We start from the raw sequence: 72,089 nt of genomic DNA, 5'->3' as shown, positions 1-72,089 counted from the left end.
GCTCTGATTTCTGTGAGGGTTTTCATTCAGGGACCACAAAAGTACATTATTTCTGTAATGTCATCTTCTTGAAAGGTAGCCCACAATCAGCACAGTCATCATTAAAAGCAGGGAATAGATTTACAGAGTTACTGTGTAACTTGAAACAGTCTTCAGTACAACATCTAATGTCTCTGTAATGTGTTATGTTTTCCAACGTCTAGACAAGGAAGAGTCAAAGCATTCACTGAGTTTGATAACCTTATACCTAGAACACATTGTGATCTTCAAGATAGAGTTTAAAGAACAGCAATTTCCAGGAGCAAAACACAGAGACCTCTAGACCTTTGTATTCTGCTTTCTCCTTGCAGAGAAAGAACAGGCGTTTCAGTGAATGCTGTAGGAGTAAGATGTTTGGGTGAATGTTAGCCATCTGCCTGAAGACAGACATCCTGCAGGAGGGATAAGAAAGCAAGAGACCAATTTGCTGAAAATCTTCTCGATCCTCTCTGGTACAGAGTTTTTATAGCTGCCACCAGGCTTCAAAGGATTGCCTTTCTTCACGTGATTTAATGTAGTCTGTGTAAACTGCTTTTTCTGAAAAAAGACTTGACTGAAATGACTGTGCTTCTTCCACAGAGCATATTTGTGAAAACATGCCACCCTTGAAAACACAGCTAAGGTGACACAGAGTAGGAACACAGAGCAGTAATACTGTTCAGAGTATCACTTCCCAAGATGTCTGGGCTGGTATCTATACAATACGGTGTGTGAACTTACATCCCTAGCATCAATCAACCAGTGCTCAGTTGCAAAATGAGGTGGACCTTAAATGTAATTACAGGTTTATTACAAGAACTTGCGGTATTCACATGAATAATTTACAGCTGGAAGAGGTTTGGTAGCAGTTTCCTACTGCTTGTGAGCTACTAGACATTTTTTCCTGTCCCAGTCTGTTGTCTGAAGGTCTTCGTACCAAAGGATTGCATAGAAGGACAGTATCATTCATGTTCAGATAACCTCTTTGATTTTGCCCTAAAGGGTGCCGTGACATCATTGTCCACTATAGTGGAAGGGTAGTAATAGTTACTACTTCTCCTCTTGGATTTGATACCTTACTGAAAATAGGCCTGGACTTACCATTCACTAACCTCTCTGATTTGGGTGCAAAGCTTACATTTTAGTAGGCATCTAGTGAATGAACTTGACCAAGATCTTAGTCAGCAGCATGTTGACCCAAAGTCTCTGGAAACTACAGAGATCAGATAGCCAGTCTGTTTCCAGCAGCATTTGGCAGTAGCTCAGAGAAGCAATTTCTGTATCATAAATAAATGCAAGGTAAATAAATGTACTTTTCTAACTAATATATAATATCTTTATAATTTCCTTAGGAGTGGAAGGCTTCTTACAACTCATTCCATTTCAATAAAAGTAAGAGGAAGTACAGTAATTTACAGCTCAATTTTTCATAGTGAGCACATCTTGATGTGCAGCTTCAGCCAGGTAAATACCATTATCACAAGAGAAATTACTAGTTCAGGGATAATGTGAGCTAATTTGATGCCCTCCTGCTCATATATTGATGCAGAGGATTTTGTGAATTTTTTTTAAACAGGACATCAGTGAAAGTCAGATTTGTTCTGGAAGCAGAGGAATTTGAATAATACTAAACTATTAGGGAAAATATTACAAATTTTAGTATAACAAATAATTATGAGTTGCCTTCATAGTATATAAATACAATGTAAAAACAACTTTTATGATTATAAGTATCAATAAGAATGAGTACTTGTGTATTTGTACCTACAAAGGCTCTACTTATAAAGTGAACATTGTATAAAAAACAAAACAAGGACTTCTATTCAGTTTGGGAATAACCAAAATTAGGCTATGCTTTCAGTTGTCTATTGCAGAAAATGAATCCTTCCTTCCATTTTAAAAAGAAAATTGTAAGGCTTTTTATGTTTAAGCAACTAAAACATCTTGTAATTCTACAGTATATGAGATCTGTTAGAAGCCTCATTGAAATAGATTGGAACATATCCACTAATTTCAGCAAGTCTTGAAGCAGACTGTCACATTGAAGATTTGAGCAATGACAAAATTGTTTTGAATGGAGTTAGATGACAAAATACTAAATACCAATCTTGATTTCATTTAATAAATTCCAGTGATAAACAGTCCTGACATACGTGTTGTTTCAGGTTTTCGCTTAAAGCACTTGAATTCGAGTTTAGTTGCATAATTTGATTTCAAACATGGAAAGACGGCAAACAAGTTAAAAAAAACCCAAACCACAAAACCGTTTTTTCCAAAAGAGTTTTTTCGTGAAGAATATCAGTGTTAAATGCATTTTTGACAAAATAAGCTTTGCTTGACAATTTGAACCAGCTCTAAAGTTTCAAATGTCTGCTTAAAAAAAAAATCTCAAAGCACGAGCAGTCTGTGAGCCTTCAGTTTGCTCTCGCTCAGTTTCTGAAAAAAATGCTAGAGGAAACCAAATGATACCAATGTGTCTTTTCATGCACTTCTTTGTGGTCGTGTTTTTAGTGTTCTAAACCATGCTTGGTGTCTATGATCTATCAGCTAATTCAGTTAAAAATAGTTGCAATAGCTTCTGCTCTGAATAATGGTCTGGGCACGGAAGAAAGCAGGAAACAACAGCTGTGCTGGAAGCAGTGACTTCGCATTGTCTCATCAGCTGGAGATCCTGTTTGGAGGACAGGCCAAACCCAACTTTTAAACATTTGCCTTCTGCTGCAGCTGAGTTCTTTAGGTTCTCTCCTTAGGAAAGTTCACTGCTCACTTCATCTTTGCTTTTGCACTTGCTTACTTGATTGACCAGTGATCTAATTTTTAATCATAATCTTGTTTTGCCGTGATAAAATGTAACAGCAAAATTCCCAAGAACGTCCTCTGCTGGTCCTTTTCAGAAGGCTTTATTCAAGAGACTGCTTTTCCCCTTAAAATACTTTACCTCTTTCCCTAACAGACAGGGTGTGTGATAAAAAGGCCTTTGCCATATAGTGACGAGTAAAAAATACGCATTTATCTCCATTTCTCACTTTCCGAATTAGATCCATCCTATGTGAATATTTTTTGCTCCTCTTTTGTACTTCCCCTTTAGGGGTAGGACTCCAAAAAAGGCAAAGGTAAATTTATGGTCCACAAGAAGCTGTCAGGCTAAATTCAGAGCTGGCCTGACACAGGCTGTCTAGTTCGGTTTGAATGTGAGTTCCAAAGGGGTTTTTGATAAGGTTAAGGATGCTTTTGAGATTGAGATTAACATTGATGCTAGTAGCTACTGATAATCACTGACTATAGACAGAGAGGCTAGAAGAATCGACAGGTTCTGCCTACACCTGGTAGTGTTATGATAAACTTTTCCAAGGCTGATAAGAGCCTATGGACAGACAGGGTTATGATTAAAGTTAGGGTCTGCAAGGGTCAGTAAAATGAATTTAGAGTAATTAGAATTTTTTTTTGTTAGATTGATTTAAGGGTTACAGGGAATAGCTCTTGCACACTGGTTCAGTGACTTAAGCTTTCTAAAAATAATAGGGGATTGCTAACTGTGCTTTCTTAGAGCACATCATTAATTTTTGTAATTCCATTTTCTACTATTTTTAGATATGATCATAGAACTTTGGGAGTTTTTGGGGAATATTCAAAGAAATGAGTCATAATGGAGTAAGTATTCAATTTTTTATGTGTTCTTGCAATGAGAACCATACCCAAGTATTTTTTATTTTAGCCTTTGCCTATGATTTTGTGTTTCTAGAAGGAACATTCAGGCTTAAAGCCCAGTAATTTAAAACTGCACTAACATGTTTTGCTGTCTATCTATCCACGCTATTATGCATGGATTGTATGTATAGGCACAAAACTGTATGTTATAGTGTACGTGTTTTTATGTGCATAAAAATAGGCAGACTATAATACGTACGTAGTAACACAGGCACACACACAGATAATATACCAGGCTAATTTTTAAAACTACATACTTTGGAACTACTGACAAAAACCGAAGCCGTAACATGGCATAAGAATTTCTCAGAAAACATAGATATGGGTTTTTTACTGGATTGCAGAAGAGTATTTAAGTAAGTATATTCTTGGAAACATACAAGATGCTGCACTCAGAGATAGTGCAAAGTGCAATTTGATGAATTGATTTAAGTTGTTAGTAACAGAAAAAAGTAAGATGTAGCAAAAAATTTCTATACTGTTCAAGACTATTTCATAGGACATCCAGATAATAACTTTCTTTTTTCCCCAAATTTTTCTTTTAGAATTTGGTCTACAAGCTTTAATTACATTTGGCAGTGGAGGAGAGAGATGTGGGTTTTCCCGTATATCCCAATTAAAAAAAAAGAGGTTTGTTTTCCTTCAAAACATGACTGTATTGAAAATCATGGCAGCTCTTTGCTCCAGACAAGAACATTCCATATCAGATGAGTGTATAACATATTTGGCTTTGTTAATTTGACTTTTGCTTTTTGCCTGTATAACTTTGTCCCAGTTTGCCTTTCTGAGAAATCTTAGATTGAACTTAAGTTAAACCATCCCCTTGTTTTCCCACACATTCTTTCTCAGAAAGCATAAAATAAAAATTTTATGTTGGATTTAAACCTGCTGTGCTTGGTGACGTAAATGAGGGCAGAGGCTAAGTCTGTCTGTGAAATTGGGACCTTCTAAAGTATTTAGCTGTAGGCACATGAAAAGGAAAGCAATGCAGCTTATTCACAGTCTCATTTTGTAATTTGATGTCTGTGATAGGATGATGATTTGATATCAGTCAAACAGTCGAACATATTTTAAAATAAATAGTGCAGCTGAGGTTGAGAAATAAAAGCTGTACAAATGGCAAAGTTTTCATCTTTCACTTGTTCCACAGAACGCGTAGTGCCACAGACTGAGATAGGAATATTTGTAGCTGTTACCCTTAAATGGTGACTAAGCTGCTTACAGGTAAGAGAAGCAGATAATTCAGCTGCTGATCACAGGAAGAGAACCTTATTCCACTGTAAATACTTGAACCTTCTGAGATAAAACAGCTTCTGTAGAAATTTAAATCTGATTTAATAGAGAATGATGACATTGATAGAAAATTCTGTTTTAAAACGTCTGGCAGTAAATTCTATATGTTTCTACAGTAACTACTGAATTACTCTGGTCACTATTCAGTTCAAAAAGTGAGAAGAGAAATAACAGTGGGAGGTAATCATCACCAATGAAAAACTCCTCAGAGACTAAGCTTGTAATTAAATCATTATGGATGCTGACTTAAGAACTAAAGGGGAAATCAGTGTTTTGTGTTTGTACAGCATTTAAATTGATACCAGCAGATCCAGTGGTGAGCACTGAAACCATGTGTGCGTTGGACTTGTTCCTGCTGGGTTCACTAATATCAGTGGCAAAGTTCCCACTGTCCATAAAGTCATGTGCTCAGGCCCAACTGTTCACATTGCTGCTGTTTGCTTTTTGTTCACTGAGATATGAAACAGGCAAAAAGAAAGTTTCACTGGGGTAATTGTGATCTTCAAGTTTAACAACTTTTTAATCTGACTACAGCTGTAGTATTGTCTGTTTCCCTTTACACTGGAGACATTGATTGAACTCCTTGTACAAAAACTGTCTGACCTTTCTAGTTTTACATTCCAAATAAAACATGGTCTTCATTGTACTAGATGTGCTATTTATAATACTAGGGTTAACACAAAGGGATAGAAAACTTTTTACAGGTGTTAAGTGGATTGATGAGACTGGCATCAACTAACCCTTTTGGCTTTTTCTCTCTCTTTAGGATAGGGATGTGTGAAATGGGCTATTAACTTTTGGGCCTCTTCTAATCTGCTAAACATGTAAAGCATGAAATGTAACTGATGGTGTTAAACAAGTTATTTTAAGCACAGTACCCAGGTATTCACTACTGAATGGAAGTTGGAAGATACAGTAACTGTTCTGTATGAGAAGCAGCATTTTTCCAAGTATTTTTTCCAAGTCTGGGGGTTGAAGTTTGGGCTTTGTTGGAATACCAAAAGTTCCTTCCCTTTCATTAGCTATTTGAAGTATTTCTTCATCAATTAAAATTAGTTAGGTGAGATATACAGTCATTGTGAATAAAAAAAACAGAAAAGAGAATCATAATACTCACTATCAATTGCTCTCTAATCTTTCTAAATTACTAAAACCAAAATCTCTTCAGGGCAGTCACTGTCTACTATGTCATGTTTGTACAGTGCATAGCCTAGTGCACCTCTACTTTTGGTTGCCTTCCTAGTGCCATCTCAATACAAAATAAGTAACAACATTATGATTCTGTTGTATTTCCATTGTCTTGTAATAAGTTTTATCACAATTCACAAAATAACATCACCAGGATTCAGAATTATCACATAGCCATGAGAACTCACAGTTAATAAGAAGCACTAGTCTTTCTTCTGAAAGGGAGTCCCCTAATAAAAGTAAAATTTAAGAACCTTGAAAGGCCATTTACTGTTTATAATTGATGTGGGTCTGTGGCAGGTAGTTCAGTCTTAAAATAGAGAAGTGTCTAACATTTATATCGTTTAGGTGAGGAAAATGAGTTGTGGGCATTAGCAGGCCAGATAACGAACCATGAGTTCTACTGATACTGAAGTTCAGAAGCTTACTGTGCAAGCCTAGACACAAAAGTGTTTGAAATAAGCCTACTAGCTCAGAATACATATAACTATAAATTGTGATTTCTAAACTCATTAATGTGCTTGCATAATTACAGCAGTAGGAGCAGCCAATAAACAATATGAGTACATTTCAATATTCAACTAGCCTTGTTGGTAGTGTGGTGAGGACGTTCATAGGATACTGAGATGAAATTGAGATTCAGACTGTGATTTGAAGACATTCAGATTTTGACTCCCAAGCTTTAAGATTAGTCTGCAAACCACATTCCGATTATTGTACTTGTGATTTTTTAAATCAGCCTCTTAGATTAATTTTAAATATTCCAAGTTCTGTACAGACATCACTGACAATTATCTCTCTTTCATTCTCTCACAAAAAGAGTAATCTATTTCTCCTCACTGGTTTTTTTTGTCCCCTTCAGTGAAGGATTATATGCAGTGCTGAATATTGCGAATTTGCAGTGCTTCCCAAGTTAGATGCCTGATTAATGCCTGCTTCAAATTTGAGATCTTTTTCTGCCTGTCCTGAAACTGTGTTTGGAGAATGGCATGTTATGAAGCAGAGCTGCAAGTTCTGGAGACAGGAAGATCCACAGCTGAACAGATGGGAAACAAGGTCTGTTTCTAAAAAATTTAGGAGTAAAATCATTAAATCTACACATCCTCTGGAAACCATCTTCTCCAACTCTTAATTGTCTTGCTATGTTGTGGTAATCATTATCCTAACTAAACATCTAAACAAAGATATCTGAAATTGCAAGAACAGGAATCTGATAGCTTTCTTCACATCTCAGAAGTCCTTTAGCAGCCACTTAGAGAGTATTTTCAAAATACTAAGAAGTTTTGTATTGTCAAGTGTTTGGGAAAGAGAAAGGAAAACACCCATACTAAGCATAGACAGCCTGTTCATTGCAATATAGTGGCATCCTTGATGAAGTGAATGATGTAGCTCCATCTTTCAGTCACTAGAAAAAAAAGAGGAACAATATACTTTGCAGGACCTTGACAGTGATATTGAGGCAACACTTCTGCTGTCATATAAACTTGTGTCTGAGGTGACAGCCATTTGCATGGTAGAGATGGGTAGCCCCATCTCTAGTTGTAGTTTGGGGTGAATCAACTGATTCCCTAGGTAGGATGGCTTGGGAACAGGGCAAAAACTGTCTCAGAGATTAGATTCACGTGGACCTCTTAGCAACTCGAATTCAGGCTCAGACACAGGCACAGCTATGGAAGCAAATAGCTGGGAAAATCCAGGCCAGCGATCCTCAACAGCTGTCAAAGCAAAGTCAGTAACTCAGATTGGACTTGAAGCCTTAGGAATGTGTGTTTGCCAAGGACACTTACGAGCATCTACAATTGTTTATGGTTGTTAATGGGTTTTGATGTCCTTTACTTCTGAAGAAGCAAGTGTGACATCTGTCAATATCTGTCTTAGGTGAACTCTCTCTGATAATACATGCCTGCAATAACAACAGCGCACGTATGCATGCTTGTCTTCAAGGCCTGAAATATGATACAGCTGCTATCAAATATCCACGCACGACTACTTTTCGACAGTCAGCCTCTTCCAAGATAAAATGAGGACAGTTAACAGAAAGAAAACAGCATCTTGCATATATGTACAGCTTGTTCAAGGGAAGATATATCATCATTTTTCTACAGTGTGAGTCTGTAGGGTGCTGCAAACTGCATGTTTAGCTTGTGTCTGAGGTTACAGATGTGGACTGTGATAGGTCTGAGCGATCCATCCTTACCCCATCTGTTTCTGCCTGATGGAGTCAGCTTATGTGAGCATGAGGAGGACAATGGCAGCCCACGTAATTAGCCCCAGTCAAAAGCAGAGATTGTCCTTACCACCACATCTGCTTTAGGCCTGCCATCAAAGAGTCAGAAAGCTCCACTCTTTGGGAATCCCAAATCTTTTGAGTTCTGCTTCTGATCCTATCTTGTTTTCAATCCATAGTATAAAGTCTGTCTTTACAATCATAGTGAAAGTAACTAGATTACTTTCTTTTACTGCTAAAGTTCTAAATAAGCATGTTGAAAAATTATTTTAATGCTACATGGCACTGCCCATAACATCAACATTCTTTAAATCAGACTACAGGGAAATGGAGTGCTAGCCAAGGGTAAGGGTTTTTCTTGTTTGCCCTGTGAGTGTTGGCTGAAGAATAAATACTATTTTTTTTTAATTAGGGTGTGACTGGAAAGTAATCCTATGATGAAATGCATTCAAGTATTTTCAAGTACAACTTGTTCAAAGGAAAGTACTTGAATAAAGGGAGCGGCCTTAAGTGTTATCCCAAAGGAAATTCTTGCCAGTGTCTTGCTAGAGGAACATACGCCAAGGCAAAATATTCCATTACCAGATATAAAGTATTAAGTGTTTGTTGGTTACATTCTAGTAACAAACAATCTTGACATTCTAGATCTGTTTTTGATTCCTGTGCACAGTGAGCTATTTTTTCTTTGCACGGTAAGCTAAGAGTCAATGGGTTTTGGCTGAATCTGTAAAGAGTACAGTAAGCTATTAATGAGACAATTTCTAATCTACCCTTACATTTAAAATGTTGCAGTCTTCTATCACAATATTAATCCAAGTGTGGTCATTAAACTCTGAAATTCTTTATACCAGCTTTTATTGACCACCAAGCAGATGTTCCGTCTAGTTAAAATGCAGAGAATATGTTATTAAAAACACTAGTTCTCTTTAAAAACATTTCTTAAGATTAAGAACACATATCACATATACACATGCACCCACATGCATACTATCATGTCCACAGTCATAGGAATGTAATGTTGGCATATTGTTCTTAGTGGGTTAAGTTAAAAGACTAGAAGTCGTCAGAATACTGTTTCCAGGATGCTGTAGAAATCAGGGCAAATTTTACACAAAGTGTAACTATTTTGTTTTCTCATCCTTCTTGAGGGGAGTAATTTCTTGGTGATCACCACAGGACAAAACCAGGACACCATTGACTAGTAGTTATAATTGTTTCTTAACTAAAAGAAAATTGATCTTCAAAAGACAACTGACCACGGTCATGGCCAAAACTCCTTTAGATGACTCTGCATGAGCAGCAATGTTGGACCAGACAGCTTCTAGAGGTCCCTTCCATCTCAACCTTTGTGTGATTCTTAAAACAGAGTTTATGAAGATGAAGCCTTTACCTTAATGGAATTCAAAGACAAATATTTGTTATGGTTGAAGCCTAACAGATAAATGTGCCCCAGCATTTTCAAACTCTTTACTGAGTATGCAAATCTTCCCTGTCCTGTTCCATGATCGTTACCTGCCTCCTTTGCATACTTTATTGGATGGACAATATCTTCATATGCTTATATACAGACACACACATATACAAAAGTCTCAATTCTGAGGCTTACATACAGCTGCAGAAATATAAGGCTTGTATGTTGCTAAAGAAGTAAATTTCTCAACCAATAAAACTGAAAAAAACCCTGTAATTTTATTACATTTAAGTTAAAATTGCTGGGAAAATGTAGATATAAGTTTGTTTATTATCTTAAATGATTTTTCATTGGAACTTTGATCCAGCAGAAATCCAGTCTTATAATGAAAATTTTAACTATACTTCTACTAAGTGCAGCACTACACAATACATGTGGGAATTCATCACAAAGTATCTGAAGTAATCCTAAATCCTAAAAATGGAATATTAGGAAAGGACGAAGTGTGTGAACACTGAAGCACAAGGGTTGTTTTCAAACATATCTGTAAGTTCAGGGAGAAATTTGATCCTTTTGTTGAAATCAAAAACAAATGCTAAGTGTAATCATCAAGCACAGATTCTGTGGGAATATCAAGACAAAGTTCTTATTCAGAAACTGTGACTCCTGGGTCTAGATGTTGATGGAAAAATTTTAGTCTGATAAGCTCTAAGAAACAGAGCAGATATTGTTGAGATAACGATATTAAAGAAAATACAACTTTGTGCTGGAAAAGCTCTTGGTTTTCATTTGCTAACTAATTGAATTATTGATGTATATATGTAAAATGGGTTTTCAAGTGTCTGCAATTATGGAACTGCCAATGCCATCTCTGGGATAAGAGAGACCTATTGATGATGAATGCACCAATAAATTTCCTACTTCCCTTTTCAGAAATTTCTTCAGATTCATATCTTTCATGTGGTGCTGTGATTTGCAGAGCATCTGCATCATTAGGAAGTCAAACTGTGCTCTGAAAAATACTCTTTAATGATCACTTGATTAGCAAATCTCTTGCTTTAGAATTATTCTTGAACTGCTGTAGTCAGTCTGTAGCCAAGTGCAACAGAGAAATGCAACACTACTCTGTAGTGTATTTCTGAATAGAGGATTGAGCAATAAATAGGGCTGTGGTTATAAATCATAAAAATGTCGTGAGCAATAAAGCAGAGAATTTAAAGGAAAAATGACTGTTACTGCTGACTGATAATTTATCTTTTAATCTATTTTTCTCTGAGCAGAGATATACCAATAGATCTGAAAATTGTGTGCCACAAAATCTGGTGCCTATCACTCTGGTACAAGTTCTAAGTCTTACTTCAGCACTCAATTTCAGTTATACCACTTCTGCTTATTAATAAGTGTGCTTCTGCAGTGCCTGGCCTGTAGATTGCCTGTCTCTGGGAAGCTGTAACCCATAAAGATCCCAGCACCACATCTTTTTCTAAGAAAAACTTAACAATGCTGAAGAGACAATGTCCTAACCCATAATGCAAAGTACAAAGTCAGTTAAGTGTGACAAAAGCACACATATTCCCCCCAAAAGGTGTTTAGGTTTTTAAAATCTGTTTTTATTTAATCTGACATGAATTATAGGTTTAAATTCAGGAACTGAACTGAACTGAAAAAGGAAGAAAAGCTTTTTTAGTAAAGAAAAGTAGAAAATACAAGCATGCTACAATCTTCATGGGACACCTGTTGAAGCATGAAGCACAGGAAAATATGAAACTCTGATTATATCCCTTAAATCCATTTTAGAAGGTAAGCACGTGGTAGCTAGTTCTCTTTGCACACCAATTTTGTATATTTGCAGCAACTGATGATTCCAGATTGGGAGGTGCAGGTGGTAGGGGGAAGTGGTTTTCCTTTGGTGATTGCTGATTTCTCTGATCTCTTTCCTGGACAAGTCTAACAGAGTCTTCTGTTTAGCTTGGGCTTAGGATATGAAATTATCCTAAATACATGGGTTGTGAATGTGAGCCCTTCCATCTCTGTCCTCTGATCTGGTAAAAAAGTCTGTCTTCTCTGACATCTTAAACACTCCTTTTTGATGAAATCTTTGCCATAACATAGTTGCAGAATTTGCTGGTAATATTATTTTGTGTAGTTTGCTATACAGTGAAGCAAGTGAGAGGTCTTGCAAACTTGAACTACCTTAGATTTAAACATGTATTTGAGGTGGGTCATTTGTGAAAAGAAGTTAATCATATTGCATAAAAATAATTCACCTTCCAGCTGTTTTTCATAATGTGTTATAATAGATCTAACTTGAAGATTTTTATTACTTGTTTCTTCAGTTCATCATATTCCTAGATCAGGAACCCAGGATGCCTTCTTGTTTGTTTTTATTTTTGTTAGTGCTACTTCTTACTTAATGTTTTTAATTCAGAAACTCTAATAATTGTGTTATAGATGCCCCAGGTTCAAAGAAAGATGCTGTTGTGATTTAGGCTAACAATTCTAATTTAGCATATGCTGTCTGTTCTATGAAAGATGTCACACAACTGCATGTGCTGCAAGAAGGTTTTGTTAATAAACTTGTTATCACTTGAACACCTATGAGAAGAGATTATACTAGTTCACTGAGCTAGACTGGGATTCTATTTACTGCTACTGCTAATTTGTCCTATCCCCTTTGATATCCTGGAAGTTATTTGAGAAATCCTCCATGTTAAGGGCCAGAATGTGGTACAGGATTCTACTGCTGGAGTGTTTTTTAAGCTGTTCCAGTAAAATACTAAACTCAAATGTGCAACTGCTGAAGCCTCAAGTACTGTAGAGAGCTAGAACAGACTAATATTTCGGAGATTTTCTTTTGATAGTAGAGGAAGTTCACAGTCATAACTCCTTTGTGTTTTCTTCTGTGGTAGTGTGAAAGGTCTGCACTCCACTGTTCGTTAACCCTGGTTCTCTGGCTACGGTAAGACACCCTCTTTAGGACTGCACACACTTGAAAATGGAGGCACCAGGGAATTCATATGCAGTTTGTTAACCCGGTAGTAGATCCTACAAATTACTTCTGGCTGTATATTTTGGATTCTATTTGAATGCATGCTTTGTCTGTGTGGAACCACAGCATTGCTTAATTGGTATTTTCCCCTTGGTTACTTGGTTGAAAAGTTCAGTTTGTCGCAGTTAATCTTTAATCCACTGCAGCTCCCAAAAGTATTTAGTGCACTGAATATATTGAGTAATAGATGTCAAGGATGGAATAATAAATTAAAAGGTCATTTGTGTGCAGTGAAGTATGATTAGGGATCTCTGTAATTTGCACACCTCAGCTACCTGCTGGAAACAGTTCTTCACTGAAAGTACATAGCGTGGGTATGGTGGGTTAACCTCCACTAAGAGCTGAACTCTCCCCCATCTTCTCGCTCACTCCCACTCCTCACTAAGGCAGAGACAGAAAATAGGATGGGAAAGCTCATGGGTCAAGATAACAATAGATTGCTTACCAATTACTATAGAGGGCAAAACAGACTAAAACTGGGGAAAACTAATCTAATTTATTGCTAATTAAAATAGATTTGGGTGTTAGCACCAAATACAAACTTTTCTACCCCCTTTACCTGGCTCAAATTGATTCCATCTCTCTGGACTCCACCCACTCCTGAGTAGCAGCAGGGAAGGTATTGGTGAGAAAGACTGTCAATTCATAGTCGGTTTATTTCTGCTATTCCTTCTCTCTGACACTGTTCCCTGCTGTGGCATGGACTGTCCCCCTGGGCTGCAGTCCTTCAGGAAAATCCTGCTCCAGCATGGGATCTCCATGGGCCACAGTTCTTTCAGGAAACATCCAGCTGCTGCAGTGTGAGGTACTCAATGAATTGAGTGATTGTGATTCTGGTGTAACCAAAGTTTGCCTTGACATTTTGTAGGGGTATGGAAGGGGATAACAAATGGAGGCGGCCTTTTATCTGACTAGTCCGCAGCTGTTGTAGCATGTGATTTGCAGAGAGAGTATTTGTGGAAAAGACAAGTGGTAAAGATGGGAGGAATGCGATTGAATTTATGTGCAGTTTCCTTGGGAGTTCCTATGGTGTCTCAAGAGACAAGCTGTAGTGGAACAGCTGTGTTCTGCTTGAGAACCATACAGACAGGCTTGGAAAGGATCCTTAGAAAATGCTCTGTGGGTTACCCACTCAGTTTCTACCACAGAAGTATTGTCCTTCCAGAAGCATCATGAGACTTCTGATCCAGAAGCAGGTCCTAATCTTTAAATTGGCAATGTTTCTCCATCTACTATTTATAATTTCCATTTATAGCACCATTGGGTCAGAAATCACAGCTTTTAAATTGAGTGCTTGTATAAAACAGGTTTTAGTGGCATTTTTTGTAATTAAACAATGGATTTTAATTTAAGTTTAAAAAGCTTTCATCTGAAAGATAGGTTCTTATCTAGCTAGATGGCTGGAGAGCTATCTGGGCATTTTCAGTAGCCAGGGATTAAAGATGCTCAATGGTTCTTTGTTAGTTGAATAAAGGTACTATACGGCTGTGAAGAACTTCTAGTATTTGATATCTATGTTGTCTTCCATTTAACATTGACTCTCATGTTTGTTTAGTAAAATCCCTGTATGTTACACATATATCAATTCCATGATGCAAAGAGGGTTATTAGAATAAATAGAAACATTATTTATTTATTTCATTAGAGATGTAAAGATGATGATTTATTTTAACCTTTATACATAACTTTGAGGTTACATAAGCAAGAAAAAAGAATTATTTTATTTAAAAAAAAATACTAGTTGTTCTTCTTTTGATCCTGGAATCAAGAGGGTGGCAATGAATGAGTTTCACCCTTTTCTGTGGTTGTATACTTTTAACTTGTATCTTGAGCTGAAATGTAACCTTACAACACAAGAATTGCTAAGGGTGCCTTGTTTCAGTTACTCACTTTCCCTTTTGCTTTCATAAAATTCTTTCTAAGTACTAAAAAGAAACAATGCATCAGCAATAGCAAACTGTCTTAATTTAATCTGTCCACAGCACTTGAGGGCTGGTGATGACATCGAAAGAGCAGAGATGCCCAGCTTTCTATAAATTCTGCATTTCTACCCGAGGAATTGCACCTCACTGCTCTACATCTTCCTTGTTATGCTAGGCAGGATATTGCCATTCACTACGACCCAAATTAAAGTCTTTATCCTGGAGGACAGTCTAACCCTGAAGGTCTAACCAACCATCCATTCTAAGAGATCACTTTAAAAGCCTAATCCCTAACTGAAAGAAATGCAGGAAAGGAGTGTATAAAGGATGCAGTAGAAAAAAATGTATTATACAGAATGCAAGACAATAAAATTATAGCCATCTGTTTCATGTTCAAATTGAGATATAACAAATATATTTGCCTATATTTTCAAAAATTATTTTCATTCTTTATTTAACCCTCTGCCTTCACCCTGGATGTTGGGGGGCATCTTCTCAGAAATGTATTTAATTGCTAATGGCTGGGGTACTTAGAGTGAAGTTATAGAAATTCAGACCTAAGAATTACAGTAACACTCCCCATTAGAATATATTCTGAGAAAGTTTAGATTATTTTTAAATGGGGTAAAAATGGCATTAAAAACTCCCTTGATTCTAATATAATTTCTATATATTTTGGACAACTTGACTCTGTGACTTTAACAGGTAAAGATTGTTTCAGATCTTTTCATCAAAGACAAATACAGGCACTCTCAAGCATAAGGTAGGTTTATCATTATCTTTGCAAAATAAGAATGAGTTTGTACAATTAGTTGTAGAGGTATTGCCAAAGATATCTATCCAATAGTATTTGAATAATCTTGAAAGAAACTATGCAGAAACACTGCCTTTTGTCTGAGATTGTAGTTTTACCTTTATACAAGGAATGTCTTTTGGAAAACTGTTGTCACTTTAGCTGTAGCCAAATTTTTTACTGTTGAGCTGATTTTGCTGGATTGCCTGAGCCATTTCAGAGTAACTTTAAATTGATTGCAGAGCTGGGGAAGGGTCTAGAGCACAAGTCTTGTAAAGAATGGTTGAGGGAACTAGGATTGTCCAGCCTGGAGAAAAGGAGGCTCAGGGGAGACCTTATTGCTCTACAACTACCTGAAATGAGTTTGTAGTGAAGTAGGTGTTGGTCTCTTGTCCGAAGAGCAAGTGATAGGATGAGGGGAAATGACCTCAAGTTGCGCCAGAGCAAGTTTAGGTTGGGTATTTGGAAAAAATTCTTCACTGGAAGTGTTATCAAGCACTGCTAGATAATAAGCAACACGCTACCAGGGAAGTGGTTGAGTGACCATCCTTGATGGTATTTAAAAGATGTATTTATGTGGTACTTAGGGACATGGTTTAGAGGTGGCATGGCAGTGCCATGGTTGGACTTGATCTTAAAGGTCTTTTCCAACCTAAATAATTTTATGAATCTGTGATTTTTTTTTTAGAAAGCAAAAGGTGAAAATTCCAGTAACTTTTTTGAGGGCAGAATATAAAAAACACTGTAAATATCCCTGATCTCCTGACAAAATTTGAGAATGTAATCTAATGCTTTTTATATGTGCTAGTATCCCACACAGAGCTGTCTTAGGGTAAAAAAAAAAAAAAAATGCAAACTCTCAATACACATTTTTTGATCTGCAATGTTATCCTCTTTTCACAAGGCTGTCAGAAGTCTTATAATAAAGCTGTAACTTTAAAAGTTTCTTAAAAGACTGTTCCTGAAGGTGTAATAAGTTTCTCAATTAGAAAATATTTTCAAGTAAAAAAAAAAAAAACAATTTACAACTCCACTTACTACAGAAAACAGCCAATGGTAATCTTTAGCATGAATAGAGTTCTGAGCTCTCTTGATGGGGCTTTGCTGTAGCAACAGATGTGAGTGAATATTGTTTGAGGTAAACATCTTTTCCTTGCAGAAATATTGTGCAACTGCGCTGTTCAAGTTACAGCACATGTCCCAGCGTCCTAACTATTGTGCAAACATTGGTCTGGAAAACATCTTTCTGGCAGCATCTGAGGAGCTAAACCAACTTTTTGGGTGAGCATTTTTTTGCCTTTTTTTGATGATAAAAGACAATTGTTAGGCAGCTTGGTCTACTAAGTAATTCTATGATCTGTGTGCTGTAACTGTAGTTGCAAATAATCTACTTGATTGTTTGATACATTGCATGAACATTGATACACTGTAGTTTATTAACAGCAACCTTGGAGTTAAGGTTCTGGAGCCATTCTGGAATGGCTCGTTCAACCAAACTCACTGTGATGTCCAAGAATGCACAGCCAGCCTTAAGCACTGCAGATTTCATAGCCAAAGGAGATTTTCCCACACTGAAGCTGTCTTAGCCATTGCTACCGTGACTCTTGGAGGGCTTAATTAAAGGAGTTTGTCAGTGAGAGAATGTTGCAGTCTGGAAGGATGAAATTGAGTGAAACTTTTTTTCTTGTATGGGAATGCACATGGCACAAAGAAAGGAGTGGATAGGCATCTCAGGAGATTTAATCTCTCTTGTTCAGTACTGCTTCAGCTGCAGAACCTAGGGTGGTCTTGTTATTGACAGCAATTAGGTAGGAGATGAGTGTAGTCTGGATGTTTAATGAAAGGAAAATAAATGTGTAACAGCCTTAAGGAGAAGTGGGCTGTAAAATAAAACATGTAAAACATTTTTTACCGTGAAGTAAAAAAGTGTTTTAGTGTAGGAAGGGTAAAGGCAAGTCTTGGTTTATATTTTTCATAAACTAAGGTATTCATGGTGTGGATTGCTGCTGAAAAGTGTGTCTGAATGCATAGGTTTAATTCTTACTCCCTACTTCTCAGAACCTCGAGATCTGCTAGTCTAAGGACATCATATTCAGCTGAGCAAGTAGCTGTATATTATTCTTTTATTGCTCAGTTTCCCAAGTTTTGTTTATTGTGGTGGTTACAGAGTACCACCATTACAGAGGTCACTGTTACCAAGATCGTTTGCACTTTAAATGCTACTTGTAGCTGTTTGGGAAGAAAGGCTCTGGTTTCAACATACACTACACACTGTTACTGGTCATAATTTGAAGCCTTAGTAGATGTAGCTAACAATTTAATGAGTCACAGATAATCCATGTGTCTAAATTCCAAATCTTCACAGAATCACAAGGTTGGAAAAGACCTTTGAAGATCATCAAGTCCAACCATTCCCATCCTATGCTAAATCATATCCCTAAGTACCTCATCTACCCATTTTTAAACACATCCAGGGAAGGTGACTCAACCACCTCCCTGGGCAGCCAGTTCCAGGCCCTGACAACTCTTTCAGTAAAAAATTTTTTTCTAATATCCAATCTAAACCTGCCCTGGCACAGCTTCATGCCATTTCCCCTTGTCCTATCTCCTGTCACCTGGCTGAAGAGACCATTGCCCAGCTCTCTACAACCTCCCTTAAGGTGGTTGTAGGTGGTGATAAGGTCTCCCCTCAGACTCCTCTTCTCCAAGCTAAACATCCCCAGCTCCCTCAGCCACTTCTCATAGGATTTGCTCTCCAGCCCCTTCACCAGCCTGGTTGCCCTTCTCTGCACTTGCTCCAGGACCTCAATGTCCTTCTTATGGTGAGGAGCCCAGAACTGGACACAGTACTCAAGGTGTGGCCTCACCAATGCCAAGTACAGGGGCACAATCACTTCCCTAGACCTACTGGTCACATTATGTTTGATACAAGCCAGGATGCCATTGGCCTTCTTGGCCACCTGGGCACACTGCTGGCTCATATTCAGCCTGCAGTCAACCAACCACCCCAGGTCCTTCTCTGCCTGACAGCTCTCCAGCTTTAATGCTTAGTGGTTACAATAACTTGAAGGACCCGAGGAAAACAAAAACTTTGCACATTCCTCATGGTTTGTTATAGAATATTTATTAGTGATGCTATCATTTTTTTTCTGCCTATTTATGTCACAGCAGCTTAAAAATATTCCTTGCTCTCTGGCACTAGATGCAGATTCATTCATTCATCTGGTCATCCCTAAATAAGTTGTGCTGTGCCAGTTTGTCCTAGGGGCAAGGAATAATTGCTCACCCTTTCTTTTTATTTGTATAGGCATAGAGGCCTTTGATAAAGTCATGAAAACAGGACTTTAGCATTGTTATTTCAGGGCAGCTTGCCTAGAAGTAAATTATCTGCATAAACCCCATGTTCTGTGATACCCATCATCACCATTCTGCTTAGTTGCATTGAACTCCTAGAACCTCCACTGCACAGTCAGAAATTATGACTTACAAAGAACTATTTCAGGAGTCATTGGCTGTTGGTGATTGCATCCTTTTCCTGTGCATTGAGGAGGACAGGGCATGGTTTCCATCGCTTGGTCTTACTGTCAGTCACCATACAATGGAGATCCTGCAAAAACCCATATCTGGAAAAGCTTAAGTCCCACCTGCTGACACAAGTGATGCATGCTGTGTAGAGCTTTGTTTGAGGTTACTTCACCAATGCTGAAACAAAACATATACTATCCAGAGTTATCACTGCTTTCAGAAGATCATGAAGTGGGAAAAATGGGCACATTGAACTGAAAAAAAAACTTGTTAGGTCTTTAAGCAAATAGTAAAAATCTGCAGCTTGTATGTCATAGCTCGAGAACTTAAAACTTACGAACAATTTAAGAAATTCAGTGAATTCTACCTACGTTGTCCTGGGTAGATGTTAATAATTTGTTGGTGATATAAAATAATGTCATGGTTGCCAGTGGGTGCTAAACCAGCATCGTGCAACCGCTCATTCAACCCTCCTCACTCCCCAGTGGGATGGAGAGGAAAATTGAAAAAATGTAAAACTCATGGCTTGCGATAGAGACAGTTTAATAGGACAGCAAAGGGGAGAAAAAAAACAAAAATACGAAATGACTGATGCGTAATGCAATTGGTCACCACCTATTGACCAATGACCAGTCCCTCCCCAAGCAGTCACTGCCCCCTGGCCACCTTTCCCACAGTTAAATGTACAGAGCATGAAGTCATATGGTATGTAATATCCCTTTGGCCAGTTTGGGTCAGCTGTCCTGGCCATGTCCCCTCCCAACCTCCTCACCGGTGGACAGTATAAGAAGCTGAAAATTCCTTGCATTGTTAAACATTGCTTAGCAACAACCAAAATATCAGTGTGTTACCAACACCATTCTCATCCCAAATCCAAAGCACAGCCCTATACCAGAAAATTAACTCTATATCAGCCCATACCAGGAAAAATACTAGAGGATGAGGTCCTAAAAAGGAGTTATGTCATAAAAATACAGTACAGCCAAGGGATTTTGGATGTTACTTTATCCAAATCTTATCATAGAATCATAGAATCGTAGGGGTTGGAAGGGACCTCCAGAGATCATCAGGTCCAACCCCCCTGCCAAAGCAGGCTCCCTAGCTCATATTGCACAGATAGGCATCCAGATGGGTCTTGAATATCTCCAATGAAGGAGACTCCACCACCTCCCTGGGCAGCCTGTCCCAGGGCTCTGTCACCCTCACTATGAAAAAGTTCTTCCACATGTTGGTGCGAAACTTTCTGTGCTCCAACTTACAGCCATTGCCCCTTGTCCTGTCTCCACAGACCACTGAAAAGGGGCTGGCCAATTTCCCCTGCATCCCATACTTAAAATATTTATAAACATTAATAAGGTCCCCCCTTAGTCTTCTCTAGGCTGAACAGTCCCAGCTCACTCAGCCTTTCCTCATAGGGAAGATGCTCCAGGCCTTTAATCATCTTCGTAGCCCTTCTCTGGACTCTCTCCAGGAGATCCCTGTCTTTTTTATACCAGAACTGGACACAATACTCCAGGTGGGGCCTGATCAAGGCAGAGTAGAGGGGGAGGATCACCTCCTCCTGATGTCCCCCAGCATCCCATTGGCTCTCTTAGCCACCAGGGCACACTGCTGGCTCATAGCCAACCTGTCATCAACCAAGACCCCCAGGTCCTTCTCCACAGAGCTCTTCTCCAGCAGGCCATCCCCCAGCCTGTACTGATAAAAACGGTTGTTCCTTCCCAGGTGCAAGATCCTACTCTTGCTTTTGTTGAATCTCATCTGGTTTCTCCCTGCCTAGCTCTCCAGCCTGTCCAGGTCTCACTGAATGGTAGCACAGTGTTCCTGTGTGTCAGCCGCCCCTCCCAGCTTTGTATCATGGGGGTACTTGCTGAGGGTGGAAGCTATTCCCTCATCAAGGTCGTCAGTGAAGACATTAAACAGGACTGGACCCAACACCGAGCCCTGGGGAACACCGCTAGTCACAGGTCTCCAGTCAGATTCTGCTCCACTGATCACGACCCTCTGAGCTCGGTCCAACAGCCAAGTCTCAACCCACCTCACTGTCCACTCATCTATCCCATGCTCTCTCAGCTTTGTTATCAGGATATCATGGGAGACAGTATCAAAACCCTTGCTGAAGTCAAGGTAGATGACATCCACTGCTCTCCCTCCATCTACCCAGCCGGTGATGAGATCGTAGAAGGCAATGAGATTGGTCGAGCACGATCTTCTCTTGGTGAATCCATGCTGACTACTCCTCATGTCCTTCTTGTCTTCCAATTGCTTGGAGATGGCATCCAGAACAAGCTGTTCCATCACCTTTCCAGGGACAGAAGTGAGGCTGACTGGCCTGCAGTTACCCAGATCCTCCTTTCCTATTGAAAGACCAGAGTGACATTGGCTATCCTCCAGTCCTCAGGTAATTCTGTTCTCCAAGACCTGTAGAAGATGATAGAGAGCGGTTCAGCAATCACTTCCACCAGCTCCCTCAGGACACATGGATGCATCCCATCCGGGCCCATGGATTTATGTGCATTAATCCCTTTGAGACGCTCTTGGACCACCCCCACCTCAACCAGAAGGAAGCTCTTCATTTCCCAAACTCTGTTACTTTCTTCCAGTGTCTGGGTCCCGAGGGGCCTTTGAAGTGAAGACATTCAAAAGGCAGTGTTCAGTATCTCCGCCTTCTCAGCATCCCCTGTTACCAGGACACCCGCCTCATTCAGCAAGGGACCCACATTATCCCTGGTCATCCTCTTACTAGTCACGGATCTAAAAAAACCCTTTTTATTACCCTTTATGTCCCTTGCCAGCTTCACTTTCAAGTGGGCTTTAGTCTTCCTAGTCACATCCCTACAGGCCCTGACAACATGCCTATATTCTTCCCAGGTGCTCAGACCCTTTTTCCACAGTTCATAGATCTTCTGCTTCCTTTTGAGTTTACTCAGTAGCTCCCTGCTCATCCATACAGGTCTTCTGCCTCTCTTTCCCGATTTCTTGCTCAAAGGGATGCATCGTTCCTGTGCTTGGAAGAAGCGCTGTTTAAATGCTACCCAGCTCTCACAGGCTCCCTTTCCTTCTAACAGCACCGCCCACGGGATAGATTCTATTAGGTTGCCGGAGGAGAATTGCCTGATACCTACTGCTAGGAAGATCACTGTTCACTCACTGTCCTGTAGTAGGCAGTGTAAGAGAGAAAAATGTTGTCTGAAGACTTCAGTAAAAAATTTAAAATGTCAAATGGTGCATGAAAGGAGGAAACTTGTTACAGAAAAAAGTTGCAGAAATTATTCATAATGATCTAATTTTCTTTGAATTGCTTGTAGCAAGCTTGCCCAAGGAAAAACCAAAGGAAATACAGATTAATCTCTCATTTGTTAACTTGTGACTAAAAGAAGAAGAAGAAAAAAGATTCTTGCATAATGTGAAGTAAAAAGTCAGAACTAAGGTTAATGAGAAGAAATTCCCAGCTGTCATAACTGATGATGATAAACACCTGCTATTCAGTATTACTGCCTTAGAGGATTAGGAAGTTCTTCTGGTTTAATATTAAGTGACTGAAATGTTTTGAAATTGATCAAAAGCATGGTTTGACTTCTCAGTACTCCATACAAAAACAGTAGACTCTATAAATTATAAGAAATGTTTTGTTTTGTTTTGTTTTGTGAGAGAGAAAATTTTGGCTCATTGGGAAACTGATGGCTCAGAACATCCCAAGCTGGGACTCCTAATATCTTCAGTATTACTGCAAGACTACAGATTTCAAGCTAACTGAAGGAAGTCTATGAATCTTAGAAGAGCTGGGAAAGGCAACTTTTAAATAGAATGGTTTACCAGTTTTACCTGTGGCACAGACAGCACCCTGCTACAATGTAATGTTATCTTTGTGCCATGTTACAAATTCTTTGATGACATGGGTATCTTTTAAACTTCTCCTAAATTCTCTTTTGTCACTTTAACAGATCTGTCATTTGTGGTGAAACACCTATTAAGGTTGTGTAATGATTACTGACATGCAATATTTCACTTTGAAAAGCCCAGCACCGTTGCTTCCTGAAAGGTATTGAATAAACAAAGCTGCAAGCTGATTGCTGCTTTTCATCTAACAACAGAACTACTGTACTCGGGTCTAATGCAGGTTCCTTCAGCAACACTGTCACTGTATTTTTCAAGAAAAAAACGTGGCATATGAGAAGTTAGTTACAGCTCTTTGTTTTCCTCAAGTACAACTGGTGAAAAAGTGTATTAGAAACCATTTACATTATTTTTACTGGAAGCAGTCCTTAGAACTATGTGGGTTTTTCATGGGTTTTTATTCTTATGACCTTTTAAAGTTTTCTGATGGAGAATAGGGTTATTTTGCTTCATTACTTTTTGTTTAGGTGCCCTGTGGACCACAAGCTGAAAAATCCCTTGATTAGGGCATACGGAACTTGACCACGTCCACACACACACACACACACACACACACTATAAGCTCACCTGTTTTAAGTAGGAAAGTGGGTAAGCTTGAAGCTGTTCCAATTAATAGTAGATAAATTCTGATTACTCCTGAAGACTTTAATGAACGTAATGAAAATAATGCACGCTGCTTTGAAGTGCTCAGAATGCAAGATGTGAGTAGGTAAGTACAGCAGATATACTAGGTAGCAATAGGTGTATTTGAGCCTGTAGATGTTCTAGAAATCTAAAGTACTCAGTGTAAATAATTTGCCATTGTTGAAAATGAAACCAAAACTTCTTTAAATTTTGCTTGTTTAACTTTTCCGTTTTACACACAACAATACCTGATTTTTTTTGTGAGATGTAGATGTAAATCAAAATGTCTATTACAAGTGGTAGATGGAACATTTTAGCTTGCTTGTATTACAAAAATTGTAACATTGGATTTTTTATGTGTATCTGTGTACCTGTGTACCTGCCAACAGAGATCAAATGTGCAGTGCAAACCACCAAATAAAAATCACAGTGCTTGAATAAGCAGAGTAGAAATTTTATTGATAATAAAGAGTATGAGAACAAACACATAAAGCAATGTGATTATATTGTATTAAAGCAACATTATTTTATTATTAGATTATGATTATAGTATGTGTCATAAACAATATGGGTATGTATTAATTATTTTGTTGTTATTTTAATGTAACCACTTTTCTCATCATTTAATATGTTCTGGCATAGAGCTTATCTCATACTAGGGTTTGACCAGTGTCTATTCATAAGCAACACTATTAATGTATCATCATATAAAACAGCTGCACATATTTGTTCATAAATACAACTTAGATAACATTAGAAACAAAATTTCTTTTTACTAGAAAAACCCAACAGTTCAGGTTAGATAATGATACATTTACATCTGAATAAAGCAAACGTAACACCAGAAAACACAAATTAATAGGAAGATTGAATAATCAAAAATAAAGTGTGTGCATGCTTTTTAACATATATAAAAATATATTTCTCTATATATATATATGACCCCCTGAGCATTAGATAATTTTCCATATCACATATTATGCATATTTATTTAATTTGAAAGGCACAACTGCTTATGGAAAGAACAAACTTAGGCTAATTCTCAGATCTATTTCAACAGGTTTAAACAAAGCAGTATTTTGAGTAAAACTGTAATCACAAAGTAGGAAATCAGAATTACTGAATCAGTTTTTATGCTGAAGAAACTAATGGCACAGGGAGAAGTGAGTAAGGCAGAAGAGTTTGTCGGCTGCAAACTTTGTTAAAGCCTGTAACTTTGACACTTCTGAGACACAAACTCAAAGAAAAGTGAGGTTACTGAAGGATATATTAAGCCACATAGCAGATCAATTTATCTGGGTGACTGCAGATTTTCTGTTAATTGTACATGAAGATTGGACTTTGACCTGTATACATTGAAGTGGAAAGACAGTCTCACTAGGAAAAGAAGCTAAGGGGCAAAGATTGTGTGGTTCAGGGCTTCATGGAATTACAGTCTGGGAGTGAAACCATGCTGTTGTTTTTTCTTGGCTAGGGAATTTGAATATGATGAGGCACTAACAGTATTACAAGATAAATCTTAAGTAAATACTTGGGTTTAGAAATTTGAAAGACCTGTGGAGACATACCATTAGAATATAAGCACAGTTATGTTCCAGAAATCAAATTATCAAGGAATAAGATGAAAGATTCAATTCTTTCCTTGAGTGACATAGCATTAGAGTCACACCTGATAGGAACTCCATCAGGATCCATTCCTTTTGGACATGTTTTTACAAATGGACTCTGATACATTACTTGAGGATGAATTTATATCAGTTAATTTCTTTTGTCCACGAGAACATGTTCTAAATGTTATGCCTCACACCTTAGATAACTTCTGACATTTCTTCAACTGCTTCCCTCCCCATTCACCATCTGGCTGAAACTTTAGAGCTTTTACCCAATACCTAGTCACCATTCATCTCTGAAAACTCTGCTTCAATCTCAGAACAAAGTAAACCGGGAAAAGATAGTCATTCTCTGCTAAAGTTAAAATAAGGCATTAGGTATTTCCCACTAAACTTCCCAGAAATCCTTCTGATTTCTGTTTCTGTTCTAATTTCATTCCTCCTCCCTCCCTCATACGTTTTTCACTTTTAGAGGTAGTGAACTGCCTATGCCATGGTACAGGTAAGTCAGTCATTTAAATAGCTGTTTCATTCTTCGTTGTATTTGCCCATCTTCTCCCCATTATTTACAAATAAAATTGATTCCTGACCCACTTGACTTAACTAAGAAACTGCCCCCTCTAATAAGCATTCTGAAGAGGGTGGGGTTTTGGAAGATAAGATTTTTATTTCCTCCTGTCTTGATTTAGGGTGTTATTGGCCTAATTAGGCCTTTTGATAAGGTGATGAGGATTCTCCAACCTTTCCAGGTTTTGGAGGAAAATAGTTGGAAATAGCCTAAAGATGCTGGTTTGATCTTCTTATTGCAAAATACTTAACCTACTCATTTATGGCTTTTTTTTTCATCCTTAAGTGCATGTAAATTATATTCCATAGTGACCATAGCAGCAAAGTTTGTTTCTTCTCAAAGTTTGTTTACCTCTGAAGGTATAGCTTACTTTGGGTATCAGAGGAGAATACTCCTTCATTGTAGTCAGTAGTGCTAATGCCGTATTAACAGATTAATTAAATCACTGTATAACCTTAGTCAGAAACTGAACTGACTTCAGAAAACTGTGAGGGAACTGTCAGATGCTGCTTTTAAGGGCAAATGAAATTGATAAGCTGTACTGTACCTATAAAAGGACAGTCTGACTTTGCAGAAACTGGTATCTGTGCATTACACAGTATAGATTGGCTGCTTAAAAGAAAATCCAGACTGCAGAAATTACTGGTTAAATTCTCTTACATGTTTTAAGAGAGAGGTATTACAGCTAATAGTCCTTGTATAAACATACTGATGCTGATCCAGAACTAACTTTAAACTGTGAGGAATTAAAAAAATTCCCTGTGAAATTACCTACACAGTACCTAATCAATAGATGCTCAAATATTCAGAGCCACTGGAGGCAACATTGATAAGCAACTGATATTTATTTTCAATAAAACAAAAAGGCAGCAGAGGATGTCAGACATCAACTGCAGTAGTGCCGCTTACATTATCCTGTTAAAATACAGACAGAAATATGGGTACTGAACACCAGGAAAGGAAAAAGAGGTTTAAAACTATTTCAGTCGGGAACACAGACTCAGGTAATCCAATACTTCTATGAAAGAGCATTATTCTTCTCCTCTGATGTCAAAAGGTAGTTATTTTTCTTTATGAACCTAGAAACATTCTGCTCTGAGTCAGTTTAGTCCCAAACTGAGTTGAATTAATAGGAGAAAAAACAATTTAAATATTTTTCTTAACATTTACCAACAGTAGTTGAAAAATATTAGATAGTAAATGCCACAGAAATTAATTGACCTTGTGTAGGTGAAATGCCTTCCTCAACACAAGGATGTTTCCTTTAAAGGTAGAAACCCTGAACTGTTTTTTACTGTTAGCTCTGCAGTACTAACAAGTACGATCAGATTCATGCGTGTCTTAGTCATACTTAATCTCTTCCTCCAGGGTATGTATGAATTCCCTCACTAAAAAAAAAACCAAAACAAACAACGTGGCCTTAATTTAGTCCACTCTTTTTACTGACCATTTTTTATAACCATAGGATTCTGCCTGTAGTAAAGCCCTCTACTGGCAATTTAGCTCTCAGAAAAATGAAAACCCCATGAGAAATACTGTAGAACTAGTACATTAAATGGTGTTTTTTGGTTCTAGAATATGCATCTAGAACAGGTGGAGGGGAAACAAAAGAGAGGTGGCCAGTGTCCAACAGAAAGTGATTAACAGGGTGGCAAGCTGAGTGGTCACAGACTTACTAATATTCTTTTAGAAAGACAAATTCATGGTATTTAGCCTACTTACCACTGATAAATGATTTAATGAAAAACAGAATAAAATTAACCAGGCAACTGATTTTTACAATGGCCAAGATAAAGAAAAATGAGCAAAGAAGCTGTTTGTTTGTCCCATCATTAATGCTGCTAATCTGTGTCTCAAGCTCTCTCAAAGCTAGAAATAAGGAAAATCCCTTTATATCTTTGATTAAAGACCACAGTTGTGACTTCGTATTACCTGTGACATCAGCTGAGGGTAAATCATATTTGATTAAAATTTAGGATCAATTTACATCATCCAAACTATGTGATAAACACTTCTTTCATTGATGTTTTGCAGTGGAAAATAATTTGTTTATATATTCTGTGATATCTCTGCCATTGCTTAATCCTGATATCAATCTGCTTATAAATTTACCAATCAGATAGTCTGTAAGTCATCTGGAAGATGACATCCACTGTGTTCATATTTATATTCTTTCTCTTGTAGCTTACTGGAGATATAGCTCCTCAGAGTGCTGAAGATTGACTGTTGGGAGTTAACCCAACAATAAGGGAGTACCAGGCGGTGTATTTGTCGCCATAATGAGATTGAGACTTCCTTCCTGGTAAGTGGACAGCTGAATGGCTCAGCCATTTATCAAATGAAGATGGAGAAATGGAGGTGCCTGGAGGAAAGAATTACTTATTATGGATGGCAGTTGGTATGACATGGTTATGAATCATGAAGCAGTTACTTTAGAAAGAGCTGAAAGATGGCTATGCAACATTTCCGAACTACCAGGGGACAGGTGACTTTGTGTTGTGTCTTAGAAATAGAATTATCATGATTTCAAACAAATGGTCAAAAGTGCTTCCTGCTTTCAAAGCTGTTATACTAAAAGGAGACAAGAGCTACAAACTCTGTTTCTAGGGAAGATTTCTACTACATAGAATTTTACTTTTTATGGGTGTAGGAGACTTGGTCACTTCTTTTATTGAGAGAATGAAATTTACACTACTTTTCTTTGATTGAAAGTTAGATTAAAATCTTTTGGTAATGGCTAAATTAACTGTTGTAGTTACCATAATAACTAAGGTAGGGTCAGAGATAACAAATGAACTAACAAAACATGTTCTGTCATTGGACAACAAGCATCAGCATTATCATCTGTTGAACAGATTGGAGATAATTTTTAATAACCTTATGCTACCTTTGTGCAAAAGAGGAAAAAAGGCAAGGAAAATCTTTAATTAAATGTTCTCAATTTGTAATTTGAATTCTTAGGTAAAACAAGTAATTTGGTTTACCTGAAAATTAATATACTAAGAGATAGCCATAGACCTTTAAGACAAAGTTTGTTGAAGGAATGTCAATGAGAAAAAAATACCAAGGATAAATGTCAGACATGACTAGTAACAGAAGTGATAGATGAGCGAGGATCTTCTAGGATCATAGATGGTAAACAGATAGATTTCAGTAACAAAACCAGCTATAGCCAAATGCATTCAACACAGTATGATCATTTTATATTAATAATAATAGAAAAGTTTTTCCCTGAAACCCCATTCAGTTAGTCCTGAACCAATGTTCATGAGGAGGTCCCCACTGCAGGTAACCTGAGATCTTAAGGAATTTTGTAGAAAAGTTAGGCAGGATTTCTTTTCTGATGGACTTACTAAGAAGTCTATAAGAAGACACTGTAAAGAAGCTTTAAATCCTGCTAAATTATTTCATTTACATTTCATAAGTAGTATAATTTGTATGTTTTCAGTTATGAATATGCTGTGAATTATGGGGATTTCATTGTTCTTTATTTTGATGTTGTGCTACCTAAGTGGGATTGTAAATGATGTTCTTTCCAGTTTATAATTGGCAATAATCTAATTACTCTGAGGATGTTTGTGGAAGAATCTTCATTCCCAGCTTGTGTCATTTGGTCAGAGTTTGCAGTCCTTCTGTATAACCTTTACAAAACTCTGTATAAATTCTGAAAAATTTTTTTCTTCGTACTCTTCACATTCTTTGCATTTCGCTGATGTTGTGGAATTCAACTGAAAAAGAAAATGGATTACTTTTCTGTATGTTTCTGAGCATACCTGACTTTAGATACTGAAGTTAAAAATTGTTATTTATACCTACACATTCAAACGTCCTGACATATCTATGCATGCACAGTCTGAAGTATTTGCTTTGATGGGAATCCTGAAACTGGTTTACTATAAAAAAATAAGTTCTGCTTTTTCATCATTGCGTGTGTAGCTTTTTTACTGTTATATGTGCAGGTTACTGGATCCCTTTTGCTTTCATCTGTACCATTGCGCCTTTTATATAACAAAAGAGGTATTTCTGCTGCTGAAGAAACTCTTTTGATTTGCCTTTTTCCACAGATCATTGGTGATACTTACTTTGTTATTTTCTAAGCTCGCCATTCCATTTATCCATATGTTCCGTACATCCTGTGTTTTACTACATTGTTTGATTATACATTCTTCAAAAATCACTCTTGTCTCCAAGAAAAAACATCTTATTACAGGTTCTTGGCATTCGTTCTGGGAAAAGAAAAGTTATAATAGTTTTATGATTAAGAGGAATAAGTGAACATAGGATCTAATTTACCACAAAGTGGATGATCTTTATTTACTGGATATCTCTTACTATTCCAATACTTTTAGGTAGCTGCAAAGATTGGGTTTGAGAGCTAACAACATAAAACCCAGTTCATTTGCTAAGATGAGGTGAAACGTAGTATCTTTATGAAGAACATAAAAAAATAGTTTACTATGAAAGGAACTCAGGATATGATTAAGTATAGTGGAATTAAATTAGTATTGGTTTGTAGTTCTAGCACTTTCATTCAGAAATCTGAATTCAGAATAGGTTGGGAAGAAGAAAAGGTAGATATTACCTGTATTTCACAAACTGAAGAACCAGAAGAACCAAAGGTACTGATTTCTCCGTCAACAATAAAGCAAGAGTAAGTCCCAGGTTGTCTGACTTTCATATCAAACTGTCCCAATTTAAGAAAACCTTCCTGACATTTCCAGGTATTAAATCAGCCATTACAATGTATTAACCTCTCTGTCTCATTTCAGTTAAGAGAGTGTGTGTGTTATGGCAAAAGCAAAGAAATGCACAGCAAAATGCTGACAGTTACTCTACATATTCCATTTCTCCAGTATTTTATTCCATTAAATAGTGCATGATGTTACATAATCATCTTTGGAAGTATTTTCTTTATGACTCTTTTCCTCCATCAAATTACAAATGAATGCCAACTTAATTTTAGCAGTGTTTGCTTTATTAAGATCATCCCTTTTAATTGATTAGTTTTAATAGCAGGGGATTCAATAAAAATAATTAATACCTGCTTACATAATTTATCATTAGTCCTGGAACTAACAGAAATGTTCCTTCCAATGCAAAGTATTTGATTTCTGAAATTTAAATTAAAACAAAGCTGCTTTATTTAGGAGAAAGTTGCTAGTAAAACATGAAGCTACCATATTAGACCACTTGTGGTCAAATTTCATGTTTACTTACATCCTCATCTGTGTTTGCAGTATATAATATAACATCAATGTCCTAAAAGAAAACAAGAGTTAGAATTATGAACATTAACAGAGATTCATAGATGATAAAGCTAACTCTGCAAGACATGGATTAGCTCCAAGTACAAAGGCCAAATTCATCCAGATACTTGGAGCCAGCAAGTCAGGCAACCTTAAAGTCACCTAGTTAACTGCAGAATGGGCTTCACTTTGAGGAGGTCTCATCAGAATCAGGTCCCACAACACTCTCTCCAAAGGAGCTAACTCCCAAGGCCATCAACCCTTTTCTTAGAAAAAGTGAGAAAGAAAATACTATTTAATTCTAGAGTTCACAATAATTGTTCAACTCCAGTTCCCTCTAACCTACACTCCTTTGCTTCCACCCATGAAACAGCATTATACAAACACCATTCCTTTTCCTGCTCCCTTTCACTGATCCTTCTTCTCAGAGTACAGTGCTACATATTTAATTATGTCTGCTCTTATGGTTATATGAAATGCTGACTTTTTTATGAACTTACTTTGGATGCCTTGATTTGCTCTAAATCTTTCAGAACTTCCGCCCACTTGCAATGAGCTGCTCCTCCTGTCTTTGGTACGTAAGCACTAGAACAGAAGAAAATCAGTGACCATTACAATAAACAGTAGGTATATGCAATGTTCTTTCTGAAAAAGAGATTATTAAGATACCCTAGATACATTGTTTACATGTGTATATACACATGGCAAATGTGTGAAGCAAGTATATTTGACAAATCATAAAATCGTATAGATAAATAAAAACTGTATCTCAGTGTCACACACTGTATAAACAGCCAATGTCTTTTTTAAAAAGGATCATTTTGTAGAACATAATGCAAGAGAAAGGTTCAACTACTTAATGTAAAATGCCTACAACTCTTTTAAAGTATTAAAAAAAAAATCCAATTCCCAAAGTGTCTTATACTGCAGATTTCACCCCCAGCTACTATGGAATTTTCTACCTTAAGATCTGTAAAAATATTATTTGTTGTTTTAGATGTAATTTTTTGTGCACAGGAAAGCTTCCTCCCTCTATGGATAAGATTTTACTCAAAATGAACCATTAAGTGGTGGAAGGAAGATTTCCTTCTTCTTGAAAGATTTTTGGAATGAGAATTGCAGATTGCGGTTTTAATCTCTTTGAGTCCTACCAATTTTTCCATTTGGATGCTTTTCAGTACGGCTGTTCCATCAATAATATATGACAACGTAAGGAAAGACAGACCATTTGTTTGGGGAAGTTGGTTTTAACAAGCAGTTGTTAAACATTGAAGCCTTAACCAAAGGCTCAAAACTTACAAGATTTTTGGGAAAGGAAAATATAGGGTTTATAACAAGGATCAGAGGATTCTCGCTGAGGGAAAGAGAGAAAAGAAATATCAGATCTTTGCAAAGAGACTTCACTGAAGGGACACAAGAATAAAACAAATGGGGCATGTAGGCCCTAGAAGCAGGGCCAATTTTCTAAAACAGGAAACTGGAGTGAAAATGGAAGGAGGCATCCCATATACGTAGTTCAGCATACATATTTTCAAATGTCCATGTGTGATTTTTAAAATTTTTTTATTGCACAGACAGGAAAATTGATGAAGTTATTTTAATGGAACAATTCCAACAACTTGATGGTTATCACAGAGACTAGGACCATGAGGCATTCTTGACCAGACTGAACCTAGTCAAAGACAGAATAAAGTAAGGGACTGTGGCTTATGAAGTAATAGGGGACTGCATATCATGGCAGGAGAGGATCCCCTCTAAAGTGACTGGAGGCAAGTAGCAGCTGTGATAGTAAAAATAAGTAATTTCTATTTACTATGTAGTTATCGTTGAATTTATGTTACCATAGGAAGAAGATGATTAGTCCCATCTCATTCTTTGAAAGGCTTTTCAGAAGAAGATACAGCTGATACTGCAGACAAATACTTTTCAGGTGTGTTTTCTGAAAGACACAACCAAGACAATAGCTTGTCACAATCTAACAGAATTTTGCTTTAGTACTGACTTAATTAACAAATTTGACAAGATACCAAATCAAGACAAGACTGCCTGTTGTGAGTAGATTGAAAGACAAACTGATCTGTAGCTTGCAGAAATATATGTAATCACTTTACATACCAGTTAATAGAAAATCAGATTCTGAAGACACAGTGCAAAAATCTGAACTCATCCTGGGCTCCCTATTTATTTATCTGTTCCTTTGACAAACTGCAGTTTAATGCAGGGACAATATTAAAGAACTTTTGCTTTGTTTTCCAACCTGAATATCTTTTTAATGTCTTCCTTTTGCCACACAAATTCTGTGTGTGTAATTCTGTGTAGCTGTAACATTATCCACAATATTGTGGTTGCATATATATATGAAACTCTGCATCAAATACATAAAATGTTGTCATACAGATATTAAATATAATATTTAGACATACTATGTATTTATACTTCTTTATATAGTGTGGTTGCATCTAATACTGCTGAGTGGTGCATTTAAGAATTCTGTCAGAATCTGGCAACTGGAAATAAGGAGTAGGTGTGAGCTGTGCACTAACCACCAGCAAATGTTTCACTCCGCACAGCCTGGGAACCTTTGTTCCAAAGTCACAATTCTTTCAGTTTAGGCTAAAGTCCCTTCACAAAGGTAGGTTAATTATGTGCAATTGTACTTTTGATCCAAAGTTTTATTTCTTATTATATGTGCAACTCTTTTACATTAACTGTGTGTCAAATGATGCATATGTATATGTGCCTACTAACATGCAAGTGAATATTTAAAAATGGAACAGACAACATAAACTCAAAATAAGTTTAAAGAAACTTAATATCTGATTTGTTGGATACATCTGAAGAAGACATGTTTTAATGCTATCTTTACATTTTTTAAAATATGTTTTAACAAGCTTATTTAAAATATATGAGAAACATTGGCAATAGGTAAACATTTTGATTATTTACAAGCAAGTTTTTATCAAATGAGATGAGGTGGCTTCAAATGAAAATATGACTTATGTTGGGTCCATAAGCATTTACCAGCTTTGTGTTTCCTAATTAGTGTTATAGGGCCTTAAAAAGCTGATTAGAGAGTGAGTTCGATTCCAAATGCATTGTCAATTTTATGCTGTAGAACAAAGTGTTCAAGGAGAAGAAAATAATAAATTATAGTCCATAATGTATAATGGGCCAGGGTTATCATTAGTTTGTCATTTGTTTCCTTTTTTTAATAATTGTTCCCTGTGATGACAGCAGAACACTTTGTTCCTAGTGATTAATGCAATTGTCTTGGTCTTTGATGCTCTTAAATACAGTAGGTAACTATTTTATGGTAATGAAATAATCCTTGCTAAATTAAAATAAAAGCCTAGTTTTTAGAAGTAATAAAGAGCTTGTACTAGTTATAAAATATATAAAATATATACATGCTCTAAAGTATATTATGTTTGTTTATAAAGAAAGTGGTTCTTAACATCCAGTAACATATTCCTTTCAACAATTCAGGGACATTTTCTACTTGTATTTGTTATTTCATCCAAACTACTATTCAACAACATAAGGAATGTTAGCTCACTTACATGCTTTGGCAAATTATTCTCCTGCCTTTTAAACACATGTAGTAACATGAAAATTTTCTTTGGATAGTGTCAGTTTTTCATTGCTCACTCTGTTTAATCATTAACCAATTCCCCTCTGTCTTCATCATCTCTCTGATACTCTTGTTTTATGGAAGCTTGAACTTCGGACAAGGGAGGAGCTCGTATTTAAATATATACATATTTTTATCTGTCCTGATAATCTGCAACTCCAGGTTAAGGATTAAATCCTTTGTAAGTGAATATATGTTACTACAACATGTAATTGAGGGTTGTGGTATACACAATAATCTGGAAAGGAATGCTGAGGGTTTTTTACAATTAAGTTAAATTGAGGGCAGTTAACACCGAGTAAAATCTAGGCCACGATAATACTGTTTTCACTTGGAAGAAGCAAACATGTTAAGGAAATGAAAAAACTTGTCTTTAACAAGACAAGTTGATGACTTTTCTGTTTTGACTGTCATAAAACCTATAATCCAAGTTAATCAAAAGAAAATTTTCATGACTGTCATGGTTTTGCCCCAGCCAGGAGCTGAAAACCTCACAGTTGCTCTCCGTAAGATGGGGGAAGGGAGTTGGGCGGCTGAAAGGGAGAGAAAAAAACCAAAAAAAAACCCAAAACCTCACAGGTTGGGGTAAGAATAGTTTACTGGGACTGAGAGAGAAAAATGACAATAATAGGACTTTATAACAAAATGTACAAAGCTGGTGATACACAATACAGTTTCTCATGGAACCACACAAATCAGAGCATACAGCTCAGAGCCATCCCGAAGCTGGACCATCCCCAAACTGCACATCCAGGAGCCGTATGCTTCTCCCTCATTAGCCCCCTTTTATGCTGATCATGATGTATTTGGCATGAAATACCCTCTTTGGCCAGTTTGGGTCACCTGTCTCAGCTGTGTCTGTCCCCCCCCCCCAACTTCCTGGATCCCCCCCACCTTCTCATTAGCTGGGCAGTATGAACAACCGAAAAGTATTGGACTGCTTGGCAACAACTAAAAACATCAGGGTGTTATCAGCACTGCTGTCATCACTACACCAGCTGCTAGAAAGGAAATTAACTCTATCCTAGCCAAAACCAGGACATTATTCACCCCTTATTCTATACCGTTTATGTTATACTCAGACCCAACAATTCCCTTAAGCAACACCAGTTTCCTGTCTTTGACACACAATATATATATACAGACATACATACAGATATCATTCCTCTAGTCTGTGGGCCCTCCCTCTAAAATAAATGTCTGTTGAGTTAATTTAGTCCATGACTTTGGGCCCCATCTATCATAACAGTCTCTTAGTGCAGGAGTGATGATGTGTGCTGTTGGATTGCTGCATGCTGCATCTAGAACTCTCAACTAGTGCATCTGGCATTGTCCAATCTTGTGTGCAGGTTGAAGGTATTGATTTTCAAAGAAGTTTCTGGGTGCCAGTTGCTAAAGACAGTTCTAGTCCCATCATCATGGCACTCACCCTTTATTAATTTGTGTGATTCTTACAGTAATACCGTTGGTACAACGTATAGCAGTTTTAATAATGAGAAATATAAAATAGCAGGGTTATTTAGCAATTAATATCATACATTTTTTTACTTTATTGGTTATATTGGCTATTCTCACCCAAAATCAGATCCCCTTGAGGTACACATCGGACTTCCCCATCCTTCTAGAGCATCCACCAAGTGTAGCCAGGTTCTTGAGCAAAAACAATCCCGCAAATGGGTTTGCCTTTGCCTGAAGCAGAGATAACCCAAACTGTCTTCCCCCATATATTCTTCAGTTGTTCAGTTCCTTCTGTCTCCAGGGCAGCTATTCCAAAAGCCCACTGGTACACTTTTGGGTCTTTAAAATACCCTGTACAGAGATAATCTCTTCCCAAGATGCACAGAGCCTCTGGGCCACTCACAATGGAGTGCTTTTCCCAGTCCTTCCTAGTTAGCATCACCTAATCCTCTAACAGAGTCAACTGTAGGGATGCCCCTGTCACTCCAGAAATACAGATAGGTTCTGGCCCTTCATGATTTGATGGCATTAGTGTACACTCTGCACCAATATCCACTAGAGCCTTGTACTCTTGTGGATCTGACATGCCAGGCCATCGGATCCACACAGATCCACACAACCCAGTTGTCTCTTTCCTCCACCTGGCTGGAGGCAGTGGCTCTCTAATCTTGCTCATCATATTTGCTTTCACTTCTTGCAAAAAAGACTTAGAGGTCCCTTCAAGAGGATCAGAGATACAGGTAGGCCTTCCACTTCATCTAGGGAATTGCCCAGTGGAAACTGGAGTAGCATTTTTCCTGGAAGAATCTCTTTTGCATATTGCAGAATATTTACTCATGCTTAGAGGGCTTTCCATCTCACTTCCTCATGTCTTCTCTGTGGTCACACAGGTAAACCACAACATGCCTCGTGGTGTGTCTACATTCTCTCTCGAGAACAGAGACTCTTTAGTCAATCTCTACTTCTGTGCTGTTCTACAGATATGTGCCCCTAGCACTTCGACTTTTTGTTCAACAGAGGGCTGTAAATCTTCTCTTTATCTCTGTTACTGCTGCAAATTACCCTTTAAAATCATAACATCACTTCCAGCTTTCTCTAGTCCTTGGACACTTATTGATCCAGAGCTCAGGCATAAAGTGTTTTTTCAGATCTGGATTCAAGTGTAATGTCTACGTAGTGCGGAGTTGAGTTGTGCGCCCATTCATTTGTATTGTTTCTGCAATTCTTCAGTGTATCCTTTGCCCCAATAATTATAGCCTCCTTTAGAGAACTCTGCTTCCTCACCCAACAAAATCTCATCCTATGGTTCTTGTTCTGCTGTTCTCTACTTGTTGTCTCTATTCATTAATTATTCTGTCCTCTTGTGCTATGGCAGGGGAAAAATCATCAAATAGGTGGACAACCGGAGTGCTGCATCTGTTTACGCTTGTGCATTGGGCATGACATTTGAGGTCCTTTTCTGTGCTCAGAAAGCATAGAGAGCATTTTTAATGTCAGAATCTTTAAGATTGGGAAGAAAATTGGATGTTTTCCCTATTTGTATCCTAGTCTTGTAAAAAAAAGACTTTTTTAGGACAAGAGAAGGCATGGAGAGTATAGCTTTTATAAACTGATGGAAGTGACTAGAAAAGGAATGGAGCCCATAGAGAAAGCAATACTTCTGAACTAGGTAGATGTTTCCATATTGAGCCCTTAAATAAGTAATTTTGACATCAAATTTTCATGGATCATGAGTAAGTTTTAGAGGAAAGACCTGTTCTTAGTTCCTTGTTACAGAATAAATGCTGGAAAGCACTGCAAGTGAAAGGAGTAGACTCATTGAAGGATGTCTGCGCTCTCATTATGAAGTTCCTCTAGACAGTTTAATGGGAATGACCAAAGAGACACAAACAAGCAGAACAGCCAAGCCTGAATTAGTGTCAGAATGTATTTATTCTGGTGGTATAGAATTCAGAGATAAAACAGAGAACCACATTAATGCACTCTGAGACAATAAGAAACTCTGTAACAGATGCTACATGTAGGTACAGCTCTCTAGACACACAATTTGTATGTTATCAGTATCAACAGAAAAGTAATATTTTTCCGTGATGGGCCCTAGTACCAGGGCCTTAAATCCTTTCCCATTTTTTACAGACTATTCCAGTCTGTTGAAGAAACATATTTTACAGCTCTGCAAAATTCTATGTTGAACACCATTTAATGCAGCAATTATTAAAAAGTTGCTTCTTTGCTATCATGGTGCCTAAATCCATTTTGATTCTACAGCAATTTTAGTTCCTCTTCTCCCTTCCTACCCATCTTCACATGAAGCCCAGGAGATCAGCCTCCAAGTTTCACCAGGTGTTAACAGCAGCTCTTCTCCTCAAGATTTGAAGGCAAAGACCAAGCTTTCCACGTTTCTGTCTTGCTTGTACTTACTGATCCAGAAGGGAAGTCTCTGAGTGTTAAACTGGCTCACATACTTGAATGCTTGTCTGGATGAGAGCCAAAACATGCTTTAATTGTTACATCTTCAAGCCTTTATTCCATAAGCTAAAGTGCTTCCTCAAAAGTTTTTTATATGCCTAGAGTTAGTCAGGCTAAAGGGCTTTTGCACCTGCCATTTTAAAATTGGGCATTTTCACATGCTATCCCTGTTGAATTACTTTACTTTTGCCCCCTTCCCCCAAGAACTAGAGCTTTCCTTATTTTTATTGTATGGTGGTGACTCTCCTGTGGAGTATTATTCTGCCTAGCTTATTCCACTTGTATGTGAGTGGTGTTGACCTTCAGAAGAGTATTCTCAGTAATCAGCATGGCAGGAAACTCTTTCACAGTTTAATCAGTTATGCATTTATGTCTTCTTGGTTTGTTTAAATACTTGTTGATTTGCTTTTTGATGGTCATCCGGTAGGACTTCCTTCTCCTATGTGCTCTGTCTAACTGGCATTTATGCCAGGAAGGAAAGTTTGCGATGCCTGTTTGAAAATTTTGCCAAAAGGTTACAGAGTCATTGCTGTTCCACTCAGTACCTTAAACATCAGCATTTGAAATGTGAGAAGTTAAATATTTCCTTTGACCTTTTTTTGAAAAACATGCTTGAGGCCAGGGGCTCATACCACTGCTTTTATGAAGATACGTCCTATACTTGGTTATAAGCCTGAAGGGAAGTTTGTCCTTGGTGCAAGGAATAATTCTTATACCTTTCCAAAGAACCTTGCAGTCAGTATGAATATTATAAATTAAGAGCTTTCCTTTTAGCCTGTCTGCTTTCACTAATTTGTCAGTTCCAGTCTCATAACAATGCACAGTCCATGACCACAGGCCTCTTTGACTAATATCTCTGCTTGAAATAGGTCCCTGTTTACATGATAGAGAGACCAAGACATCAAACATGGTACTTACTCTATAGGTTAAGCTTACCCCTGTCAATTCAGGATCTTTCTTAAGCATTTTTTGCCAGCTGGCAAAATCCAGACAGAACAGACAGCTAATACATGCTTCTTTCTTTATACATCCTTCCATGTACTGTCAGCCTTTTCAAGGTATCAATCATACATCCTTCCATGTACTGTCAGCCTTTTCAAGGTATCAATCAATTATTAAATTATGAGAGATCAACTTAATGTTGTCCCGTTGCAAGTATATATGACATTAATGTTTGGATTGCTTGAAAAACACTGTGATTGATAAATAGAGAAGACCCAAGTTTTGGTAGTAGCAAAATTAATGAGTTAAAGGCAGTCAGTAAAGAGGAAGTACACAGCAAAACACTCGGGTTTCTGGGCACAGATGGCCAGCTTGACTATTTATCCCCAAACAACCCCCCTCAGGATGTGATATGCAATCATTAGTGAAAAGGTCTTTCAGAGTATATGCTTCTGGATTAGTAAGCAGTTGAATCACAGGACATTCAAAACGTAAAGGACATTAATAAAACATCCCAAAAAAAAGAGCCAGAAGTACTCAGCACTGAAGTTTGCTTAGCTAAATGTGTCCTGATATATATATATATGCCAGTAGACATTCCCTATAAATACTAATTGTGACATTTTTATGCCACAGCAACAAATATACAACAGGAAATGAAAATACAATTAGGTACATTTAGGGGCAGGATATTAACATCTAACAAGTGCCATTCACAGAAACTGAAACATTAAAATATATGAAGTATGCCATACTGATGCATCAGAGTTGGAAATCCTGAGACCATAAAACTGATATCACAGGAGCAACTGCTTTGTCTTAGCAAAATATTCAGCTCAGAGATGGTGAGTAATGTCTTATGCTAATAGAGGACTGTAAGACACATGTAATAGAAGATTAAAAATAACAAATGCAGATCTCAAAATATTGAAGTAAAGCAGTGTTTCCAAAGCATTTTTTAAAAATGAAAATTGCCATCTCTGACCATCTCTTACAGCAATACTTTTACTGGAATTTGCTGGATCATGAAACAAACAGACAGGATGTAGTTTGAGATACTCTACTTTTTCTTGTGGTTTTGTACTTCTTTGAAGAACAGAATGAAATCCTAATGTATGTCAATTGCCATAGCTTTACTGAAACCAGTGATGTTATTTTCATTGCCAGCGTTGTTGAGGATTTGACCAAAATGCTAACCTGAGAAAAGGATTTATTGAACAACTGAGGAAAGCAGCATACAAACTTCCAAAAGAAATACTAAACAAATCAATAGACAGAAAAGAAAATACTATGAGGATTCAAAGACAGAAGAAGAAAATCTCTCCACTATAGATTTTTTCATATTTCTGCATAGGAAAGGCAAACAAATTTGGAAATGAAATTATTTCTGCTTTATATTACTCTAAATCACTTATAACAATGTAGTAGGACTTACAGCAAGTAAGCAATCATCCTTAGTTTCTTGCCTTAGGATACAGGAAAATTGATTATTGGAAGATCTCTAGTGTGTGCTACAAAAGCCTCCCCCACCTTGTAAATTTTGCATGTATTTATGTGAAATGAAGCAAATTATGAGATTGCACATGGAACTGCTTTTTCTGTAGGTATGCAAGTGGTGAATGCAGTCAGTAGTTGTCATTACTTGATGTTTCTTCAATTTGTACGGGGGATGGTTTTCCTTCATTTCTTGGCAGCCAAGCCAGAATGCATAGAGGAATGGAAGAGGTTATATGTGTGCAAACTAATGAGAGCTGAAGCAATACTAAATTATATTAAGCTGTTTTTGGTATTTTAGCTCTTAAGAAAGAATAAATGGTAGTCATAGTTCTTAACAGTGCAGCACAGCACTCATTCAGGAAACTTCAAATTTTCTTTTGAACAGGGCAAGATGAGTCTACTAGTGAGTACATTCATTTAGACAAAAGTGGTTTTAAAAAGATTGAAAAAAGCACTTCACAGGAATGTTTAAAGTATTTGTATATAAAATAATTTGCAATGCTGCAAAGCACAAATAAATCCCTGGGCACCTTTGTATTACAAAGCTGTGAACTGAAAAGGAGTAAACTCCTAGATAAAATGAGAGGTCTGTGCTCTGGGACTGCTTACTTAATTAAAGTAGGATAAAAGATGTTAAACCAAAAGTGCCTCACTTTCTTGACAGTAATTAAGTGATAATAAATGTTTCTGATATACTCATGCAAGATGCAAGATAAACTGCAAGAGATAAAATATACATTGTAAGTTTAACCCATGACCACATTGCAAAAAACAGTCAATTTATTAAATTAATATATATGTGTGTGTGTCTATATGTATTAGGTATAGAATTATGATTAGTCTGCTAAGTAAAAAACATGTTTTGGGAGATAATGCAGCCTTCCAGAAAAATTAATACTACTTACAAATTGGAAAGTGCACGTCTTCAGATCAACATCAATCAATTAAAAAAAAAAAGTCTCATTTTCAAAATGGACTGCTTTCAGCAGCTCCCACTGAAATGAATGCCTGATTCAGCTGTAGGGAAACGGTCTAGTAAGGTTCCCTTCTATGCAAGTGCTGATACAGTGTTTCATCTGCATCACAAATACAGGGTAGCAGAGAGTATGGTTGAAGTATGTGAAGGATGTGTATGCTGAATATTTTTAACACTTTCCTAAAATCAGAAACTTCTAAATTTACGAGTTCGCTGATTTTTGTTCCAACTCTCTTCTCCAGAAGCTGAACTGCTGAACTATATGATATAAGATATATCTTATATGATTGATTTTTCCAAAGTGAACTATCTGTGCCTGTCACTCTACATTAGCCCTGCTGTATGCCATCTCAGAAAGTCTTTCTTTCAAATTGATTAGGACAAATTTTATATTCTTATTTGTTTTACACTTGAATATTCAGGCTGCAAGTTGTTCGTCTGCTCTTCTTCCACTGTCTTTTGTACCTTTTGCTTTCAGAGCCTGACTGGCATTATTGGGTTTTGTCTTAGACCAGTAAAGGCAGTCAATAAGTTTAGCCTCAGGGCAGTCATGCAGGCGTCATCTTGTCTAAAATCTGTTTTATATTAAAGATCCTTTACACAGCTACTGGACACTCAAAGTCATGCAGAAAATCCTGTTGTACATCACACATAATGACTCTTCATTAGTTCTTTGCTGGTCTCCGCATAGTATGTACAGTATGAGTAAATTGGGTTATAGTCCTTACAGGTTAAACATTAAGTCCATACCCCTGATATGAATTAGAGATGCACAACAAACTTAGGAATAGGAGAGCTGACTGTAAGGAGAAGTCCACTAGGACTGATGTCTCAAGCACAGCCAGTTGTGACTGCCAAAGGAAGAGTGTACTGATACATCCCTGATATATCCTTCAGTCTCCAGTGAAGGAGAATACAGATAAAGCTTGTCAGATCTGGGGCTAGTGTTTTCAAGTTTATAAGTTCTGTAGCCTTTTTTCCCCTGCTGTTTGCCAGCATAAATATTTTCTTTTGAAGTGATTTTTTTAGAATTTTATGTAAGTTTTTCTATGTAAATATTTTTTTCAGCTTGCATTTTTAATTTTGACAGGCAATGTTTCTAAACTTAAAATATGGTGGTGTTTGAAAATGCAAAATGTTACATTAATACGGCCTCTTTGTAATGTTATTTTATAAATAGCGCTTGTTTTACAAGCATGTGTAACCCAAGAGAACATGACTTCTGTTTTTTGGGTCAGGGTGAGTTTTCTAAAAGTCACAATGTCACTACCTTGAGTAAGCATACATATTATTTTCAGATGTTACAAATGCTGGTATTAATCCTTTTTCTGAAAAGAAGTATTTAATTTCTCATGTTTTCAATCTATTTATTTTTGTTTCAGTTCACCAGGCACTGGGAGAAGGTTTTCGTTATCTGAAATAGGTATTTCGGAACTGAGCAACCTAGTTGAAAAAGAGAAAGGAAACCCTCTTCTCTCTTAATTGCAAACTCTGAGTAAAAAATGCATGAAAGGGCTATCATTTACTAATTCTAAACCCTGGGACAATGTACCATGCTTTAAAGATTATGTTTGGCACCAAGACAGGCACATACAGAATTCTTCAGGGTATATAACAAAGTTGCATCCCATAGGCCTAAGCTTGTGGTCAAATGAAGGGATGATAAATACTCTATTATTCTCCTTCCTTCAGTAAGAGTGAGAGGTTTTTACTATCCAAGCGCCTAGCATAGTTTTTGCAAAGGCATTTTGTTGTCCTTCAAAAAATCTGACACTGAGCAAAAAGAACGCTTATTCTTTTTTTATTCTGTATTAGAAATAGTGTAGCTACTCATACAAGATAAAATGCAAATACTCCTTGAGGATATTACTTCCATCCCCATTTGTTTGGAATGGAAACTGACAAAACTTTTAAGGAAAGTACAAAACTAATTAGCAAGGAAACAGGCTATCATTCACAATCTTACTAGATAAAAATGTAACAGTTAAGAATCTGAAGGTATAACTAAAAAACTTGCTTAAGAAATATGGCATGTTATGTTTTTTCTGGTTAGAAATGCTAAGTAGCACATTTAAAGTAAAGATTTGTTTCATTTGCCAAAATTTTTACTTGTTATGTGAACTAGAGAAAATTACCCTTTCTTTAGAAAATTGAACTATAAACAGAAATCAAAATCAAGTTTTGTGATTTAAATGAAGGGAATTTTTGTTTCCTGATATTAAATTCAGGGCAAAACAGGGGTCTTAATTTGCTTTGAGATAAATCAGTCTGTCCCTGTTCTTGGACGCTACCATGCTTTCAACCATATCAAAAGGGAAAGGTACTGACAAAAACCTTCAGGTTCATAAAGCACGATAGGATCACTACTAGTCCTCCATCTTGTTGGGTCACCTTGTTATTGACAAGTCACTTCTGCTCAGTGTAATCCAGAGTTTGTAGTTGGCCTTCTCAACATTTATACATCAGTTCACTTTGAATGCTTTATCTTACTTGGAGTGGTAGTCAAATTACCTCTAGTTTCTTGTTAAAAATTGGCACATATGTACAGCACATGAATTTGCATTATTGTTAAGTCATTCATCTTTAGTTGGGTGAAAACTACTAGAAGACGACTTTGTCCTCACTGAGACCAGTGTATCTTGAAATTGCACACAATTTATAATGATACCTGAAATAGTAATGTGTCATTTAAATTATGCAAAATAACCTACAGGCATCCATAAAATCTTATGGATCTGAGAGATAGTTCCAGTTACTTGGGGGGCGGGAGGTGGCGGGGGTCCATACATTTATAATATGTTGGGATACTGTTAGATAAGCCCTAACCAAGATAACGAAAGTTAGTAGCATAGTGGGTTTCGAGTACAATGCACAAGTTACTTTGTTTTGAGTGTGGAGTAACAGAAGAGAGAGTGGGAAAGCAAGTAAAGTTGCTTGTATTATAGGTGTCCAAATGCTGAAGATTGTTTTCTCAAAGCTCAAGATAAATTTGCACCTTAGAAAGGAGAGCTACACTTTGTGTTCAGATCAGCTAGAGAGACCGTGAATGGTAACAGCAGGTACCCATAACAGCATTTTCAGCTGTGTTTATGCCCCTGAGGAATTGAGAGCCAGTGTGTCATAGCTCTTCACTAGGGTTTTCCTATATTCTCTCTAGCTCCCAGTTCCTTGCTTCTACCTGGTAAGGAAAAGAAAGCAAATTTATTGATTTTAAACCACTGGCTCCTACAAGGAGAAATGATGGCATCAGGCAAGGAATGCATATAAAATTGATGTCTCTAGTGATGACAACTATTTTATATTCCAAAAACATTTTTGACTAATCAAGGCAGGTGTCCATTTAGTTACAGAATAGGTGTGGTGGAAACCACATTCACACCAGAACACAGGGTAGGTTCAGCCTATGAAGACCACGTTCTAGCTCCTGGTGCTGTTTTCAGCTATCCCAGCAGCACTGAATTCATGGTGCTGAACAAAACCTTCTGAAGGTCACCTTCATCCTCAAGCTGATAATCAAGAATACTCTACTAAATTACATTATAATAACTTACAGAGATGCTTCAACTTATAGATGCTTCAAGAGTTCTCCACTTCAAACCAAGACAAAAATAATGTAAATACAGCGACTTAAGTTTTCCTTTAAAAATAAGAAAATCCTCTCTTGATCCAAGGTTCCTTGTCCCACAGCTGAGCTCTGAGGCATCTTCTTACACAGAGCTTGCTACTGAAAACAGTGCCCAACTCTCCTTTCTCCCTACAGTCTTTGTCAGCTCCAGCTTGCACATCGCTCCTCCTCCAACACATATACATACACTGTGTTTCTGGCTAGAAGAATAAGCCAATCCCCCTCAGAAATCAGGATTGCAAGGGCAGAGAACTTGTCATGTCTCTCTTGTTTTTCAGAGCAGTGGACTCCAAATGCTTCATCACATCCTGAAAACTTTGTATTGAAAAATTCCAGCCTTTATGAAAGGGCAAGGGTATTCCTGAGATAAAGTTGTCAGTGAAAATGTCTCCCAAAATCAGGACAAATTTAATATCTTCACAGTATTTTCATCAAGTTATGCCATAAAAATGAAATGAGGGTGTGTTTGTTTTAACTTTTACAGGCAAATGAATGCTGGATTGACACATTAAGGTCTTTTCTTCAATCTCAAAATTAACCTACACATAGTCTTCATAAAGGTATGTGTCATACTCTGAAATGGACTCTCGCCAGATGATATTGTTAACTCTTGTATATTTTAATTCCCTTAGTAATCTAAATCCTTGCAGATGAGATCTATTTAGATATTTTTGAGCAGTTTTGGGTCTGGTATAAGTTTTCAATAGCCATAGTCTGTCCTGATAGTAGCATACTGCATATCAGAATCTCAGTAGTATGTGAATGGTTTTGAAGATTTTTGGAGAAAAAAGAATTTGCCCATTCCTCCTAACTATCTCTGATGTCATGTGGTAGATGTTCATTCTTCTAAATATCCTTCCTGCTTTTAACTTTCTTCCATGGGTCTGCAGGAGCTAAGCAGAACTGAGCAAAGCCAAGCACAGATCAAAATCAATGGAAAAAAATATGGGAGGCTTCAGCAGTTTTCCCAAAACTGTGCTTCTTACCTTTAATTGTAATGACCTCTGAATTTAATTGTAAGGAAATGTAAATTAATCAATTGGTAGTATATTCATATTCCTTTTATTTTACAATTGGGCAGTATACTGACTAACTAACATTCAGTCAGAAAACAAGCTCGATTAATGGATACTTACTGACTCATTTCCAAGGCGTGGTTAAAATTTCACTATCAAAATTTCACTAATACACAGCTAACTCCCTTTGTTTGATTTTTTGTATTTTTTAAAGAGGAGTGAATAATAGGAATCAGTTTCTATAATTTTATATACTACTTAGTTAATTGAATATCAGCATGATTACTATCAGGAAAAGATTATAGCTTCACTGAAACAAACTGATTGTATTTGCCTCTGCTTGAACTCATTTTTTAAAAATAATATTGGAGATATCACTTGCATTTTGGAAAGATTGATTTTTTTTTTTTTTGAGAACTCATGCTATGCTACTATTTGTCTAATGGTAGTTAACTGAAAACATCTGCTAAGATGCAACCCAGTGTGGTATACCCTAAACTACGTAAATCTGTAATTAAAGCTACTGTTTCCCAAAAGAGATTGCAAAAGACCTCAACAAGTCAGCCACAATGCAAAAAGGAATGTTACTTTTCTTTCTGGAAAACTGAGACACAGTAATATTGCTTTAATGGCCCTGGTCATGAAAAAAAATTGTGGAGATTTCAGAAAGTAAACTGAATTCTCCTGAAGGCCAGTGTGGATTTCCAGGTGAACAAGCATCCTGCTCCTTAGAAATTAGATTAGTTTCTCCTCTGGGTTTACATAGTGGAATTATATTTGATAGATTGGCTACTAAAGCATACACTTTGCAGTTAAAATCTCAGTGACACCTATGCCAGGCTTCAGTGGCCTTGAGGCACTGCAAAGGTTTATCATGCAGTATTGTAGTAATGATGTCACAGACTAGAGGAGGCTTCTGGGAGTCCAATTCCTAGTTCTAAGACATAACCAAATGCCAATCTTCTTATATTTCCCACTAGAGGAGATTCTTCCACATTCTTAGGGAGCTATTTGTCTCATAACACATATGACTGCATGGCAAATGTCTTTTTAACGTATATCTGTAATTATTTTTTAATAACTAACAGAAATCATTTGAAATAATGGAACTGTTTATTCCATAGCTGTTTTTCTTTGAATCATTTATACAAATGACACTGAGGTCTTTTCCTCTCTCCCCCCCTCCCAAACCCCTGTAGGATATGTGTTAGAAACCACTGAGTTTTTGTGATTGTAGTCAATGGAACAATATCCCATGTTGCCTTCAAAAGAACTTTATGAATCACCTGTCTTGAGCTGAAGTGAAACTTCTAGATTGCATTTAGGGAGGAAGCTTTTTCCTCTAAAAAAGCAGTGCTAATACACTTCCACTTGAAGCTGCTTTTATTTGAAAGTTGCCATGCTGACTTTTCCCTCTCTTTCCTCCAGCAAAAAAAAGCTGTGAATAAACTTCCCCTGGAACAACTTAAGTCAGGAATGCATTATTTCTTGGCTCAGGAAAGTTGGGAAAGAACAGTGATTCATAGCAAGGCTGTGATGGATAGTGATGTGATAGTGGAATGACTACATGGCATGGAAATGGAGTTTATTATCATAAAATTCTGCTCAATCTAGAAGGTAAGACAGTATCCCAGGGAGATAGTTCCAACCTTACAGACAGTTCACTACTAATCCAAACTGACCACTTTTCTGAGCACAGATCAAACACCAAGGCTGTAGATTAGTAGATTACATCATTAAATAGATGCTGAATTCTTGGCTTACAAAATGTGGCAATGCATGGATGACAGATGGATTTTCACAGTTTGGATTGCCAAAAGGACTCCTGTCTGCACAGCCCTTCAGGTCTTGCAGTCCCTCAACACAATAATCCAAGGCTCGAGCAATGACGACACCCAAGTACCCTGCCCCTGATCCAGTCACCAGACAAAATGGATGCAAGGGAAGTAATTGTGGAATGACCAAAAGGTTTTCTGCTGGGAGGTAGGAAAGTTCACAATGGTTAATGATGAGACTAATGAGTAACATAGAGACGGTGTCTGCTGTAAATGCCTAAACAATGATGAAAGTTGTGGTTTAGATCAGGTTTGAGAAGTCTATTATGTGGTCTTCCTCTTTGTTCTTGCCACCGTCTGGAGAGCTTGGAGAGAGTTACTTCATTCAGGTTTGCAAACAAGGCCTGATTCAGACTTAGGCTGTTGAGTTGGCTGAAGGATGGGAGATGTTGGCGTAAGGACAGAAAAAAGCAAGTCTGCAGCCTACCCTGATACTAAAGGAAAGCTGTGACTTAGAGGCTTACCTCAGATAGGCAGCTTTTTCAGGAAGGAAATAGAGCAACACTGCCCTGGATTGCTTTTGCTTTTCTTGGAAGTTTCTCATGTAGTGGACATGTCTACCCAGTATCTCACTTCCCAACATAATTAAAAACTTGTTCTTCAGTACTTCATAGAAATGCCCACTGAAGTCACACCCTGATTTCCATGCTTACCTCTACTTTCTTTCCTTTTAGGACTTCGATAAATTTTAACTCTCATACTGAAGGGTTAGATGGTTGGCGTTTGTCTTAAAAATAACTTTGAGGGAGAACAAGGGAAGTGAATGTGCCTGGAACTCTACAGTACAGTAGAATAAATCTAGTTTACAACTGTCTAGATGCTTACAAAGGTGTAACAAAGTACTGCATATAAAACTTCATGCAAATGCAAGTATGAATTAGCTACTAAAAGCATTGAAATTGTGCTTCAGTTATAGACCTAAAGATGATTGTATTAAAAAAAAAAGGGCTCAATGTATTGATGATGGAAAGGGAGACAGGAGAGAACAATAGAAATTGAAAAGGTTGCACTCTCAGTGGCATTGTGCTGTCCTTCACAAAACTGCATATCCTGAACACCACAAGTGAGAGGTTATGTGCAGTGAGTTTTACTCTTTCAGTAGATAGATAGGCCTAACACTTAAGTGAATGAACTCTGGTACAGAGTTTCATTGACTCAGCTGAGTAAGAAACAGGCTGTTTAAGGCCCTTCCAAGAAACGAAAGGAATTAACAATCAAGATCATGGATGAATTATTTAATTTTCATTTTCATGAATGAATGAATTATATGTACTGGTGGCATATCAGTGATGGTTTTTAAAGTAAATTTTAGTGTAATTAAAATGTGAAGAAAATAGGAAGATAAAGTAAATGCCTGTGTGAAATGACTAAACCACTTTCTTTTCTCTGGAAGACTTAGAAAATTTTTAAAAAGATTAAATTTTCCTCAGTTTTCCTGATGGAAGTGAGGAAGGGAATCCTAACCGCAGCTTTTGAACTTCCAAATTCAGCTGGAGAACTTTACATTAGGAATAATGAATCAGCTAACCTTGAATTTAATCTAAACTTGTAGTTTCAAATCATACAGTGAACTATTGTAGAAGCTTCTAAGCAAATGAAAAATTCTTGTACTAGTAGCTGTTAGAATCAGTGGAGCAAGACAATGGGTGAAATGTACAGCTGTCCCCTTTACTTACTTCATTCTTCTTTTTATGTTAATGTAACTGTTTATATTGGAGATTAATGTTAGGAATAAACTCTTATTCAACAACCTCTTTAACAATGACCTTCTACAACATGCTTTTAAGAGCATCACAGAGCCAACAGGACAGGAGCTAGTTCAGTGTATGCAGAAGCACCCTTGGGTACTCTAAGTAATTATTTGTGAGCCTGTACATTAGTGTCTTCTTTGACTGCTTCTTCTTCAAGTTCCCAAGGACCAGCTACTCGATTCTAACTTTTTGTTTATGGCATCTTTTCTTCTAACATACAGAGATAACTCATAGCAAAGTGGCTGACAAACAGATTCAGTTACTCAAAGTCATTTTGGTAATGGAAGGGTGATCTGATTTCTGGAAAAGAGACTGGTAACCTTGGTACCTAAATTTCTGGTATGTTGTAACTACTTGTCTCTTCTGCAGTGATTGATAACTCTTTGAGATGATCTCTGGAAACTGTTCTGAAATGTCTAATGTTTTCAGAATATTCTCAGTTAGCTTTTGTGTAGTAGTTTATAAGATAGTATTTCATATAAATAATCTCTGTTAAAAGTAAACGAGAAGATAGATCAACCACAAAAGCATCATCCAGTTATAATCTTTATTGATCACTAAAGATTTGAAGGAAAAAATCTTTACAAAACTATTATAGAGTGCACAATAATATATTTTCAGTGGATGGAATGCACTCGGCTTTTTTCCTCAGAGTAAACTATTCTACTTATCTGCACTTTTTTTTTTCTTTTAACAGGCATAACATAGATGTTAATGGCTGTATGCTACATCTGGTTTTAGATACAAAGCCCTATTGGGAAGGATGTTGTTTCTTTGTTTGTACCTTCATAGGTACATCATTCACCATGTATAAATATAAGAAATAGCATAAAATAATTTATTTAAGATATTGTAACAGCATACATACCAGATTAATATACTTGCACATACCTTTAAAAGGCTTAGTGGCATTTTAAAATGTTCGCTGGCTTGGAAGCAAACAGAAGCACTTCAAAAGACATTAATTTCTTTTAAGTTATTGTGGAGGATGAATGAGATTAAATAGATAAGTTGTAACAGAGACACCATTACCATGACCAAAGGGCAAAATAAGCTTTCTTACCAAGATAGTCACACAATCCTCTGTCTGATTCTTGCCACATGTGTAACAGCAATATTCTTTAAGAGCAGTGGGGGGAATACTATAATATAAATAGCACAGGCCATATTGTAAATGCTCAGCATAAATTGAGACTTCTTTGGTTTTGATGCATTTATAGGCTGAGAAGTGTAAATAACCTTAACTTGACTCACATGTGCTAGTAGTGATCATTGTGAAAGAATTAGCATGCAGCAGCTTGTGCTTGCCCAAGACAGTGACTCATGACCTGAGCTGTCATTATCATGTATCCTATTTTCAGCACCATCTAAGTGACAGAATCAGCTTTTTAAAGGGGAACATGGCCAGAAGACTGAAAATACAGGTGCGAGAATGGTAAAATTAGACAAATGTGAGAAACAAGCCTTATACTGACTCCATCAATATATGAGAGACATTTGTGTCACTTAGCTACGCTGTATTCTTCACCTGACCAATAAATTCCTGCTCTCTGTTCTAATCCTCCCATTGCTGGGATTGGAGGCTACATTGTTGGGGTTTGCATTCCACATTTTTCTCCATAATCAGGAGAATTCCTGCCTTTAGTAAGAGCTAGGATTCCAATGTAGTTACTCTGACGCTTTGCATGAAGTCATATGTGTAATCAATGATTAATTCAGTTTTTAGTTGATTATTGCTTGTATGACTTACAGAAGGAAGTCAGCTGGTAACCCAGTGGAAAAGGAGAGCTACAGTTTCAAGTATGAGCAATTACACCTTTAGGACTGAAGCTAAAGAAGCTGTGATCAGAATTCATTGGAAAAAAAATCCATCGTGTCCTACGCAACAACTTAATTGCCATAACTAGCATGAAGATCATTCAGAAAATTCCTGTTTGGCTTTTTCCCCCCTAGCTGCATATTTAGGCAGACTGGATTTGCACAGGGACCTATCTATCCACAGTGCAGCATGTTGGCAGGGAGGACCAGGTGGGATAGGGCTGTGGAGGCACCATGGTGGCAGGGCATTGCACAGTGCCTGTCTTGGAGCCCAAGAGCTGCAGCCCTTGCATGGGTGAGGGCTCACAGCTGGGTCACTCCATTTTTGCCTCCATGGCAAGGTACCATGCCAGCAGCTCTTCCCTCTGTTGCCATGGGACAATCAAGTGTTTGAAAGTGAGAGAATCCCACCTGAGAGTGCCAGGTCTCTCACTACCCAGGAAAGGAGCCTACCTGGAGGAAGAGAAGGACAACACACCAATCAAGCCTGGGGAGTACCCAGTGCCCTATGGTAATGGCTTTTGGGTTATAACAAGGTGACCTGGCCACGCTGCATACTGGAAATGCAACTGGTACAGGATTGGCTAGGAAGCATGTTGGAGAGCTCTGAAGAGTGAAGAGGCAGGGCACCTGCAAGGATTTTCCTCCTTTATTAAACATCCTTGAGGGTCAGGGGTTATGGCTTTGCATGTTGTGAAAAGTCAGCTAGACATAGGCTTTAAATCCAAGCAAGAGGGAAAATCTGGTAGAACTGTGCCCCAAATGAAGTGAAAAACACAAATGTGAAAAAAACCACAGATCTATTTACTATGTAATTCTGGTACAAGTGAACAAGGAGTGCAAAAACAAAGCAGACAATTACAGGGTGCTAGTAATCTCATCTAAAACATTGTAAATATTTCCAAGCCTTACATTTGCTGTATTACCTAGTTTTCTCACTTGGGTTGTAAGGTAACATTTAAAGCTTTGCTGAAATTTCCTAAAAGGTTGTGTTGTTTAAGTGACACTTACCTGACTCTCCAGCCTGCTCAATGCTCCAGTAGAGTTTTGTGTTGTCCGTGCCATCCCCAGCATCCTGCTTGCTGGAACATTACTCAGAACAGAAGTATAGAATCTGGATCAGGAAAGTACATTGTGTGACCTAGATGTGGAAAACAGAAGTATATATGATGTTGCAATACAGTTCTGAGTGGCTCTCAGCCCCATCTATTTAAAGCATTCAGAGCAGGAAGTTGCTGAAATTTCGCAAGTCCCATTTTTCTTTTTTTGCAAATCTCCTTTAATTCTTTCAAATTAATAGAAAACACAAGAGGCTCTTTTTTAAAGGGTTATTCTTATCTACGTAATAGAGACCCACCTTGGAATGCTGCAATATAAGGGGCGTTCCCCCCTAGAAAATGTATATTGTCATCCAAGGATATTTTTTTAAGACTGCTGATAACAATCAGAAGAGAGTTTGTAGCCCAGGTAGTTAGTATTGAAGTCATTAACATCAGTACAATTCTGGGTTTTATAGAGGGCTGGAAGAGTTTCCCTATAGCACAGCTTGACAATTGCTTTTAGTAGTTGCTTTTTATGTAGACACGGTACAGTCCAGCTATGCAATTTTACTTGTGTCCTCCCCTATTTTATAAAATAGATAAGAAGAGAATAAATGAGGCAAACTGTGTGGAAACAAGGTCAGGTCAGCAGCGATCCAATATGCCATATTCCAACTCCATTTAAGCAGTGTTTTCATAGTAAAGATCATGGCAACTGCCTAACCAGCTCATTCCCTTTTTTATTACATTTTTACAGATTCCACAATAAAACAGAATTGTAATGTTTCCTTTCTCTTCTAGAAACTTTTTTTTTTTCCTCCTAGATTCACTTTGAAATGTTGGAAGTGTGGGAATCAGAGAAACAAGCAGATTTTTTTTTCCACAAACTGATTTTGTATTCACAGAAATACCTTGAAGATATATAGCAGAAAATTACGAAGACATATTGAGAGAACAGTTTATTTGGGTATTAATATTAGTATTTTTTTCTAACACAATCTGCAAACAAGTACGTTTGTGAAGGAGGCTGCCTGCAGAAGTTGTAGAGGCTCCATCCTCAGAGGTATTAAAAATTCAACCAAGCCTGGAGGAAGCTGCTGTAGTGTTAAAGTTAGCACTGCTTTAGGTGGGAGGCTGGAAAAGGTGGCCTGTAGATGCCTCTTCTAATGTAACTTTTTCAGTGAAATTAGGCCTTGAATTTAAAGATGTGATGGAGGAGGGAGACAGAAATATGCAAACCTGCACAGATGCATGATTGTATAAGCATTATTTTCTTAGAAAATTAAATGCTGATAATTTCAGAGATATGAGCTGGGAACACAGTCCTCTTTCTTTATTTAAAGGGGCTATTGCCTTCAGTGCCGTTAGGGCCTTCTGCAGCTGGCTCTCAAGCAGTAAGTCCCTGTTTCAGTCGCTTTTGGTTTGGTCAAGCTGAAATTGTTAGAGCTGAAATCTCCTACATTGTGTTATTTATTAAGGCTACTGATTTTCTTTTGAGTTCCATCAAGAATGGTTCTGTCATTTCCAAAAACAAATTAGCAGGAATATGCATTTCTTTCATATAAAGCAAAAGTTTATGGCCATTTAATTAAAGCTGTGCTTTTTAGTAATGTGTTCAGGTTTGGCAGCCTAGAAAACCTGCACAAACTTGGCCAGATCATAAAGGGCTTAGTTTACATAATTGTAGAAGAGAGTTGTTGGCACTGTTTGTAGTTGGTTTCCAGCAGTCCCTTCACAGTAAACATATTCCATCTCCAAGCTCCAGAGGCAAACAGAGCTCTTTGTAGAAAAAACAAGGCTTCCTGCAGGAACGCGGCAGTGAAGGCTGAGGAACTGAAATCAGCGATGCTGCTGGAACCCAGCAGTGGATTTTGAGTAGCATGACTGAACGGATAGCACAGCAAAGAATCAAGACAGGTTGGAGGTGAAAGAAGGAGGAAAGGTTGGGTGTAGCAGACGTGGGAGCATTTATGAACACTAAAGCATATTCTTCCTCAGAACTTGCTTTCTGCCTTCCCAAGGATGCATCATTTTAAAAATGTTTTAAATCTTCGGTATGTTGTAACAATTTCCTTTTTATCTCATAGGATTTATGAACAAAATGGATTCTGTTCACTGAATGGACCAAGTTCCTGAAAAAACCTAAGCCTGTATAAATGTTCTTATTTGCAAAAGGAGGATCTATAGAAAAAGAGGCAAAAGGTCACAGAAAGAAAAGCATGGGTTCAATGACAAAGGCAGCTAAAGGCAGCTCTGAGGAACAAATTTTAGTCCCTGCCTTTATCACACCATCTCCCTGTGACTGGGCCAAATTCCTTAACCCAGATTTTTCACAAAGGATAATAATTTTCTGAGTTCCCTCCTACAAGAAATCTTGACTGTAGGTTGCTTTGTATATCTGCCCTTAGGATGAAATGCTTCATGCTCCCCAAGCATGTATTTGTAGTCATTACAGCCACCTAGCTCAGATGCAGGTTTTTCCAGTGCAGATGCTACAATCTGAAGAAATGCTTGCACTTTGCAGAGCTTAGATCAAAAAAGCATTACATCTGTCTGTGTTCACATATATCACCCAGAAAAAACTGGGAGCTGTATGTGAAAACAGATAGTCCTAGCGAATGCTGATCAATCTTTATTAAAAAATGAATAATCCAGCTCCAGGTATCACATACTGGACCCAAAATCATTAGATTCTTCCAATCTTTTTCTGTTTGTAAAGATAAATTCCCATTTTCCTATACTTCAGAAGTTTTGAGAAAAATTAACTAATTCATGTTCAGGAAGCAATAGGATATTTTACTGGTAAGTACCATAAAGGGAAGGATAAAATAATTCATTCTGGATTTACAACACAGCGCAAGAAATGTGCAGCAAATGAGATATGGGGATATACAAAAGAAAAGTAGATGAAATACAGAATATTCCTCCTTTTCTTGGTTTTCCTGGGTTTTGGTTCTTTGTGGGTTTTTTTCCTAGACAGTATAAAATCACATTTCTTTTGCCCATGTAACTAATTACTGTAAGATGTGGTATTAGTAAGGCTGTAGACATTTTTTTTTATTAAATAAAAAAGATTTCAAATGAAATAAAATCAGTGAAAGTTGCAAGGCAACATGTAAACCCTAATCTGTTGACTGTTGCTATCACCAGCATCTGGTGATCATCACAGGGCAGGTTGATACTTGAAATCCCCAGGCTGAGAACAGGGACTAGTGCAATCCCAGGTGGGCTCCCAGAGCCACCCTCCTTCCCGTCCCCTCTGCTGCTCTTCAGTGACCTATGCTGCACATGGCAGCCCTGAGTACAACTGGTTGCGTTACATCTGGTATCAGAACTGATATAAACTAATCTAGTCTTAGGAATGTGAAACACTATTTGATGCCAAGAAGCACAACCCTGCCAGGAAGCAACATAAAGACAAGCTCCACCTAGCAACTATACCATTACCAAAGTACACTAGCAGGGAAACGAACCATGCTTTTTGTTTTTCTGCCACAGGCTACAGTAGATGACCCTGCAAGAGTTACTGAGACTCCCATTCCCGTGTCCTTAAAAGCCCCCTACATGCGCTCAGTTCAACAGTTATGCAGATGGTGGTGTTTTAATGAGATTCAGACTGAGGCTCCGTGGCTCGAGCGCCAGGTATGGCTTATTAAACAAACAGATATCATTAGGTTTTTTGAACAAGCGTGCTTATGTTGATACCTTTTACTCTTACAAGCAGGTTGGTAGCTGCAGCTGTTCAGGTATCAGGCACATAGATTTCCGTGTACCTGCAAATTATTCCTCTCCTTATTCCTGGAAGGGCAGGTAAGGTTCCTGCTTCTCCTTGCAGGAAGACAGACAGTGACATTTTGCCACTTGCTGGAGATGCACACAGGCACCACTGGAATCAGTGCCATAGTTCTTAGTTAGCCAATGCAACATCAAAAAAGGCCATAGAATTCATGCTTCATTTTCAATCATGTTGGTAACAGAATTGATATTAACAAGATATTGACAGTTCATAGGTTATTTAAGATATGTGGAATGAAACTTTGTCAATGTTGTTATTCTTTTACATTAAATGGGTCTTCTACTGCAGGAGCTGTTCACAAGATCATTAGCTCAACAACTGTATTGTCATATTTTGTATCTACACAAACAGGATCTGTGCAGACAGTGACCTGACATCACCAATGAGCTCAAGTCCTTTCTCCAGCAGAGACAATAAACTTCTCTATACGGTTCTTATTTATAGCTTAAACTCCAGGGAAGAAAATTACAAAGCACTTGATGTTCACAGCCTTCTGGCAGAGACTGCAGCCAAGGAAAGGTGCAATGGGAACCATTTTTGGCTAGCAGTTTAAAATATGGAGATCCCTCTACTCAAATTACAGCCAGTAAATTTGCTTCACTTGTATTTTTATTTATGAAAAGGCACCCTAAAAAATTTGATAAAACCTAGTGATGGGTGGGCTGGTTTACCAACATTGATAATTTACTTTTTTAACTGTCACAGAGTACAACCCTTCTAGTAGAGGTATTTTTATAAAGCAAGCTTTTAAAAACAGTTTTTCAGTGGGGAAAAAAAAGGTCTGCCATTTTTGTTAAAGAATTTTTAAGCATTGACACTAGAGTTAATTGATAAACTATTAAACTGTTAAGTTGTAATTTATAGGAGCTATAATGGCAACAGCATCTGAGTGATCACCCTGTGCTGCCACTAGAGACATACCTCATCTGTTACTGCATGAAATACTGTAAGATGCTTTGTAATGATGCATATATCTTGTTACCTGCTGATAATAACCTATCAGCAAGGACAACAGTTTAATTATATAGCACATATACTGCTGGCTTCCAAATATTTCTGCTGCTTTTCACTAATACCTTAGCTAAAAAAAAATCAGTCTCCTTATTTTATACTTGTACATTAATTTATGAATGGAATACAGAAAGCTTTTATTAGCTACTGTGGTGCCTGAATTCTTTGTGTTGCCATCATGATATAAAAGTCTAGCCCCAGCTGCCCATAAATCCCGATTGATGATGGAGAACAGGCCCCAGAGCAGCTAAAGGATGTGGAGGAGATCCCAGACCTCTCACAGAGCCATGCAGAATATTATCTCAAAGGTGGCATTCGGCCCTGGCCAAGTTGGATCTCTGCTTACACTGATACAATACAGCTCGGGTGAAATGTCTTTCTCTTATAATTTCTATTCTCTTCCTTCAGGTCCACTCTGAGAGTGGGATCAGAGCACCCATCTTGGGAATGGCACTGGCCCAGCAAGAGCAGAGGAGCCTTCAGTATGCAGGAATCTTTGAGTAGGCACCAGTGGCAAAGGTTGTGTTTGGCACAGAAGCAGTGAGCAAGTAAATTGATCTGGGATTAATAATATGTAATCGGAAGTCCTTTTATGTCTGTGGAAGAATAATCTGTGTGTCTGGGTACTGGGAACCTCCAGGATAGTCCTATCCCTTTGAACTCCTGCTCAAAAAGGAGTTAGAGGCATATATCTCCATGAAGACCTATTAATAGTGCTTTCTACCAGAGTTTGGTATTTGCAGAGACAAATATATCAGCTTGTTTGTTAATACATCGGCATTTATTCCTGGATTGAACTCCTGTCCTATCAAAGCCTGTATACTGGGAATCAGAAATCTGGGTTGAGTGAGATGATGTCTTTAAATCTGGGGACTAATTATAAAAAATTAAAATTTTACTTTATACACATTTCTCTGAGTAATAACTGATAGTAGGAATTTCTCTTCTTCATTTCTGAGCAATTACTGTGGAAATACTTAAAATTTGGAATCTTTTAGCATGCATGCACCACCAAATGGACATTTAAGATGTTCTCGTTTTGTCTAATGCTGTAATTTGGTGTAGAGAACTGGAAATGCATTATAATAATGAGAATTGGCAGTGGTTTAGAGTCCTGTAGTTAAAATAACTGTTAAAGTCAGTATCTTTGCTTATGAGTTTTTAAGCCCACGGAAAGACCTCATGACAAACATGAATGCAAGAGTATTTACTCTCCCAGGCTAGCTCCTACTGATGGTGCAGTGATGAAATAGAGGATACAGTCACAAGAAAGTCATGTAAAAAGAAGAGGAATAAACTATGTACTTCTGTGCAGACTAACAGATCTGTGCCAACAACTGAGCTTGGGCTGCTGTGCTTTACTGATCCCTGCCAGCAATAACACTGTGATGGCCTGAAGAACGGTGGTCTGCTTTATACCACAGAAGATATTATTTTGAAAGAACATGTCTTTCACAGGAGCTGTTCCAGATTGTCCTTGTCTCTGCTCTGCTGGCTGCAGGAAGCTGAAAACAGAAGAGGGAAACATTTGGCTGACAGGAACCCTGCGTCTGACATTGGAAGGTTTGTGCTGAGTTATATTACTGGCCGTGGCCTGAAAGAGACTCTAAGCTAAAGTGAGAAGAAACCTTTTAATCTTCAGAAAAAAATCTAGTATTATGTTATCCATACTACCCAATTATTCCACACCAGCCTGTACCTCTGTCCCTCATATTCCCTGTCTTTTCTTAGTGAAGATCTAGAAAGCCTTTTTTTTTTTTTTCCTCAGAGAATTCAAATATTCTTAAAGACAGTAGGGTACAATATTGCACTCTAAAGAGCTGGCAAAGCTGACCTTTATTGCTTGAGTTTGCAGAGCTAAAATGATTGTGACAGGCTACAGAGTCATACTACATGTTCTTAGAGTTTAGAACAGTCCTGTGGGCTCCAAAAGAATGAGCTTTATACATCTGTTGATCTACAAAGATCATCTATTTATACTAAGTAGCATAAAATAGTACTATAATTACAAGATTTATAATTAAGCGTCTCCTTCCTAGATAAAATAACTAAGTGATACACTTCCAATTATCTAGTACATATGAAATAAATAACTGTAAAAAGAAATAAATACATTCATAACCGGCAAAGGAAGGCCTGTTCTTTAGACTATTTGGAAAGTATAGCAGAACATACTATAATCAGGATTTTTTTCTGCAGTATCAGACTCTAAAAGTAAGCAGCACAAATATTTCTGCTGTATATAGAAGAAATCACAAAGTAGTGGTTGTGCACAGTAAGGATAATTCCCTTCTTTTGGCTTTTACAGAGGTAATTTTGCACGTTTTGACAGTGCAGTTGTTAACAAGTTTCTGTCTTACACATAGTTTTCCTCCTAACTTTTGGTTTTTGCTAGGTAGAAAGTGGTATTTTTAATAACAGACTCATAATTGCATTTGCTTACTCAGGTTTACTACCAGCTAATATCTCCCCATTTGCAGCAGGATTCCACTTGACTGCAGGTTTTCAGTTCCCTGCCTGCATTTAATGATCTCTCAAGTATGTACACTAAGATGGTAAATAACTTTTCTCCCAGCTTTTCCTTTCTGTCCTTGCTATGTTAACTAGGCTCACAGCAGTGTCTTTGCTTTCTCCTCATTTTTGTTGTATAAATTTGTTACAAAACACTGACAAATTTTCCCTAGCTAGCACCAATTCTCTGTACTTACTGATGTCTCTCACAGCAGAAACAGAGAAACAGGTGTGAGGTACAAGGTTAAAGACAATATTTGAACTCTTTTATATATAACAAATCTTACAGGACAATTTTAAGAAGCAGTAAATAATTGGAAGGTAAGCAGCATGAGTTCTCTCATCTTTTTAATACAAGAAAGAAAGAAAAAGAAGAGTATGTTAAAAGTTGTAAAATACTTACAAGTCTCGGAAAAGCTGTGCTGCAAGTTGGCACAGAAGAAGTTAGGGTAAAGTTTGCAATAGTGACAGCAGCAAATGCTCCACCCCCTCCTCCATTCTGTTTTACTTTCAGTTGTTATATTATAATATAGGACTGTGTTTGTACTTAGTACGGTGTGGAAATTAATCTCACCACAGATAGCAGATTGTAGGGATTTCCCACTGCCATTTCTGAGCGATTTTCAGACTTGGCAAAAACCCCAAAAATCACATATGCCTATGATTTGCAAGGCAGGCAAGTGACTGACAAACACGAAAGGCAGCTGCTTGCTGTCCCAGGCAGTGACATTAATACATGCTACTTCTTATCCTTCCATAGAGGGATGAAACTGCAATTTGTGCCCTTGTCCTTTTCCCCCTGTAGAGCTTAAGTGTATCCTCCCAACCAAAACTCGGAAGAGTTGCTTACCTTGGAAGCAAACGCTGTAGCTGTACACTGTAACTCCTCCTCTTCTCTGCAGCCTGAGCAATTTTTGACTGGGGCAGCCACCACGGCAGGGAAAGAGAAGTTGCCTCTCAAGGCAACACCAGGAAAGAAGACCATGGCCACGGAAAGGGTTTCCAAGACAGAAAAGAGCTTTTCCAAAAGTATCCAGCTTGCTGTGGGACAGCAGGGCAGAGAGGTGTCATAGGCCCAGATTATATCATAAGAGGATCCTTATTTATAATACTCAGCAAAGTGTAGTGAACTCAGGAGTTGTGGATTTTTGCTGTTAAGAAAAGTGGGGGTGTAGAGCCTGTGATAATCACAGGGCATGACAGCTGTAATCCTGAAGTCCAGCTTAGACACCTCACGCTGAAAAACCTTTCTACCTTCAGTTAAATTTTAATGTCCTGAACACAAGGCTCAGCAGCTCCATGGGAGTATTGTCAGGTTTCCAGGAACCATCGCTTACCTATGTCAGGCTCATGCATTCCAGACGCTACAGTGAAAATAATACTTCCTCTTTCTGTAATCTTGTTTTTGTCATCCTCTGTGTCATTTTTGGGTGCTGGTTGTTATTCTCTGCATGTCACACTCTGTGAGGTAGTAAAAATATTCTGCAGCTAAATGACAGGGTTTTAGGAATAGCTCTGTCTCCTTCCTGAAGAAGAGATGAGTCTCTCGAACTGGGCATTTCCTTCCTGTTTCTCAATGAAATAACTTTTTTTTCAGGAACACTATTTATAAAACTGGTGAACAATACCAGTTAGTTCCCTGTGCTAGGATATTCTATCACAGCCAGGTTCAGAAAATCTACTTAAGGGCCTAAATAAGACTTTTGTATCTTGAACAACTGTCATACAAGAGAGGAGCTGGTTTACAAATAGTAGTTCTAGTTGGCTGCGTGACAAACTCATTTCAGGTGGCAGCTTTCTGCCATTTCTCAGCACCCCTGTGCACTGTCTCCTGTGGTCCAACGCTTGGGTCCAGCATCTGATCTGCAGAGAAGGCACCAAAATGAAATGCAACCACGCTGATCAGCTCCCATACAGGATCTGGCTTGCAGTCACCACCTCTGCAAAGACCTTTCCAGCACTTTATCACAAGATAAAAAAGCAGAACTCACAGTTTCATGCTCTCCAGGGACTCTTGGCTGTGTCCAGAAAAACAGCTACTCTTACTTCTTGTACTCTGTCCCTGTATAGAGTGATAATATAATTTCTTAAGCAGTTATGCAGATAAGGGAGGTGATATCTGTCTCAACTGGCAGCTGTTAGAAAACGGCAGGATTTGAAAGAGAAAATAGGAGTACAGATTTGGCTGGAATTCTTGCCACGACAGAGGACAAAAATGCAAGTGAGAAGGAGGTACTAGCATTGCAGGAAAAAAACACTAGCCTAGATAAATATTTAAACCAAAGGAACATAAACTTCTAGTAACTGTCGTGTGATAAGGGCACTTCTAAGACAAACGTGGTTATAAACACCTCTGTTTCTTCACTTTACTGCAGCTCAAAGAATGAGAGCAAATGACTTCAAGTATACATGTGAATGTATGTATTTGAGCTTGGGATCCTAAAGTCTGAATAAATAGGTTGTTTTCCATTTGACTTTGTTTCTTGATGTGATACCTTTGCTATACTGCAACTTGTCAGAATTTTCTCAACTAGAAAAAATTTGTAAGCAACCAAAACAGAGCACTCAAAGCTTCAAGTATTCATGAATAACATTGTGTAGGAAAAGGGAGAAAATTACTCTTTATTTTTTTAAATCACTTTCCAGTTTCCTTTGAACACTGCAAAATGGAAATACTAAATATAGGGTGGATTTTTTTTAAGCTGCTTCATTGGGTTGATTCTTCTTTTAAGAACTATGTTTTGTTGATATTCCTGAAGTTACAACATAGCCATTTCTAGCTAAACATAAAAACTGTTCCTAAACATCACAGACCTAATGCAAGTGTCAGTATATGTTATGTTACAATAGGGTGGCAATACCAACCTGCAGTCCCTCAAAATTTAATTCTCGTTCATTTTCTTAATTTCACAAAAATGTGCTTCCTAATTACACAAGGGATGTTTTATAGTCATCCAAACACTACAAGACACATCAAGGTGTTTATTTAGAACATAAATTATCCTCATACTCTTCTACGAGCAAAATGCCCCTTTCTGATCCGTGCAAGTTTCATTTCTAGTGCACACAGGCTATTTGGCAAGATATTGGCAATTCCTCAAGCTAATGAGCTACTAAATTGTAATTTAGATTTTAAAGTGCAGTGACAATGTGAATAACATACATCATGCAGGCAGTAAAGTGAAAACAAATGTGTGAATGTCATTTTGAAAATAAAATAGGATAACTGAAAATTCAAACATGACCATCCTGATGTGAAGCAACATCACCCAAATATTTCATGCTGCTACATGACAGCCAATAACAAGTTTGAGTTTGCTATACTCAAACATTTGCCCATATTCTCATGAAGCTAATTCCTTTGGAATTGGTGTTAGATCATCAGGAGAGGATGTATTGCTACAGGACCAAGAGTGAAGGAGTGGGAGGGAAGAAGGCTATTCCAGAGCAAAGTGTTGTGGGTGCTTATACAAAAATGCTGTGTGTTCTGAAGGTAGTCTGGAAAAAATGGAAGTTCTTGCAGAGTCAGATGGCTCACAAATGACCCAGCTCAAAACCAACTCTGCTAAATTTCTGAATATTTTAAGATGGGACTGTACTACTCTCCTCTCACCTACTGTCTCAGTATCAGTTCTTTTTAAAAAAAAGTCTTGAAATGGAGGCCTTCTCTGGTAAGACATTGTGCTCTGATAAGCATAATGATTGGGGTTTTTTCCCACATCAATTTCAAAATTTGTAGAGAACCTGAACCCAAATGTACAGGCAGATGCAGAGGACCGTTATTGCAATTTGAACAGTGTTTCTTCCTGAGTATTTTTTATTACAGTCTTCCTGCTGTTTGAATTTTTGCAGCAGGGCTGAACTACTACACCCTCAATTACCAACCTCATGAATTTCTGCATACAAAAATGAAAAAAGTGATTTTTTTTCTTCCTCTAGGTGAAAGAGTGGATATCAAGAACTGATAAGCAGCTACAACTCTGGCTCCCCTTTCACCTAGCATGGCAGCCAGAGGAGCTAACTCAGGTGGCAACAGTCTTTCACCTCTGAGGAGTCGCATTCCAGTCATCCCACCAGCATTCCCAACTGCATGTTGTTTCAGCTAAGGTGAGCCTTGATTCTGCTGACAGTGGCAAGCAGCAGAGTGTCTTACTCCTGAGCAGGAGAGGACAGAGGGGAACTTGTATGATGAAGGACTTATGTAAATTGGTCTTCAATAGATGCTAGGGAGGTGCATTTCTGTAAATTAGAATCTTCATCAAATCATACACATAACTGATTTTGGTAACTGTCCTGCACAGCACCATAACAAGTGACACATAAATCAATATTCAAGTCTCCAGTAACTCTGTGGCAGAGTTATTGCTGCAATAGAGCATTTAATATACTAAACATACTACGAGGTGGGAATGTATGCCTTCTGAAAATCTAGGCAACTTCTGCTTTGTGGCTGGTATAGGACTGTGGATAATCATAGAATCATAGAATCATAGAATGGCATGGGTTGGAAGGGATCCCAAGGATCATATAGCTCCAACCCCCCTGCCACAGGCAGGGACACCAACCTCCAGGCCTGGATCTACACAAGGTTGCCCAGGGCCCCATCCAACCTGGCCTTGAACACTTCCAGGGATGGGGCATCCACCACCTCTCTGGGCAGCCTGTTCCAGCACCTCACCACTCTTTCTGTAAAAAACTTGTCTGTCTTTTTTCTTACTAAATTATAATATGTCCTAAATTATAGACTGTTCAGATTGGTTATTAAAAAATTCTGGCATCTCAAAAATGCTATTTAATTTCTAGACACATCTGGAGAGACATTCGTACTCTGCCTTTCAGAAGCACGCACAATATTTCTGGCACATTATAATTTATCAACTATTGCCACTAAGCATGAGCTTTTCCTGTTTAAAGGCATAGTGTTTCCAAGCAAAACCATATCAATTGCAAAGTTAAAAACAAAACAAAGGGTAAGGCTTTTAATGCTTGAAATGAGTAGGAATATGTTTCTGAATCTATAAAAACAGCTAACACAGAGAAATGTGCAGCTCTTGCAGTCATATGAGGAAACAGTAGCCTTAAGTGGGAATTTTAGTGCCCTGTGAACAAGCACTATCCTGTTTAGACAAAACATTTCATAGAATCATAGAATCATAGGGGTTGGAAGGGACCTCGAGAGATCATCGGGTCCAACCCCCCTGCCAAAGCAGCTCCCTAGGACATATCACTCAGATAGGCGTCCAGACGGGTCTTGAATATCTCCAGAGACGGAGACACCACAAGTCCCCTGGGCAGCCTATTCTCGTGCTCTGTCACCCTCACTGTGTAAAAGTTCTTCCACATGTCTTTCTTCTTTACAGTATTCCAGCCTAAATGCTTTGCTAAAAGAGTTGGTCCTTAAATTGCATGATAATTACGGAAAATCCTACATAAAATAAAATAATTGTGAGTAAAAAAGCTGGTTAGCACCCCGAAAAGCATGTCTCCACTACAGCAGTTCTCTGAAGTCATACTTGTGTTACTTCTTTGTGTGTTAATCAACCCTGAGTGGAGTGGCCAGACCACAAAAATCTTGTGGTCCGCATTGTCTCAATGGCCTCTGATGTAGAGTGCTACATACCAAATGCACAAAACTCTTAGTTAATCTAATGTTTATTTAAGTTCCCAGCTAGTTCCATAGGAATAATTCTCTACTGATACATTTTTTTGAGTGCTGTGCCACTTTAGATGACCAGGCCCTTTCTAAACTAGGTAGCTGGATCCCAGGGTAGTACCTTGGGAGTCAGGCACATGTAGCTTTACAGGTTTCACAGAGCACTGCCTAAATTTGACAATTACCAGAGCTGGGAAAAGGCTTCTGAGAGTTTAAGTGCCCTTGGCTGCACTACCCATGCCTCCAACCAGCATCCATAGCTCAGGATCCTCTGATGAAAGCAGTACCTTTTGTCAACATAAAGCACAACATCCGAAACAGGTATCAGTCACTTATTTATCTATTTTTAACTATACAAGCATTTTAGAAGTGTTCCTCAACAGAAATTCCAGAACACTGAATTGAAGGATCAGAATATTACATTATAGTAATAAAACTGAATCACCTGGGGGGGGTTGGAGGCAGATTCTTTTCTTCAAAGCTAACTATTTGTCAACACAATTTGTCAAGATCTCTCAGTCCATGTAGACACCCTCTGTGAGGTTAACAGCCTGCATTGCTGCATAGTTTGTTGTTTACAGTTGGAGCTTTCAGAAATGCAGAGTTCGATCCTAACCCATAATGACAATGCAAATAAGCAAGTTCTACTAGAAAGAAGTAACATATAAAAGAGAGGGCTGGAAGAGGAAAGAATGCAGATGAGTAATGATGTGCATTCCAGCAAGATTTTTTCCATTTTTTCTCTTTGATACTAAAACACAATAACCATGACACATGTATCTTATTTCTCATTTGATAATGCTGTTTTATAGTTTCACTATGCTGTAATACAGCTGGTCTCTTTAATACTTAGAGCTTTTATGGCAAAGGTAGATATCTGTCATTGGAAAGTAATTTCTGTATAAATAGAGAAACCAAGATACTTAGCTGCTACATGGACAGAATGTATTCTAAACACTTGAAACTAAAAAGACACTTCACAACATACTATATTTACCCTAAAGGCAGGAAAGAGCTTTTTTCTAGTAGGTTAAATTAGGAGTCATACCAAATTCAAGGTTGTCTTTAGTTTTGTCACATCTCTTTCAGGCTACTAGGGTATATAAAGAGCCTTTTCATATATTACGACACAGCAGTACAATATGAAACTCCCACATCACCAGAAATGTATTGCTCACTCCTTCACATGAAAAACCCTAATGTGCTTTCTATAGGGCACCTTAATATGTGGCATACTACACACAGAAAGGATGAATGCACTGAGAGTTATCCAAAATTTGACTATTTGATGAAAAGATAGTGTTTTGAATAATTTAATAGTTGGTCATTTGTCATTTCAGTCCTGGGGCTTTTTTGATAGCTGGTTGTCCTCAGCCCAGCAAGGGGACTCTCAATCTGCTTGAGATTTCTCAAAATAGAGGAAGGCTTCTGTGTCCTAGGACAGAGAGTAAACAGCATCAGCCTTTTACATTGCCACTGCAGTAATGTCTAAACTGGGGAAACTGAAAGTAAGGCTGGAGAAGATAAGGCTCTGCGGAGACCTAATTACAGCCTAATCTCTACTGAAAGGGAACCTACAGGAAAGTGGGAGAGGGACTGTTTACCAGGGAGTGTAGTCACAGGACAAGGGATAATGGCCTCAAGCTGAAAGAGGGTAGGTTTAGGTTAGATGTTAGGAAGAACTTCTTTACTGTGAGGGCAGTGAGGCACTGGAACAGGTCGCCCGGAGAGGTTATGGAGTCTCCTCCTCTGGAGACATACAAACCTGCCTGGATGTGTTCCTGTGCAATTTAGTCTGGGTGATCCTGCTCTGGGAGGGGGTTTGGACTAGATGATCTTTCGAGGTCCCTTCTAATTCCTAACGTTCTGTGATTCTGTGTGAAAGAGACTGTAAGTATCGTTCTAGTTAGGAATGCAAATACTGATATGTGGCTGTTAGGCTTGATATATGTATTTAATAATCATATCGAGCTTAAACTCAGGGAAATACATTGCCTTAAAAGATGTCAGTTTGTGAGGGTGCAACTACACATAGTGATCTAGTCCATAAATCCTGTGTAATGAAGGTACTAAGTAATAAATCTGAAAGACATGGACAGGTAGTCAGTGCAGGTATACCTGTAGACAGTGGGCTTGATGTCACCTGAGAAAAGTAATAAAATATCTCCAAAATCTCAGATACAAAACAGGATGGTATGTCTTTGCATTTTCCAGATACCTAAACTACTGGCAACATCTTGTTATTTCCTTTTTTTTACTACAGGATTCCTTCTGAATTTACCAAAGAGCATTTCTGTGCAGCTCCCAATGTAACTAGTTTCCTGTCTTTAAAATGAATGTTGTGTGGCTTAGGGGAGGGTTAGAATTGAGTTCCTGCTGATGTTGCACTTTCTTGCAAACCCTTCCATGTACTTATACCAGTGGAGACTCTGTGATTTCCTAGACTTACATTACATGCAGCTGCTACATAAAATTGCATGGTTTACTTGCTTCATTCATGGGTGATGGTATGAAATCAATTTTAGTCTACCCTCATACACATATCAATAGAAGCTTAGACCTGAAAATCTGATAAACACAGTTGTCTTCGGGGACCCCAGAGAAGCCAGAGATCCGTTTACTCTTTGGCAAGGGAGAAGGGCTGAGTCTTAGCACTGAATGTATGAAAAAGTGGTTTGAAATTTTGATGATGGTGCAAGTTTCTAATACCCCAAACCACAAGGACTCGGAGGCCTTTTTCATTGCCAGTCACCCCAATTAGCAATAGCTGTATTCAGCAACTTTTAATAAAAACCTGTGTGCTTTATTTTGGCTGAAACACGAGGTTTAGCTTAAAAATCCGGGTTTTGCTAATTGGTACATTTCTCAGAAGCAGGGTGAATATGTGTAACTGGTGACCTCCTCAAGGTCACCATGCCTAGGGAATGTAAACGGTCACTGTGAGATTGCTGAAGGACAGGTAACCTGAGGGTTTAAAAGTACTAGAAATATTACTATATTTTGTCAGATAATTTATACTACATTTTTAGAGTTATCTGTGTTAAATAGAAATTTGGGTTGTAAAGGTTTTGTGACGTTGTTTAGTCCATCCTTCTCCCCCAAGGTGTGAGCATGTTGGCCTAAACCACAGCTAACAGATATTTTATTGAACTGTTCTTCAAAATCTGCTGTGATCTGGAGAACTTCACAGAGATATGACGTAATATGGAATGCAAGAGAGGTGCACAGCAAAGGCAGCATCCATTAATACAAAGGCAAATCCAGAGGAACTGAGGAGAAGGAGATACCACATGGCAGAGTACCAGGTCTTAGAGGTGTGCAAAAAGAACTTTTAGAGGACCAAATGAAAGCGAGTACTATACATGCTACACTCAGGACAAAACTTACGTTCCTCCATGCAGACATGAATGGTGAGGGAGGGAGAGGTGTTTAAAATATCAAGTCTGATCTAGTGACTCTGTGTTAATTTGCAAATGTGGTTATTTTTATGCCTTGGGTATTTTTATGAGCTCTCCAGAATCTCTTGGTGCTGTTTATGATTTGTTGATTGCCCTCCAGCCTCTGGCTGTGCAGGAGATTTTCTTCCTGATTTGTGTGTAGGCTACTTTTGGTCCCCTTTTTTTCTCCTTTGCATACTTCTGGTTGTGACTGGCTGCGTTCTCCAGAAGGTGTGCCATGGCTGGTGATCCCCATGCCGTTTTCAGGCAGCTGACTATTTGGATTTGTTACTCAGTGGTTGGGCAACTCCTCCAGTTCTCAAGATTATTTTGCAGTCTGCTCTTCTCTACAGAAAAGGTTTTGTTCCTTCTGTTCAGTATTGTTTGTGATTTTGTCAGCAGAGCTGTCATTTGATAGCTGTGTCACAAGTGGAAGTGCTTGAATAATACTGGATGACCTAACCATATTCCTTCCTTTCAATTATCTGAGTTCCTCTGTGAGCAGCACTACTGAGTCCACCTTTCCAACAGGTTGTGACCCCTCATGCTGGCAGATTCCTTTCTTGTTTATATCAATTTTACATGACAGCATGTCAATAGTCTCACTGAAGTCAGGATGATGTGACAGCTACTGCTTCTCCTCTATCATTTAGACTTGTTACACTGTCATGGAAAGCAGAATAATTTGTTATAATTTGTCCATAACAAAACATGTGGGCTGCTTTCTCCTCTGATTTCCTTTTTTTTTTTTTTTTGAGTGCTTTTGCTGGTAAGTTTTCAAGTATGGGAGGCTGCCTATCTGGACTGTAGTGCCCTCATTCTTTCTGCCCTCATCTTGAAGACAGTCACTCTGCACCTGCTTTCTGCCAGCTTGGATCCTAGCACATCAGTCAAAGTTTTTGAAAGGGAAGAAGATGGGAAGCCCACACTCAATCAAATCAAAGATGTTATCCCAAAATACAATGTGCCTGATGTTTGTGGGCCAGAAGCATGTGGGGAGTGTGGCGCTTACCTTACTTGTTTATATCCACTGAAACTTCAATAGATTATTTTTTAATTAAGTTTTTAAAAAAATTCGGTACGTTTTTATTCCTCCAGCAGTTAAGCTTTCTTATATGGCTTACAGCTTTATAATTACTCTTAACTTTCTTTTCAAACCATGATTTGGTTTTAGATATTTGAGGGGAGACTTTATCATGCTCTACAACTACCTGAAAGGAGGTTGTAGTGAGCTGGGGTTTGGTCTGTTCTCCCAATTGGACAAGAAGAAATGGTCTCAAGCTATGTCAGAGGGCTTTAGGTTGGATATTAGGAAAAAATTTCTTCGTTGAAAGAGTGCTCAGGCATTGGAACAGGCTGCTCAGGGAGGTGGTGGAGTCACCACCCCTGGAGATGTTCAAAAACCATGTAGACATGGCACTCCAGGACATGTTTTAGTTCATGTTGTGGTATTGGACAGGCAGTTGGACTTTTCCAACTTTAAAGATTCTCTGATTCTATGATTTAGGTATTTACAGTGTGAAGTAGGCCACAAAATATTTGAAAAGAACTGGAAAAAATTAATGTACTTTGTTGCAATCTTTTACTATTAATGTGTTTTCCCAACAAATTAAGACAGATTTGAACCACATGTCACGTAAGGAAACATCAGCTGGTATAAATGGGTACAGCCTGCTGTCTTTCTGCTCCATGATCACTGTCTACTAGTATAGATGATTTTTGAATTTTTCACTCCTAGGGAAGTCACATTTCTACTTGAAATAAAATAGCATATGACTGCCTTCCCTGCTGTTATAATGGCTGATGGTGTTATAAAAAATAAACAATGGGATGCTAGTTAGCATATATGGAATAGATTTTTATAGGAAAGGGTCGGCATTCTAAGATAATTTTTCATTTAGAAAAAGTTACCTTTTGTGTAACTGTCATGTAGACAGATGAAGGTACTTTTAAAGTGTGAATGTCAAGATTAGAGATTATGATTCTGTGGGTGAAACCATTAACATGGACTTCTTGAGGAGGATTTATAGATCTTCACATCTAGCAATCACAAGAACAAAAGAAAGCACTGGCTTTAAAGAACAGACAATTCCATACAGTAGATTAGCCAAGGGGAGGTGGCAGATATGCAGATGATATCTTTGAAGCTTTAAAAAGATTTGTGTTCCAAAAGTCACCACCAACTTAATTGGTTTTCTAGAACCTTTGACTCTTTTCAGTATGGGACAGTGTGAAATAATAGACCATTCTAGTAAAATATATGAGCATTATTGCAGAAAGGAAAAGAGTTCAAAAGGACATGCTGAAAGGAAATGGAAACAGAGTATTTGCAAGTTGACAAAAGGGAAATGCTGAGAGGAGCTCAGTGATTTAATGTTTCAGGATAGTTCACTAATGTTTGTTTTTTAACAAGCTCCAGTTCAGTAAAAATATCTACACCAATGAACAGATTAAATGGATTTTCAGGTAGGAAGTTGGTTAGGATTTTTAGCGGTTTAGATAGCTTTTTAATTTTCATTATCATTTTTTTCCCCTCACCCACCT

General features: G+C 37.8%; 1 protein-coding gene across 1 annotated transcript; it reads right to left on the bottom strand.

Annotated features, from left to right (window-relative positions):
- Nucleotides 1–29,447: 29,447 nt before the first annotated feature.
- Nucleotides 29,448–53,171, bottom strand: IL15 (interleukin 15; the record flags this gene model as incomplete). The annotated part of the gene is made up of 6 exons (XM_084263247.1): nucleotides 29,448–29,561; nucleotides 29,916–30,059; nucleotides 31,051–31,092; nucleotides 31,580–31,664; nucleotides 32,921–33,018; nucleotides 53,109–53,171. The coding sequence occupies 6 exons, from the start codon at nucleotides 53,169–53,171 to the stop codon at nucleotides 29,448–29,450; spliced, it is 546 nt and encodes a 181-aa protein (XP_084119373.1).
- Nucleotides 53,172–72,089: the final 18,918 nt, after the last annotated feature.

This window comes from Gallinula chloropus, assembly GCF_964237585.1.
Source record: "Gallinula chloropus genome assembly, chromosome: 4".
Taxonomy (NCBI): Eukaryota; Metazoa; Chordata; class Aves; order Gruiformes; family Rallidae; genus Gallinula; species Gallinula chloropus.
The sequence above is the reverse complement of the archived record's forward strand: the minus strand, read 5'-3'. Positions and strand labels throughout refer to the sequence as shown.